The sequence below is a fragment of the Pongo abelii genome, chromosome 16 (genome assembly GCF_028885655.2).
Source record: "Pongo abelii isolate AG06213 chromosome 16, NHGRI_mPonAbe1-v2.0_pri, whole genome shotgun sequence".
Taxonomy (NCBI): domain Eukaryota; kingdom Metazoa; phylum Chordata; class Mammalia; order Primates; family Hominidae; genus Pongo; species Pongo abelii.
Window position 1 is genome coordinate 95,671,609 of NC_072001.2, and position 54,198 is coordinate 95,725,806.

Here is a 54,198-nt window from a genome sequence, read left to right on the forward strand (position 1 = left end):
TGGAAGAATTATTATTGTTTAAATGTTCATACTACCCAAAGTGATCTACAGATTCAATGCAATTTCTATCAAAATTCCAACGTCATTCTTCTTAGAAATTTTTAAAAATCCTAAAATTTATATAAAACCACAAAGATCCCAAATAACCAAAGCAATCTTGACCAAAAAGAACGAAGTTGGTGCATAAAGCTATGGTATTTCAAAATATACAAAGATTTGGTTACAAAGCTATCATAATCAAAACAGCAAGTACTGGCACAAAAACAAACATGTTGACCAGCAAAATAGGATAGAGAGCCCAGAAATAAACCCACACCTCTATAGTCAATTGAGTTTTGACAAAGGTGCCAAGAACACACAATGGGTAAAGGGCAGTCTCTGCAATAAATGGTGTTGGGAAAACTATATATCCACATGTGGAATAATAAAAATGGACCCTTATCTCACCCTTTATAAAAGAATCAACTCGAAAAATGATTAAAGACTTAAATGTAAGACCTGAAACTATAAAACTACTAGAAAATAAACATAGGGGCGGAGCTGCATGACATTGGTCTGAGGAGAAATTTTTTTGGATATGACTCCAAAAGCCCAGGCAACAAAAGCAAAAATAAAAAAAAAATGGGGCTATAACAAATTAAAATCTTCTGCAGAGCAAAGGAAACAATAGAATTAAGAGACAGCCCTACAGATTGGGAGAAAATATTTACAAATCATACATCAGATAAGAGGCTAATATACAAATATGCAAGGAACTCAAAATACTCAATAACAAGAAAACATAACCCTGTTTAAAAATGGGCAAACGGCAGCTGGGTGCAGTGGCTCATGCCTGTAATCCCAGCACTTTGGGAGGCTGAGGCAGGTGGATCACGAGGTCGGGAGATCGAGACCATCCTGGCTAACATGGTGAAACCCCATCTCTACTAAAAATACAAAAAATTAGCTAGGCGTGGTGGCAGGCATCTGTAGTGCCAGCTACTCAGGAGGCTGAGGCAGGAGAATGGCATGAACCCGAGATGCAGAGCTTGCAGTGAGCTGAGATCATGCTACACCACTGCATTCCAGCCTGGGCGACAGAGTGAGACTCCATCTCAAAAAAAAAAAGGGCAAAGGGCTTGAGTAGACATTTCTCAGAAGAAGACATGAAAACGGTCAACATATATATGAAAAAAAGTCCATACCTCTGATCATCAGAGAAATGCAAATTTAAAATTACAATGATATCATTTTACATATGTTAGATTGGCTATTATCAAAAAGATAAAAGATAACAAGTGTTGACGAGAATGTGGAGAAAAGGGAACTGTTAAACACTATGGATGATATTGTAAATTAGTACAACCATTTTGGAAACAGAACAGTTTCCCCAAAAAAGTAAAAATAGAATTACCATATGATCCATCAATCCTGCTATTGGATACTTGCCACACAAAAAAAAAATTGAAATCAGTGTGCCAAAGAGATGTCTGCGCTTCCATGTTCACTGCAGCATTATTCACAATATCCAAGATATGAAAACAAATGAAATGTCCATCAACGGATGAAGGGATTTTAAAAATGAGGTATATATACACAACAGAATACTATTCAAACTTTAAAAAAGCAGGAAATTCTGTCATTTGCAACAACATGGATGAACCTAGAGGACATTATGTTAAGTCAAATAAGCTAGGTACAGAGAGATAAATACAGTATGTTCTCAGCTATATGTGGAGTTTAGAAAAGTCAAATTCATAGAAGTAGAGAGTAGAATGGTAGAAGTAGGGAAGAGGTGGACAAAGGGGAGATGTTGGTAAATGAATGCAAAGTTACAGTTAGAAGGAATAATTTCTGGTGTTCTACTGCACAACATGTTGACTACAGTTAATAATAATGTATTATATATTTCTAAATAGCTAAAAGAGAGGATTTTAAATGTTCTTACCACAAAGAAATAACAAATATTTGAGGTAACAGAAAAAAAGAAAACCCCAGTGTGGTACTGGAATAAGAATAGCTATAAAGATCAATGGAATAGAATTAAGAGTCCAGAAATAAACCCATACATCTATGGCCAACTGATTTCTGACAAGGGTGCCAAGACCAATTTATGAGGAAAGAATCATCTTTTCAACAAGCAGTGCTGGAACAACTGGATATGCACATGGGAAAGAATGAAGTTGGACCCCTGCCTCACACCATATAAAAAAATTAACTCAAAAAACATCGAAGACCTAAAAATAAGAGCTGAAATTATAAAACTGTTACAAGTAGTAAATCTTCATCATCTTAGATTTGGCAATCAATTCTTAGATATGACACCAGAAGCATAATTAACAAAAGAAAAAATAAATTAGACTTTATCAAAATTAAAAATTTTGTGCATCAAAGAACATTATAATGAGAGTAAAAAGATACCCACAGAATAGGAGAAAATATTTTTAAATTATATACATATCTGATAAGCATCTGGTGTCCAGGATACATAATCAACACTTAGAGTTCAACAACAAAAAGACAACAGCCCAACTTAAAAATGGGCAAACAGGCCTGGGTGCAGTGGTTCACACCTGCAATCCCAGCACTTTGGAAGGTCAAGGCAAGAGGATCACTTGAGGCCAGGAGTTTGAGACCAGCCTGGTCAACATAACAAGGTCTCATTTATACACCCACCCGCCCCCCACCCCACCACCAAAAAAAAGCCTAGGTGTGGTGGTATGCCTGTAGTTCTAGCTACTTGTTAGCCTGAGGCAGGAGAATTGGAGGATCATTTGAGTCCAGGAGTTTGAAATTACAGTGAGCTATGATTGTGCCACTGCACCCTAGCCTGGGCAACTCAGCAAGACCTTGTCTCTAAAAATAAAAACAAATGGGAAAAACTTGAATAGACAATTCTCCAAATAAGATATACAAATGGCCATGAAGCACATGAAATAATGCTTGACATCATGAGTTAATGGAAAAATTTAAAAAAAGAATCACAAAGACTTGCCACTTTACACCCACTATGGAAAATGACAATTATTGGTGAAAATGTGGAGAAATTGGAATCCTCAAGCATTACTGGTGGTAATCTGAAATGGTACAGCCACTGTGGAAAATAGTATTGTGGCTCTTTAATAAGTTAAACATAGACTTACCATACCACCCAGCAATTTCACTCCTGGGAATATCATGAAAGGAATTAAAATCAGGAGTTTAGACAAAAACTTGTTTACAAATATTTTTAGCAGCACTATTTCCAATAGCCAAAGGATGGAAAGAACTCCAGTGTTCATCAACTGATAAATGCGTAAACAAAATGTGGTATGTGCCACAATAGACTATTATTCAGCCATAAAAACTGAAGTACTGATACACATTACAACATGGGTAAGCCTTGAAAACATTATGCAAAGTGAAAGAAGGCATACACAAAAGGCCACATATTGTATGATTTCATTCCTTTGAAATATCCAGAATAGGAAAATCCATAGAGACAGAAGGCAGATTTGTCATTGTCGGGGGCTGGTGGGGAAGGAGTGGGGGGAAGAGACAAGATGGAATGAATGAACCTGCTCTCAGGTTTCCAGCTGCCTCAACTTGATGGAAAATGCTTGTGGGGGTTTTAAAACATGGCTTCAAAATATGTTGATACACTCTCATTTATAGGCAACATTTTCGACCTCTCCATTAGCATCTGGGCTTTGTGACTGTTTGAGCAATAAAATACAGCAGAAGTGATGTTGTGTCAGTTTCCAGGCTCTGGCCTTACAAAACTGTCAGCTTCCACTTGCTGACTCTTGGAATACTCACTCTTGGAACCCAGATGCCATGCTGTGAGGAAGCCCATGCTGCCCTATGGAGGTCCCTGTGGAGATGAGTCAAGATGTCATGCCAACTTGACAGCCATGTGAGTGAGCCATCTCAGAAGTGGATCTTCCAGCTTTGTATCTGTGGACCTGGAGGCAGGCAGGATCTAACTATTAGCACACCCTCTACAGTGGCTCAGATCCAAGAAGAACCAATGACTGAGGTCCAGTTCCCTAGAAGCAGACCCTAAGACAAAGATCTGTGTGAAGATGATGTATTTAAAAAGAGCTCCCCCAAAAAAACCTAAGAGAATGAGGTAAGCAGAACAAAGATTGGGAAGAAGCCAAGCTCACAGAGGGTAGCTTTCAGCAGGGCCATTCTGGAATATAAGTTCCACATAGAGGTGTCCCAACAGCAGACAAAGGAGCTAGGCTCTTACGTTGGGTGAAACTCTCCCAGCACCAGGTCTGATCTGCCCCCACAGTCTCCCTTGGCTATTCCCTGTGTAACATGGACATGCTTCTCCAACTCCACTCCTGCAGCTTTGCATGAATCTTTGTTTCTCATTTTCTTGATTCATCGTCTTTGCTGGTTTTCACTTGGCAGCTGGCTAAGTGGAAGAGTCAAACATTCTGCCCTTGGCCTCAACCACTTGGCATCCTGGTTAGGGTTTATGTAAAGTTTTGAATTTTTTGATGCTAGTTGTATTTCTATAAATCCCTGGTTGGTGCTTAAAAAAAAAAAAAGGTGAGAGATCAGGCCAGACCCTGGCTGGGAGGGGAATGCAAACTCCCAGGCACCTCAAAGCCACAAGACATGTGGAAGAGGCACAGAAAGGGTCAAAAGCACCCCAGCATACAGGAAAGGGCACCAAGAGTGTCTACTACAACCAATTTGGGATATGGAGGAAGAAAGAATTTGGTGACATACACCCATCAAGTGTATTCAGTGCCCTTGCAATTTTGGAGAAGTCTGTGAAATCCCAAACTAGCCTAGATTTTCCACATGTGGACAGATACTGGTGCCCAACCAGTAGGGCGCTGGTCTTGCCATATAACCCTGGTCTCATTACCCAGTCTTGGGGGAAAAAATGCAAACTGTCTTTGGGTCATGTCACCTCCACTGAGCCTGCTTCCAGTCCTTCCCGCCATCTCAGACCCCTCACTGATCAGCCATAATCGCCTCACAGGCCTCAGAGACACAATGGCCTGCAGCCTGGCCTGTCTACTTGCTGAAAGTAGTATCTTACCTACCATTAGTAGATTAGTAGTTATCTTACCTACCATTAAGGGGCCCAGATTCATTCAATCCTTTTGGTCTTTCTTATGACACATATGCAAATAACCACAGATGAAGATAAACCTTACAAAAAAGGAAATAAACATGAATATCATAAAATAAAGAAACCCAGTGCTGGGTGTCCATTCCTGGTAATCTGCTTGTCTTTACCATCCTGTTACAGAAATGTTATGCCTATATTTTTTCAGTAGGACCTACTATTACAGGAGCCAAATTCTCAGGCTAAAATAATAAAATATCACATTTTCTCAGATGCTATGCCAGAAAGAAACTTGTCAGAAATCCACAGAGTGGGATTCAACACACATTTCAAAACAGTTGAAGCAGTGAGACTGTGTAAGCAACAAACAAGACTTTAAAATACACATCCATGAGTCTTTTTTTAAAGACAGGTCAAGTGCAGTAACATCTATGAGTCTCAACTACTCCACTTTGCCCAGCAGTGTCTACTTGCTGCCCTGGGTAAGCAGTAAGAGATGAAATGCAGAGAAAGAAAGCAGTGTCTTTGGAGAGGATTGGAAAGCCAAGCTGGGCTTGGAAGAAGACTTGTTGAAAGTTCCCTGTTCCTGCTGCTTGGACACCCTGGAGAGGGAGATGTCGCCAGTGCTGGACCGCAGGCAGGGCAGGGTGAGCTCCCAAGCTGGGAGGAAAGCAAGACAGCTAGATCTGGCAGAGCAGCCCCAAGGCTGGAGCTACTCAGAGGGACCAAGGAAAGTGGCGAGGGTTGGGGTTTTGCTCATAGGCCTGTCGGGGAAGGCAGCAGCAAAGCAGAAATTTCCAGGGCCTGAAGTGAGGCTAGCGGGCCTGCAGTCTCATGGGGGTTCTGGAGAGTGAAGCTGAGATGGCACAGGCAGAAGTGCCTGGGAGAAGGCCTCATACTCAGCACCCAAAAAAACCAGCACCCAGGACCTGTGTGCCACCACTCACCCTCTCACCGTCCCCACCCCCAATGTCTTCATGGGATATGTTGAGGCCCCCAGATTTCAGGTGCAAGTCCTGGGGAAGGAAAGATGGGGGATGAAAGAAAAACGGTGCCAAGCTCCAAGCACGCAAAAAACAAACAAACAAAACTCAGATTGGCTGAATGATCTTGAATTAAGTTTCTACTATGGGATGAAATGAGAGTCCTGGATAGAAATGAAGTTACAGAAAGGATTTCATGCACACTGGGGCTTGGGGTTGAGAAATCTATACCCAGTCGGAGTACCTAGCCAGTGCCACGTAGATAATGAGCACCCAAACACAACAGACAATATTCTCCCCAAGGTCATGGTGTTTTTGTCCTCCTCTAGTCTCCTTTAAAATAAATAAGCAAGGCTTTCCTTTTCCACAGACTTTCTTGTTCTCCCTCACAATCTTCCCCCTCTCTCAAGGGGAAAATAAAATGTGCAAAAGCACACCTCCTGTGCATTTTCATCTCCTTCCTTTGGCTTCTGTCCAAGGCAACCCCAGGGGCTGGGGGTAAGAGTTGCTACAACTGCTATCTTCTCAGTTGCCGGCCCACACTCTAACTGGGACACTGGAGAAGCAGAGCCCACATGTCCTGCAGTGGAGTGAATTAATTGGGTCAGCCACTGCTGGGGCGTCCTTCATGCCATTGCCTCAAAGAAAGATCCTATGCCAGACTGCGCTTTTGGTGAGTGTTTGAACACAACCCTGAGGTCATTCCACCCTCCAACCATCAAAGACTCAGGAGCTGTATCTCCTACCATACACACACCCCATTCAAAGGAGCACCTTAGCAACCCAGGGTTGTCGGGGAGAGGGAATGGTGGGGGTGGGGGCAGCTGTAACAGGTTGAGACCCGGGGGTTGGAACTTGAGGATCACCTGCTCCACTATGTGCCCCATCCTTAGAAGCTGAGATACAAGGAGTCACTAGATGCAAATATATTAAACGTTGGATATCAATGAAAGGTTCCTTGCTAGTTTTAACAGCCCATCTAAGATCACAGCACTGACCCCAGTAAAACATTTAAGATGTATAAATGCAACACAGCATTTGTCCCGGGAAATAAAACACTAAAGATTACCTTATTCCTTGAAATATTAACTTTTAGAATAAGTGATGTCGTTTTATTTATCATGGAGGTCAATTTGCCACTTCTCCTACTTTTCTTTGAAAAACCTGTTCATATACACTCTCCCATTCATTGCAAGAAATAACCAGTGAGATTGCTATGATGAGTTTTGCCTTTTAACAGATATTAGGTGTCTTGGCTGAAATCACCCAGCTGTCTAGGAAGGCGAAAACCACAGGCTGGGATGGACTCTCTAGAGTCAACAGGAAAGTGGAAGGGCCTCTACCAGAGAGGATGTGAATAAGATTTTGAAAGAAACAGGAAACAGTCCATTGCAGCTTTAAAATCTTGATTTTAAAAAACGCCAGCTGGGCACAGTGGCTCACGCCTGTAATCCCAGCACTTTGGGAGGTCCAGGCGGGCGGATCATGAGGTCAAGAGATCGAGACCATCCTGGCCAACATAGCGAAACCTGGTCTCTACTAAAAATACCAAAACTAGCTGGGTGTGGTGGCGGGCGCCTGTAGTCCCAGCTACTTGGGAGGCTGAGGCAGGAAAATCACTTGAACCCGCGAAGTGGAGGTTGCAGTGAGCCAAGATCGTGCCACTGCACTCCAGCCTAGCAATAGAGCAAGACTCTGTCTCAAAAAAAAAAAAAAACAAAACCCACCAGTGTGTTAGTTCATTTTGCATTGCCATAAAGGAATACCTGGGGCTAGGCAGTGTATAAAGAAAAGAAGTTTATTTGGGTCACCATTCTGCAGACCATATAAGAAGCACAGTGCCAGCATCTTCCATTTGTGGTGGAAGGTAAAGGGCGAGCAGGTGTGTCACATGGTGAGAGAGGGAGCAAGAGGGAAGGCAGGAGGTCCAGGCTCTTTAAACAACCAGCTATCACTGAACTCATGGAGTGAGAACTCACTCACTACCATGAAGAGGTCACCAAGCCATTCATGGAGGATTCACCCCCATGACCCCAAACACCTCCCACCAGGCCCCACCTCCAACATGAGGGATCAGATTTCAACATGTGATTTGGAGGGGACAAAAATCCAAACTGTATTCCATTCCTTGACCCCCAAATTCATGTCCTTTTCACATTGGAAAATACAGTCATCCTTCCCCAATAGTCTTCAAAAGTTCTAATTCATTCCAGCATCAACTCAAAAGTCCAAAGTCTCATCTGAGACTCAAGGCAATTTCCTTCCACCTATGAGCCCGTAAGATCAAAAACAAGTTGTTTACTCCCAATATATTGATACAATGGTGACACAGACATTGAGTGAATATTCCCATCCCAAAAGAGAGAAATTGGCCACAAGAAAGAGGCAACAAGCCCTATACAAGTCTGAAACCCAGCAGGGAAGACAATACATCTTAAAGCTTCAATATAATCTCCCTTGACCCCATGTCCCAAATCCTGGATACACGATTGTGTGGGATGGGGCTCACAAGGGCTTAGGCAGCCCTGCCTCTGTGCCTGCTTTGCAAGGTGCAGCTGCTGTTCTTGCTCTCACAGGTTGGAGTTGAGTAACTGTGGCTTTTCTAGGCTAAGGTGCAAGTTGCTAGTGGATCTACCATTCTGGAGTCTGGAGGGCAGTGGCGTCATTCCCACTGCTTCACTAGACAGTGCCCTGGTGGGGGCTCTGTGTAGGGACTCCAACCCCACATTTTCCCTTGTAACTAACCTGGGATGTTCCCATCCTCTCTCTGGCTGGGATGAGGGAAGCAGCACCCCAAGGCAGCACCGAGTAGCAATGCCCCTGGCCTTGTCCCTGAAACCAGTCTGTCTTCTTAGGCCTCTGGGCTTGCGATGGGAGGAGCAGCCTGGAAGATTTCTGAAGTGCCTTTGAGGTCTTTTTCCCATTGTCTTGACTATTAGCACCTGCTTCCCTTTGAGTCATGCTAATCTCTCTAGCAAGTGGTTGTTCCTCATGCCTCTTGGATTCTTATCCTTTGGGTTCCTCTCCTGAAATGTTCTTTCCTTCTCCACCATGAGCCAGGCTGCAGATTTTCCAAATTTTTACACTCTACTTCCCTTTAAATTGTAAGTCCCAACTTTAAGTCATTCCTTTTCCCCGTATCTGATCTTAGATTGTAGAAGCAGCCTTGCCACTTCTTGAATACTTGGCTGCACAGAAATTTTTTTTCCTCCAGATACCCTAAGTCATCACTCTGAAGCTCAGCCTTCTACAAAGCCCTAAGACACTGGCACAATGCAGCCAAGTTCTTTGCTAAGGTGTAACAAGGGTGACCTGTGCTCCAGCTCCCAATAAATTCCTCATTTTCATCTGAGACCTCATCAACCTGGCCTTCACTGCCCATATTGCTATCAGCATTTTGGTCATAATCATTTAACCAGTCTCCAATACGTTCTGAGAAATAAAAATGAAATCCTAAGCCCTTCCCCCCACCCAGACTACTGAATGGACCCCCCTCTTGGCCAAGGGGACCCCAAAGAAACCTTAAAACTGAGTCCAAGCCCTGATGCAATGGGAGGTCAAACATGCCTCGTTAGAGCCCCTCCCTTGCTAACCACCACTAGGCTTTCTTCTCTAAAGGCTAAGCAGGAACCAGCCCTTTCTGTTTTTTAAAATTAATTTATTTTACTTTAAGTTCTGGAATACATGTGCTGAACGTGCAGGTTTGTTACATAGGTATACATATGCCATGGTGGTTTGCTGCACCTATCAACCTGACATCTAGGTTTTCAGGCATTTGTCCTAATGCTCTCCCTCCCCTTTCCCCTCACCCCACAACAGGCCCCAGTGTGTGATGTTCCTCTCCTTGTGTCCATGTGTTGTCATTGCTCAACTCCCATTTTTGAGAACATGTGGTGTTTGGTTTTCTGTTCCTGTGTTAGTTTGCTAAGGATGATGGTTTCCAGCTTCATCCATGTCCCTGCAAAGGACATGAACTCATTCTTTTTTATGGCTGCATAGTATGGTATATATGTGCCACATTTTCTTTATCCAGTCTATCATTGATGAGCATTTGGGTTGGAACTAGCCCTTTCAAAAGAGTCACCTCACCATTGATTTCAACCAACCACCTGATGCTGGCCCTCCCTTGTGCAGTTTCAACAGAACAACCAAGCAGCATTCCTTCCTGATAAGAGACCACCAACTACTGAGAGGTTCTAGTCAGTCTAGGGAGGCTGTGCACTGACTGAGGGGTTTTGTGTCCACTGCTTCATCTTTTGAAGTCAGAGGCCCAAAAACTTCCCCCTCACATCTTGCTAATACTACCATTTTTTTAACATGCGAACCCATGAAGGGGCTGGGAGGTCAACTGCACATGTGTTTCTTCTTCCGTAAATATTCATGGCTCCTCCTATAGCTTGCTGAATATATATTTGGCTACCTCATTCAGCACAAATCCTTGTTTTATTCTTCTGACACTCCAAGTGCCTGTTTCTGGCTTCTGGCCAGAGGCTATGCTTCCCAGCCACTCAGAATGGCCACCCTGCAGGCTGCAATCATTTATAAGAAATACAGCTCTCCTTTCCACATTTATGAACCTCATCATCCTTTGGTTGACAGTTTCAAATTTTCCCTCATCTTCCTGTCTTCTTCTAAGCCCTCCAAATTCTTCCAATATCTGCCAATTTACTCATTTCCAAAGCTGCTTCCACATATTCAGCTATCTTTATAGCAAAGCCCCACTCCTCAGTACCAATTTTCTATGTTTGTCCATTTTGTGTTGTTACAAATGAATATTTGAGGCTGGGTAATTTGCAAAGAAAACAGGTTTATTTTGGCTCATGGTATGGCAGGCTGTACAGGAAGCATAGTGTCAGCATCTGCTTTAGGTGGAGGCTTCAAGAAGCTTCCACTCATGATGGATGGCAAAGGGGAGCAGGTATATCACAGTGAGAAGGGGGAGCAAGAGAGAAAGTGGGGGAGATGCCAGGCTCTTTAAACAGCCAGCTCTCCAGTGAACTAGTAGAGTGAGAGCTCATTCACTCCTGGTGAGCAGGGCACCAAGCCATTCATGAGGGGTCCCCCATCATGACCAAAACTCCTCCCATTAGACCCCATCCCCAAAACGGGGGATCAAATTCTCACATGAGATTTGGAGGGGACAAATGTCCCAACCATATTGGGAGCATCTCAGCTCCAAATAATACCACACTACTAGAGGGAAGAACACTGTGGGGTCTTCATGCTAGCTGCTTGCCATTGACATTTTCCTGGCCTCCAGACCTAGAAACAACCAAAAATAACTTGGTAAATGTACTGAAGTTATTTATCAAACATTTACTGAGACCGCAACATTGTAAAAAAGACAGGGCTTAACACTAGGTGTAGGTTAATGATACTGGAAGATTTTGTTTCAATGTACTATATTTCTAACATCTTTCCAGAATCATCTGTCCCAAAACAGAAACCATCTTGTTTCCTAGGCATGCTATCAGAACGGGAAAATAACTAAATTTTTCTTCAAAAAATAATTGCAAAATCCACATTAATGTAATACATTTTTAAGAAGTGAAATAAGAGATAAAAATAGCTAATATTTGAGGCCAAACACTGTTCAGTGTATTGTACATCTATTAACTCATTCAATCTTCACAATAACCTGATGAGGAAGACAGTATTTCTATCCCCATTTTGCAGATGAGGGAACTAAGGGACAGAAGAGCTAAGGAGCTTGCCCAAGTCACACTTAAGAGGCAAAATAGAGACCCCCTCACCCCAGAAGCAGGCCTCCATGGTCTTCGCCCTTAACCATTGACCCTCCTGCCCTTCACACATACTTCTGTTAATCAAAAGAATAGGTCCAACAATGACAACTTCACTTCCTAAGTGAATCCATAGGTTTAACGTAGTAACAGGCTACATTATAGACCTTAACAAATCATATTCAAATTCTTTTAGAAGAATAGTCAATTCCATATATCATATAACTTTAAAATAATGATGGGCCAGGCACGGTGGCTTGTGCCTGTAGTCCCAGCACTTTGGGAGCCCAAGGCGGGAGGAGCCCTTAAGCCCAGGAGTTAGAGACCAGCTCTGGCAACATAGTGAAACCATCTCTTTACATTTTTTTTTTAATTAGCCAAGCATAGAGGCACATGCCTAGCTACTCAGGAGGCTGAAGCAGGAGAATCACTTGAGCCCAGGAGTTTGAGCCTGCAGTGAATTATGATCACACCACTGCACTCCAGCCTGGGCGACAGAGCCAGACCTTGTCTCCAGGAAAAAAAAAAAAAAATGTCACACCACATTTTCAAACACAAACACATTACGTAGCAGTCATTATCAAAAGCCTGTGCTAACTGGATTAAAATCAGAAACCTAACTAGTGGTTTAGGACAGAAACCTAGAAACTGTGCTATGGACTGAATGTTTGTGCCTTCCCAGAATTCATACACTGAAGCTTAGTCTCTGATGTTATGGTATTAGGATGTGAGGCCTTTGGGAGGTGATTAGATCGTGAAGGTAGAGCCCTCATGAATGGGATTAATGCCATTTTATGAGGGATCCCAGAGAGCTCCCTCACCTTTTCCCCATCATGTGAGGATACAAGAAGTTAGCAGTCTGCAAACTGTAAGAGAGCCCTCACCAGAACCTGATCATGCGGGCACCCTGATCTCAGACTCACAGCCTCTAGAACTAGGAGAAAGAAATTTCTGTTGATTTTAAGCTACCTGATCTATGGTATTTGTTATAGCAGCTTCAGTTGACTAAGACAAATGGATTCAATTTTGTCTTAAGTTCTTGGTTTCCAGTAAACCAGAAGTAACTTGATAATGCAATGCTGACTGCTGGGATTTTTCAGCCAGGTCCTCTCCAGCTCCCAGAAATGCTGGAGTGACCATGTATTTTTAGGGACTCTCCTTGCTCCAGAGCCTGAAGGACTTTCTATTTTCATGGTCTAGTCTTCATTCCTCTCACAATAACACAGAGAGGTTGCCAGGGTATCTCTAAGAAGCACAAACCTGGCCCAGTACAGATGAGCTTATCAGTCACTCAGGGGCCTCTTCTTCCCCAGACTCCCCAGGAATCATAAGCTTCTAGGATGGGCTCCCCAGAGCACTTCCCTTCTTATTTACCAGGAAGAAGTCTTAGAGGCTGCTCCCCCAGTCTTCTTTCAGGCCCAAAGCCTTACCTCTTGCCTCTGCTTCCATTTCTGCTAGGTTCTCTTATTCCAGTCTGTACGTGCCAGAAGCCGTCAGGAGCTTCAAGAGAAGAAGAAAGAGCCATGGGTGAGTCGTTTTACATTTTCCAAATGAACAATGAATGCCTAAAAGAAAACCTCAACTTGCAGCCTTCCTGCCCTCAGGAACTCCTAGCAAGAGAGCCCAGGTCCCAACAAAATGCATGGCAGCTGCTGCCCAGCCTTTGAGAGAATTAAGAGGCATTAGAGCCCCAAGTGGCTGCAGAACAGCCTGTCCAGCCATTCAACAGCCGGCAGGCTCCCCTTTTCATGACGCCCTTTCCGCTGTGCCCTAGGGGGCTCACCTCTTGCAGCCTTGACAGTGCAACTCTTGCCAGGTCCCAGCAGGAACGAACTGGAAACCTCCTGGGTTTCCAGCAGCTGCTGTGCTTCTGAACTGACTCTTCCTTGGGGGTGGCAGGCGCCCTGCTTCCTTATCTGCACCTGTGGGTTTAGACAAAGTGCATTAGGCTTCTCTTCTCCCCTGGGCCAGCAGGGTTTTAGCCCTACCCACTTAGGGGTCATTTCCACAAAATAAATATCCCCCCGGCTGATAAATCCCCCCATTCTTCCTTGATACAGGGTCTCTTCGGAAACACAACAGCCTAGGTTTCTTCTTCTTTCCCACCCAACCTGCTCACTCAATTCCATCTCACACTGCCACCCTCAACCCCAGCACAGCCACCAGAACCACCAGTCCTCAGCTTCAACTGAGCCCCTGGGCTACTTCAGCATGTTCTCCTCACATTTGTACTCACATACATCTTCCTACAAGTTTCCTCACCCTTTCACGGGCTGAAGCTCTGCCTCTCTCAGAGAACATTAGCTATTGGTCAGGAATATTGTACAAAAGACTTCACTTAATTGGAAAAGTATTCATTCTTGGTGGTCCCCAATGCCCCCAGGCCCTCAGCCATAGGATGTGGCTCTCACCTGGACAGTAGAGACATCTTGCTTCACTTTTCATTCTTCGCCCCTGGAAACCATCGGCTGTTGGGGGTGAAAGGAAACTCCATAGTACTAGACTGAGGTGACGTTTCCACCACCAACCATCTGCTTGGGTCCCTCGTAATTCTCCACCGGAGACTGGGGCTGCCTTCCTCAGGGATCCCAGCTATCTCTCAACACCTCGTCTTCCTCCAAGACTGGAGTCTTTGTGGAGTTCTGAGAATTCACTTTCCAAGCAAGAAGGTTTTGGGTCCTCATGTCATCTTCCTCCAAGACGGGCATCATCTCGCAATTCTGAGGAATTCACTTTCCAAGCAAGAAGGTCTTGGGTCCTTGTGTCCTTGGTCCCAGAAGGGATCTTGGTCAGAAGATGTATTCTTGTTCAGCTGCCAGCTCTTGGTACAGTGATAAGGGTGAGGGACTATGCAGCTATACAAAATGAAGTAACTTGGAAAAGGTGTCCTTATGGATGAGACTCAACGCCCCCAGGAATCCTCCCTCCTCATCATGGGTTGCTCTTTGCAAGTGAAAGTCTCGTGCAGTAGGTTCCCTGTGCCTTCCTGTCTGGCCCTGACCTTGACAGGAGACCTCTTCTGGTGCCTTCTGGACCACCTGCTGCCTTACATCTGGGCTCCATACCAGAATCACCAGCATCCACTCAGAGGACACTGGGCAGCTGAAACACTTGTTTTTTGCCGGGGCCAGTCCTAGTCCAATAGGGTTTCCAGGCACCCACAGCAGCTGCCCAGGCAGCAAATGTCAGTCAGTTGTAAACCAGCAGGGTAAGACTCACACTTTGGCTTCCCTACATGGACTTTGTTTTGGGAGAAATTTGAGGATTTCAGACTCTCAGGGCCCATGGTCACTGAGCTCAATGTCCCCAATAGGTCATACCCTGCAGCTGCACCTCTAAGAGCTTGTGCTTCTGCCAAAACAATAAACTTCTACTAGATGGGTCAGATCCATTCTCTGACTTGATGCAATGGCCACTGTCCCTTCAGTCTGACCCCTCAGCATCTGAGTCAGTGGAAATGGGATGAGGCACAGATGTAGAAGGAAGAACTAGATGGGTCAGATCCATTCTCTGACTTGATGCAATGGCCACTGTCCCTTCAGTCTGGCCCCTCAGCATCTGAGTCAGTGCAAATGCGATGGGCCCCATATGTAGAAGGAATGCGATGGGCCCCATATGTAGATGGGCTCCATATGTAGAAGGAGGCAAAGGAAGAACTGGAAGGAAGGAAAGGAAGCCACCAGCCTCCTGCTGAGTCTTGATTAGGGCTCCTGGACAGACATTCTCCTCCTCCTGTTGCGAAAACTGATGGAATTAACATAAAGCCTCTAAGCCCAAGCTTCCTCAAGTGTACAATGAGGACACTGGAGTCCAGAATCTCTGAGTGCTTCTCTGTGATGGACAGAACAATGCCCCGACAAAGATGCTCATGCCCTCCTCCCCAGAACCTGTGAATATGTCATGGTGCATGGCAAGGGGGGAATTAAAGTTGCCGGTGGAATTTAGGTTGCTAAAGGCTAACCCTAAGATGGGGAGATTAGCCTCGATTATCAGGGTGAGCTCACTGTCATCACAGGGACCCCTATAAGTGAGAGAGGGAGGCAAGAGAGGTAGTGTCAGAATTAGAGACGAATTTGAAGAAGCTGGCTTTTAAGATGGAGGAAGAGGCCATGAGCCGAAGGATGCAGGTGGCCCCTAGAAACGGGAAAAGGCAAGAAAAAGGTTCTCCTCTAGAGCCTCCTGAGGAGCACAGCCTTGCCAGCACTTTGAACTTTGCCAGTAGTTTGAACTTCTGTCTTCCAGAACTGTGAGATAATAAATCTGTACTGTTTTAACTCATTTATCTTGTGGTAAATTTGTAACAGCTGCCGTAGGAAACTAATTCACCCTCATCCCTCGCATCCACACCACAATCTTCCTCTTCTCGCCGGCATTCCATCTCCTCTGCCTCCAAGTCACAGAGCCACAGGTGTCACAATGGCTGTGGATTCTGCAGTGCAACCTCATTGCAAATATTTGTATGCTCAGAAGAAAAACACGAGTACAATGTCCTATATTTATGAGGACCTTACTACTTTTAAATCGATGTCGTTCAAAAACAAAACAACTTTTTTCAGCGTGTTCTTGTATGCCCATTACTGAGCTGGTCCCTGGGGATGCAAAGACACATGGACCTCATTGTTTCCCTCCAGGAATTCACTTGGAAAAAGAAACACGGGAGACACTGCCTAGAATCCTTGATGCCTCCGAAGTTAGACTGGAGTTGGATTAACCCGGCCTCTCTCTGTGGAAATAGGAAATGGCTAGAAGAGTGACATCAATCAGCCACAACTGCTTCAGCCTCGTAACATCGGAGCAATGGTATCAGACTTGATGCAGAGACTACCTGGGCGTATGTGGCTTTTTTTTTTTTTTAAATGTGGTGAAAAATTCCAAGTCACAGCCATGACACTGAACCATCAAAAGATCATTTCATGTTTTGGTTTGTATTAAATGCTCTTTGTACTTTGCTTTTGTTAGAGATGGCTGGAAAATTCTAGAAATAAGGAGTGCTAGAGAAGAATCACTGCTTAAGAGCAGGATCTCAAAGAATACATCCTTTGCCCCCATATCCTCTCCCCTTTCTGATTCTCAAAAAGACACTTCAAACTGATGGATAGTCTTTATGCAGATGAATGGGACAAACTCAAACGTGAAAGTTGATCCTTTTTTTTTTTTTTTTTTTTTTTCCCAGATCCTGAGGAATTACCATTAGGACCTGGAAACAAATATGTTGTGTGGAAGACTTACTGACAAAGGAACTTTAACTGAATTCCTCCTCTAGTGCTGAATAGTGACTGCTGAAATGGCCAGACTGGCAACATATCAGGAGGCAAACTGGCATTCCTATTAGATGGAATGTCCAAGAAACCATAATTTTTTAATGGGGTTGAGGATTGCCTGCTTCTATAAGAAGATAGGTATTTTCTGTATCTAGCCAGGTGAGACCACACATTTAGAGTTTTAAGACAGATTGACAAGATCAGAACTACAATTACAAGCTATCCACAAACTGTTGCAGAGGCAGACAATCTTTTCTGGATGCTTTCCTTAGCCTGAGTTTCTGAACCTACTACTATATGAAGGAGTACTGCCAAGACCCAGCCAAAAAACAAAAACAAAAAAGGCCCTGGTGGCTTCAAAGATTTTGACATTGGAAATTTGTCCCAGTACCTGAAACACACAATGTCATGTGTCAGTGAGCTCAGCCTGGAGCCCACACCTTGGCCATCTGCCCAGAATTATCACCCCAGTTCTCTAAAACTCCACTCTTTCTTCTCAGATGGACTACTTTTTGATCCTAAAGGGCAATGTTAATGGGGCTTTGATGCAACTGAGACATAGTCAAAAAAAAAAAAAAAAAAAAGGGATACAGAGTACACAACACAAGAAATCTTAGAGGACACCTACTTCCAGATAGAAGAACTAAGTTCCTCATGTGTCCCCATAGAGATGCAACATTTTAGAAGAGAGTTTGAAGACCCAGCTGCCAATGGTCAATCACTGTCACATCGGAGGAGCTAGCAAAAGACACTACTAACAATTATGGGAATATAAACTTCCTTGTTACTTTAAAGTTTTCAGATCATCTGTTAAAGCTGATAAGGCCATTGGCATCTATTCTGTTCATTGTACTCTGTCTCCTCTTTTACTTTCTTCCCAGTCCCTATCCTTTGCCAACTACGTGGTTTGCCAATTGTCTCCCAAGGAGGATGGGAGCAGTTGTTTCCCCCACATATATCTTTACAACTTTTCCTACAGCACCTGTTGGCATCCCAGCCTCCAGAATTTGCTTCTCCTGCAGTGATTCTGCTAGTTCACTCTCCCTTGGAAAGACCACTGCCTTTGACTCTCAAAGTGGCAACAAATTTCTCCTTTCCCCCCATTTCATCTCAGCACAGGGCTCTCCATCGGCTTTAGAGGGAGCTGCAGGCATGGAGCAATTCAGCATGCTCACACCAGCAGCAGCAAACAAAATCATTGACCATGAAGCCACCTGTTCCAAACACCATTGTCAAAACCAAGGACCCAAAGAAGTATAGCACACAGGCTTGCCCCTGGGTAAAATGGAAATGGAAAATGGAAATGTCACCAGTAGAGGACAGCCATACTACAGACTGAGGAATGGTGCACCGTGTGGGCTAGGGTTGGTCTGTGGAGAGAGGTGAGCCCTTTGACATGGGCTGGCTAGAAACGTCCTCATGAACAAGGAAAGATATATGACACAGGTGTTCGAGAAAAAGAGCATCTCAGCAACAGACAGGAGGAGGCAGGAGAAAAGAGCATTCACAGCATGTTCAACAACATAGAAGACCTTTCCCAGGGATGGTAGGGAGTGTGTAGGAGAAATGGAGAAATGGAATGTAGAAAAGATCATAGGGGCCAAACTATGGTGCGTCTTCATAAGTTGAGCTAAAGAGATAAGACTTTATTCTGTTGGCAGTGGGAAGTCTTTGAAGGGCTTAAAAGCAGGGGTGGGGCGCTTCCGCTACAGGAAGGTTGAAAAGAATGACAGGGTCCATGGCAGGGACAGGTAGAAGGAGGAGTCTGAAGGCAGAGAGACCGCAATGGGCTGAATGGTTGCCCCGAAATAATTCATGTCCACCCAGCACCTCAGAATGTAACCTTATTTGGAAATGGAGTCTTTGCTAATGTTCCCACTTAAAATGCGGTCATACTGGATTGGGGTAGACTCTGAATCCAGTGGCTGGTGTCTTCCTAAGAAGAGAAGACATGCAAAGAAGAAAAGAAGGCTATGTGATGATGGAGGCAGACACTGGAGCCATGTGTCTAAAAGCCAAGAGCAGCCGGGATTGCTGGCAGCCACTGGAAGCCTCCTTCATAGGCTCCAGAAGGAACCAACCCTGCTGGCACCTTGGTTTCAAACTTACGGCCTCCAGAACTGTGAGAGAATAAATTTTTGTGTTTTAAGCCACCTAGTTTGTGGTCATCTTTCACAGCAGCCCTAAGGAACGAATGCAGAGGCTAATGAAGAATCCAGCTGGAGCGCAGGATGGGGAAATGTCACCTGGGCCCAAAACTATGCCTTGGATAAAACCGTATTTGAAAAGCATAATCAACAGGAAGTAATAGCTGGGGGACAAGCAAACTGTAAGAGCAAGGTATGGCTCTAAATTCACAGAGAGTGGACTGGAGCTGCTCATTTCACTCTGGTGCCAGCTCTCTAAGGTGAACGTCAAGGAAGCTTATGTTCCTTGTAGGTGCCCCTGAGGGGTAGGGCCGAAATTTGGATTCCCAAACTTGAGAGTCAGACTGGAAACAATCCAGGGAGACATCTTGCAACCCTAACCCAAAGACATGTGACTACGTATTGGAAGTCAAATTATCTTGTTTATTTCTCCTTTTTGTCCTACAGTTTTTAAGAAACTAAGTTGTCTAGAGACTTGGCCTGTCTACAGCAGTGCAGAAAAACCAAAGAGAAGGAGTTGGCCCTTGAGGATGACATGGTAAAAGCAAGAATTGTTTGGAGAAACCTAAAGCGTAGGTGAATGTTGAGGGAATATCCTGCTCTTCCCAATGTCCAGGTTCACCCTTCAGTGCAAACTTTCTAAAATCTGGGGTTTATGAATAAGGGAGCCCTTGGTGTCCCTTGCCCCACTCTCAGCTGGGTGCATGAAAGCAGTCTTTATTCTCCCTTCCCCAAGCAGCACAGCCCAGTATCAGAGGACACAAGAACACAGGCTCCTACCCCAAGCCTGTGCACGGGGCAAACTCTAGAGGGAGGCACATTTTGATCACCCAAGAGCATTCACCACCAGCACCCCCAGCCCTATTCCAGGAACCCCTTTTAGTGCACCAGTAAGTTGTCAGAAAAAGATCACCATAGTCTCTTTGAGGGGGAAAAACAAAAATCCTGCGTGTGTGCCAATGGTCCCTCGACCTCAGGTTCTGAATCGTTCATGGCCTTCTTGCTTCTCATGGCCTGGGGCCCTCCCCCTTCCACCTGGGGGTTTCTGAAAAAATGAAGAATCCTGTCCCTGGGCTTTGCACCCACTGGCAATGCAGCCACCTCAAGCCAGGCTAGATTGTCTCCTCTGCTCTTCTCACAGGTCAGCCCTCCCTAGAGACTCAGAGCTGACCTCCCTGGAGCCATCACCTAGAGTCTCCTATTTTTCCCCAAGATGCTACTTGCACCCTTTAAAAGTGCAGTTCACAACGAGGATTAGAGGCCCTCACATGCACCTTTCACCCACTAAGTTGGCACAGTTTGAGGAAGTGAATTTTAGTAACACAGGTGGAGGGCCTAGGTGGGGATACAAACATTCTCGTGCATCGCTAGGGGATGTCAATCGATACTGCTTGTTTTGGAGGTAAAAATCTGATATTGGATTTTAATTTGTCCTACCTTCTGACCCAGAAATTCTGCTTCTAAAAGTCTATTCTAACAAAATGAAGTACGTATGCAAAGATTTAGCCAGAAGGACATTCATCATAACCTTACGTATAATAGCAAAATAAAACAGTAACATCCAAATATTCAAGACAGAAAGCTATTTTAATAAATATTGGAGAGGGAGACCCTGTCTCAAAAAAATAAAAATTAAAAAATAAATAAATATCGGAACATTTATGCAATGGAATATGATCTAACTACTAAATTTGCTGCTTGTAAAGGAGTGTCAGTTGCCTCCAGGGAGTGAAAAAGAGTGAGCTCCAAGGCAGAAAATAAAAGGAGCAACCTTCCCCTGAATGCGCCTCTGCACCTGTTGGATTTCGAAGCATTTGAATCCCAGATATGAGATAGACAGGTCAATAAAAGTTTAAAGGATATTTTGGAAGAAGAGTAGCATCGACAAGAGAAAGGTATTCATGAACTATTAAGTGAAACAGATACGCTGCAAAATAATGCACTGAGTGATACCATTTCTACTAAGACACAAAGCCGGAAGAAGTCCAGAAGGAAATTACTCTGAGGTTGAATAGGATATGTTTCTAATGGATGGAATTACAGAAGTTTTTTTTCTTCTTATACGTATTTTTCTAACTTTGCTACAAGGAACGTGCCGTGTTTCGAGGAGAAAGAGGAGCAACAAACGTTCTTTTAAATTCTTAGAAAATGCTCTAGTCGCAAAATGTGAGCTTGGCACTTCCTCTCCTTCCTTTCTCAGACAAACTCTTATGAGGAATTGAGACACTCACTGTCTTCCACTTCCTCATCACCCCCACCCAACTCCACCCAAAAAACTGCCTCCTCAGCCTGCTGAAGTCTAGCTTCCATCCCCACTTCTCCTGTCCCCCAAACTCATCTACCAAATGGCACACCATCCCCTTGACCATTGCCAAATCCACCAATGTTTCCAGTCCTCCTCTCACTGGCCTCTGTGCCACATTTGTGTTCAGTGGATTTCACTAACATTAATTTAGCACCAAGTGTATGTCAAACATAGTGTTAGGCACCTGAGGGAGACATCAGCCCTTAAGACTGGTCACTCCCCTCAGCAACCCATTCATAGACTGGTGGGAGAGGAGAGAGTGGGTGAAGACCCCCAAAGTCTGTGAGGGACAGCCCTCTTCTTCAGCAGCATCACACTCCCCAGCCCTCCAGCCCCGGCCTCCTCTGCCCCTGTCTTGCTTCTCCACCTGCCCCTTATAATCTATCCTCAGGAATATGTCTGCCCCATCTATGTAGGCTGCATGCACTCAGGCAAGGGCCTACTGTTCCCCTCACCCTTCCGGTGCTATCTCATTGACTCTGGTTTAGGAAGCCTGTGAATGTTGATATCCAACCGCCCAGCCTGGCCAGGAGCAACAGACACCTCCACTTCCATTTCCCTTGAGGCCACAGAAACCGAATGTCATCAACACCCCCACCTCCCAACTCTGTTCCTTTTTTAGTTGGTGGCATCTACCCAAGCCCACCCAGAACCTGCAACCCCTTCCCTCCTCCCCACTAGCCCTCTTGCCCTTCTCCCACCCTCACTGGGGCTTTTCATCTCCTGCCACATTCATTGCAGTGGCCTCCTCTTGTGCCCCAACTCTTGACTTCACTTAGGTCTGTCTGTCCCCTGCACACTGCGGCCAGCAAGCTCCATCCAAAATGCCCATCTGGCCCTCTGGCTGTCCTTCTTCCCAGAAGAGTTCACAGAATAAAATCCAGGCCCAACAAGCCTGTCATCCCTTGCCCATCATTCCTTCTGCAATCCTACCATCCACTTGTTTCCTCAATGCTCAGTTCCCCCAGTATCCTCACCCTTGCTATGTCACACATCAGTGCCTTCCCCACGCTGGGGTCCCCATACCCACCCCACCCCTGGATTCTCCCACATCCCACTCTTGGCATGACTTAAGCACTTTCTTCATCAGGATTCAGCTCAGGCTTTCCCTGCTCCAAAACCTTCTCAAGGACACGGGTCCTGGATGGGGAGCCCTCCCCTGTGATCCCGTCACTGCCAGAACAGAGCCCTGTTACACTGAGGTGACTAATGCATGTGTGCTTTTTCTCCAAATCAACTATTTGGAGAAACTAGCCCCTCTAGAGCAGCCGTTCTGGATAATAAATCCCTGTAGGCCCGACTGTTAGCACAAGACCTGACTGCTACCAACAAAGGAGGAGCCAGCAGAACATTGGCCCAGGCAGTGGAGCTATTTCTTGCGTCTGAAAGCATGGCAGGCCCAGTGGGAGCTGTTCATAGACGTTCCTTTGCCCCTGTAGTAGCTGAGGTCCTGGACACCCCAGTGCCCAGGGCTGCTCCTGTGTGTCCCTCTGCCTGTGGCTCAGGCAAATGCAGCAAGGAGCTCAGGCCAGGCTCTACTTCCCTTCCCGGGGGCACAGAGTTGATCTGCAAGGCCTTGGTCTACCAGGAGAGTGGGGCTGGGGGTCTTCTGGCAGGAGATCCCCTCCAAGCCTGCCCAAACCTAACATGGGGGGTTGGCGAGCAGAGCACCAGAAGGGCCCTGAGTCCTGAACCTCCATTCTTAAAAGGCCTTAAACCATAGGCTCATCTCCAGTGAAGTCCCACCTGGCCAGGGTATTTTTCTGTGTGCTAAAAAGCAGAGCTTCTTTCCACCTCTAAAACGGTCTCAAGAGCTGATACAGAAGAGGCGGCAACACTGGGGAGCCTGGGGATGTCAAAGGTGGGGCGTCTTTCCTCCAGCTCCCCTCCCCACCCCTCCCACCTCCCGCTGCAAGGCATCAGGACAGCAGGGCCCAGCAGCCCTGGGAGGCAGAGCCAGGGGCTGCCAGGGGCTGCCAGAGGCCCGGCCCCCCCAGAGTGAGAAGGTGAGGTGTGTGCCTCAGCCTTGGAGACATTAGTCTCCTCTCCCTGTTGCCATGCAAAGATAAAAACATTGATTAAATCCACCACCTAAATCCCCACACAGCCCTGCCCCGTCTATGTAGGCTGCATGCACTCAGCCACCTGCCTGGAAGGACACGAGAGCCACGGCAAAGAATGAGCAAGAGCAGCAGGAAAGAGAAGGGCCACGGGAGGGCCGATGTCCCCCAGCCACAGACCCCCTCTGCTGGGCCTGCCTGGGCTCCCCCATCAGGTTTTTCTTCAGCTAAGGCAGAGACAGCCCCTGGAAAATAAGAAGCAGTGACCAGGGGCTCTCACACACAGCTGTGGCTGCCCTGAAACTCTCGCTGGGAATTAAGCTATTAGGTTGATTCATCACACATTCACTGTGCGTTTCTGGTATACTAGCTGCCAGGTCCCCACAGCAAGGTCTGAACCCCGACAGCCTTGGAGCCTCATAGTCCACCTGGCTGCAGAACCTGGGCACCAACCGCTGAGAATCTTCAGGAGAGAAAATTCCAATGGCAGTTGAGAGCAACGGTGGAGGAGCGAAGCCCACAGGCAGCAGAGCACACAGACCTGGGAGAGGTGCAGAGGTGGCATCAGCCCTATGAGGGCGTGCAGGGGAAAGCTGATGGGAGGGAAAGGGTAAGCAGAGATCTGGGCTGGAGGCTTTCCAGGAAGAAGGGGACAAAGTCAGAAAGGAGAAGATGAGGCCACCCACTACCCAATGGCTCTAGAGGCAAATTCTGCCAGCCTGGGTGTCAGTTTGGAGGCTTGCCCAGTGTTGAAAACTCACAGCCTTTGAGCTAACCACCTCTCTCCTACCCCAAAGGCAGGAGTTACGGCTGCCTCTGGTGCTGAACGGTGGACACTGTGAATCAAGACCAAATTCATGACAAGCTCACACATTTTTTAAAGAAGCAAATCAGCAACTGCCAAGTCCAAAGGAGCTGGCCAAAGATAAGACCAAGGTGTGGGTGTGTAGAAGAGATGTCTGTGCACAGGTGTGCTTCCGCGTGGCCATCCAATTGTGGACATGGTGATGGTGCACTGAGCCCCAGAGAGCCTGCCAAACATTCCCCATTCAGGATGCCTTTGGGATCTCAGTAATGCTTTGCAGTGCCCCTAAGCTAAAAGAAATAACTAGTAGTTGTGTTAATACATAGTTAGGTCCAAACAACTCAACACCTGGTATCTGACAGATGCCACTGTTGCCACTTTGAAAATTTTTAGATATTCTTTGGCAGTTCTGTGAGCTTGCTGCAGTGTCCTAGAGGCACATCAGTGCAAAATTTGAGAACCACAAACTGTGGATTAGGAACCCTGGTTGAGTACAGCACCCTTTACTCCCTACTACCAAAGTGAGAGATGGCAGACATGTTTGTCTCCAATTTTAGTAGAGTAAAATTTGTTTAGAAGAGCCAATGGGGTTTCTGAGTTGCTTTATTTCTCCAGCTATATACTAACCAGCCTTCTCAGGAATTTTTGTCCATGAAGAATAATCTGACTCAAGTCCACACTATGAAAACTGAATGATCGGGCTGGGCACAGTGGCTCATGCCTGTAATCCCAGCACTTTGGGAGGCCGAGACAGGCAGATCACCTGAGGTTGGGAGCTCGAGACCAGCCTGACCAACATGGAGAAATCCCGTCTCTACTAAAAATACAAAAATTAGCCAGGCATGGTGGCGCATGCCTGTAATCCCAGCCACTCGGGAGGCTGAGGCAGGAGAATTGCTTGAACCCGGGAGACGGAGGTTACCGTAAGCCGAGATTGCGTCATTGCACTCCAGCCTGGTCAACAAGAGTGAAACTCCGTCTAAAAAAAAAAAAAAGAAAGTTGAATGATTGAAGGGTGCTTCCAAGGGGTTCCGTTTTTTCCCCATAAACACAGAAGTTAAAGCTGCAAGATTCACCCCATTTTGTAGAAACAAATGGCAGTGAAGACCCATTTCAGATAGTTTCACTCAATCTCATCCAAGCCATCACTGTCCTCTATTCCGTGTCTGTTTCCATGCTTTCTCTAACAAGATTAGAGCCTCATAGAGGCCAAAGTTTCTGGTCTCAATTCTTCCCAGAGCCCCTCACCCAGGCACAGTGCCAGCTAATGAACGAGTGTTCAGCAAGTGCTTGCAGAAACAGTTGTTGACGACACCCCCCTAGCCAATGCCCTCAACTGTTTCGAAATGGTCGCTAATGGGCAGTCCCTGCTGCTTAAGGGTGTGCTCAGAGATCATCGGCAATGACGATAACAAGGTACAGATGGTCTTTGCTCTCTCATATGAGCACAGGAGTGCATCCCTGAGTTGGGATCATTTCTTGTTATTCCCAAATGGCAATAAGTAAACTGAAATTCAAAGCAGTTGAGTCTCAGGTCTGAGAAGTAGCCTAGACTATTGACTTAGCCCTAGCTCTAACGTCAGAATCCATAACTTTTCTTTGCCCAGTTAATTTTCATCCCCTCTTGGTGGTGTATTGAAGGCCAGAGAGTTGCAGGTAGCCCTGGGAGGGGGAGGGAGAGGGAGGAGAATGAGAGAACAAGGGATGGGGGAGGGAAAGGGAGAGGGCTGACCATCAGTGGGGATAAAAGGGATTTTGAAAGAAGCAAAGAATAATGAAGGCTTTAAAAGCTGGAGATTTCCTTTAACAGGAGAATCCTAATTTCAGTTATTTCTGCATGCTGCCCACACCACAGGAACAGACACCTTTGAACAGCACTCTTCCTGGATTCCACAGTGATTAACAAGCACAAATCATTCTGAAATCTTTAGGAAAATCACCCCTCTAAATCAAGCATGTAGTATATTCCAGGCAGTGTGCTAGATACTCTGTAATTTCTTAGTTAAAAAAAAAAAATGACATCTCCCTGTGTAGCACCCCTACCAGCCCAACTCAGGAACGGCCTCGGCAGTGCACCCTGGTAGTCAGTCAGTGCCCCCGCCACCCAGCAGCATGCGGGAGCATCCTGTGTGTGTGCACACACATTCATATTCTTTCTCCTCTCTCAGCATTCTGGATGCTATTCTCAAATCCTCGGTGATTTGTGGAGCATCCCGGCGAGGAATGATAAAAAGCCTTGCACTCTTTTTCTCGAACAAGAAAAGAACTTGCAGCTATCAGAGGTGACTGCTTTGAGGCATCCAGCAGGGCGTGCCTCTCCCCAGACCCCCGTGCTTTCCCTAATGATCTTCCAGGAAGAGGGTCCCCAAGCCCGGCCCCTCTCAGTCTTCCAGGGGTTCTTGGATTTCATGCTTTATTTAGCAAGGGCAAGTACTCAGCCCCAACCTCAAACAGCACCACGCCCCAGAAGACCGCTGACATTTGCTGACCAATTACTGTTTTCTCATTCTACCTTAGCACTATCCAGTTCTCTCAAGTTCTGCAGGGCTCTCTTTTAGCAATCTGCACGATTCAGAAGCTAACGTGAGGACCCAGAGCAGTGAAGAGTAATGGCATTTAGATAACCAGAATACGCGTAGGGGCCTCTAAAGAAGGTTTCCCACAACAGCCCTTCCCACCCAAGGCCCAGTGAGGTGCTCCCCTAATTCCGGGAGGGGCCCAAAAGGGCTGTCAGGTCCATGAGGCCAAAACGGGCCAGATGCTCAGTTCTGACTTTTCTCCACATGAGCTTGCTCTTTCTGGCTCCTCCACGGCCAGATGAGCCTATCAGCAACGAGTTTGTCCAGGCTAATGTTAGTTGAACTTTCTTGACCACAAAATCACAGTAAGAAATACATTTAACAAACTTTGCATTGCCTCCCCACAGAGATACTTAGATATAATATAGGTATAGGCATAGGTATGGATAGATGTATATATACTGGGAAAAAAATACTTACCCTTTTTGTGATACCCTGAGACTTTTGTTTCTAATCTATTGTTTTACAACGCTGGCAGTAAACCACTAAGTTGACTTCACAACCCACTAATGGTGTGAGACCCATGGGATGAAACTCTGCTGTCTGAAATGGGTGGTGTTTTCTTTGGCCTTACACTCCAGAAACAGTTTATTCTCCAGGGATACTAAGGAAAGTTCCAAATTTGAACTGATCCAAGAGGCTCCTCTCCACCTACCATGACTTCTAGCAGGCTAGCTGCTCAGCTGTGTAGGGAGGTTTTGCTCCCAGAAAAGCCTGGGGGAGATCAGGCTTGGCATGCACAGGGCTGAGCCCCATATCCCTTTTCATAGCCATCCTCTCTGTATGTGTGCCTAGTACTCTTCCATCCACTTGCTCTCTCTTCTTCTGGTTTACAAGATTAAGGAGTGAATGTCAGCTGAGCTGAGAAGAGAATGGGCATGGAGAAGATGGCCCACGAGAAAGAAAGGGAAGGTTGAGTGCTGCTTCTGTGTGGAGCTGGCGCTGCCCCTGGGGACAGTGCCAGCCAGCCACTGCAACCGCACAGACCTGGGCACCAGCCTTTGCCCACCTTTCCCCTGCCAGGCAGAGGGCCCCGTCGTCTTTCAGATCCCACTCTTCTTTTCTCCACTCAGAAAACCTTTACCTAGAAGGGACCACCCCTGGCCCTGAGATTCAAGTGGAAGGTGGGTTGTCACCCACACCTCCAAATGACTGGGGTCTGGGGACACCTGAGATGGCATTTGAGGAGGATGAGATCCTGGGAATCACTTGAGGAGGGAGTCTTTTAGTTTGATCAAAGAAATTTGCTGTCCTCTGGCCCTCCCCACATCCTTGCCACCCCCTGGGTGAGCAGAATAGGAGAGAATACGAGGACCTGAAGGCAGGTGCACACCCACACACACATTCTTTGCTCCACCATTCTCTGGATGATGAAAGTTGCTCTGTGTTGGCTTCAGGCATTCACTCAGCTTAAACGGATGATATTTGTTGTGTTGGGACATGATTTCCAGCCCTGCCTGCTTCCTCACTGACCTGCAGCCAGGTCATCTGGCCCCTGGACTTGTCCTCGAAGCCTGGCTTGGTGTCACCAACACTCTGCACAGGGATCGTGATTCCCACTCAGGCCACTCTGGGGCCGGGGCTGGGTTGCTTTTCCCTGTGGATGAGTACAAACAGCTTCCCTTCTCCCTCAAGAATACGAGGCGCCACTTCTCAACTGTCTTCTTTCCTCTCTCCGTTTCTCCCCACTCGCTTCATCTCAACCCAGGTTTCTTTCCATCCAAACTTGACATTGTGTTGAGTATGCAGCCCTCCAGTTGAAGATTATAATTCTCGGGGGTCATAGGAGAATCTTAAACCCACAAGCCAGCAGCAAGCACCCCATCTTCAGGCCCTTTGTGCAAAGCTGAGGCTTCAGGGAACCCCAAAACACAATCCATGCCCTCAAGGAATTTACAGTGTCTTTGGATAAACGCACACATCTAGGCACACATACAAGGCAGCAAGAGGAAACTAACCCGTTTGTAAGCTCTGTATAGAAGGCCTGGTAGGTAGGAGCATCTTCAGCCTCAGTCCAGGGGAGGGACCCCCAATTGTGGAGAGGAAGTTAAGTTGGAATCCGAATGAAATCTGATTCTCAATGGGGGAACACCTTACCTAGAAGGTCAAAGGAGGTGGGGGTGCACTGAAGTGTTTTCAAACAATTGAGGCAGTTTTTAGGCACGGAATTGGAAGGTGTGCAGAAGAAAGTGGGGTACACAGCAGGAGGGAGCAGAGGCCTCGGAGGGTCTGGTCCTCCATATCAGGTCACAGAGTTAGGGCTTGTGAGCAACGGGAAGCTGTGAGAGGTTCTGTGAGCTGGGGAGCCCCAGGTGCTCCACGGTGAGGGGAGAATGGAAAGGACGAGAAGGCTGGAGCCTGGAAACAGGGAGCCCAGTCAGGAATCTGTGTGCAGATGCCCCAGTGCCTGGCCCCCCACATCTGGCTGATCTGAAGGCCATGACATGAGAGTGTATGTGTGGGTGGACAACCTCCTGCAGAGGCTGGGGGAAGGATGTGTTGAGTGTGCTGGGGTCAAAGGTGACATTCAAGTTTCTGGTTTGGGAGAACTGGGCCCCATGACACAGGGAGGGTCAGACATTATTTGAAAGCACAGTCAAAAGAAATCTTTTGGTGGAGCCCTGGGCCATGGCATTATAGGAAAATGCTTCATCCTTGACGGACTAACACAGAAATCCCACCCAAGGGATAAATCTGCTTCTTTACTTGTTTTTTCCTCCTCTCAACTCTTCCTCCTCTCTTCGGGCATCACAGAACTTGCCTCTGGAGCTCAGGCATCATTCTGCACTGCGAAATACTACTATTTCTCTCAGTTGACAGATTTGCAAGCAATCACCCCACATGCCTAGTGGCTTAGGCAGAGGTGGATCCACGCCTGAAGCAGCAGGGTCTGGTAGCTCACGGGGCACAGGGGAGGGGTGCTGCCTGGAGCCCCACTGGGCCCTGAACTGACTTGTCCTTGGGAAACAGCAGGGCCATTTCTCTTTCTTTCTGTAAGTATCAGCAGGAAGCCCCGCAGCTTCACTTCCTTGTGCTTCAAGCTGTCCTTCTTGATCAGTAGGTTGCTGAGAGCAACAGGGACCTCTGCAAAAAAGTGTGTTATGCTCAGGAATGAGGCCAATCCTATTTCCCCATGGTCTGATCCTCTGCTGACTCTTTCTTGTTCCTCTCAACACACAAAACCAAGTCTTCTTTTGCTCAGAGATCAAGGAACCACTCTTGGTGATCAGGTTTTCCTCTGAGGTGTCATTTCTAATCACACTGAACGGCGGAAGGAGGTCCTCGCGTTTCTTTCCTGTTTTGTGTTTGATGCCAGGCCATCTCAAAGCCCTCTGCCTCTGCCTCTGGAATAGTGTTTGCAGTGGGCACTTGGGACTTCTCTCCCAGCATTCTGGACCCCCGGTACCACCTATGTGGGAGAGCAGGCTTTGTGGCAGTCAGCAAGGGTGGAAGCAGGTAGGGGCTGCTCCAAGCGATGATCTGAGAGGGGAAGTCCAGCCCAACCTCAGGGGGCTCTCCCCGCAGCCCAGCACATGTTCTTTGGAGGGTAAAGTATACTGTAGTAAGTCCTCCTGTGTCTTTTCTGCTGTACTTTGGCCTTAAGGCAACCCTCAGGCCTCCAAAGATAAGCTGCCCTCTGGTGATACTGGGTCTCAAGTCGTTCACGCCTAGGACTTCAGGGTTAAAATCTTCCTTTGCTCCATCAGGGGCTGGCAGGCAGGGCAAGCAGCCCTAGCCACAGAAGTCACCTTAGGCTGAGCCTGACTAGTCTCAGGGATCACCACCCCAGGCTACACCGGCTGTGAATGCTCACTAGACCTAGCCTCATAAAGGCAGGACAAAAAAAAAACTAACAAAGCTCACATCCCCCTCACCCCACCCCCTGCCCTGGCCACAGTCGTCTCAGATCTAAAATGAGGTCTTTGGACTCCAGTGGACTGTACATGACCCTCCAGCACTAGCAATCCCACATTTTCCGGGGCCCTGTCAGCTGTTCCTTCTTCACCCCAATTCAATTTGTCCTGCCTCCTAAATGTCAATAAGGCAAGGAGGAGGCCACACAAAGAAGCCCAGCTCCATGTCCTGATGATCGCATCAAAATTGTGTCACGTTTGCCAGAATAGAGGCTATGCGATGGCCCTAGAAGGCCTCCCACTCTGAGAGCACTGTTCATTCCCTAAACTCCAACTGAATGCATCTGGTGGGTACCTAGTAGCAGCCCAGTGGATGCAACGTGAACACACCCACCCCCAGACACTCACAGCTCCGTAGAAGGAACAGGCTCTAAATTAGGTAGCCTTCACTGAAGAACTGGGGCCAGACCCAAGCCCCCGTGCTCTCCCACAGTAGCACGGGATGAAGGATTTTAAATCCACCGTGAGGCAAGGAAGGTTATGATGTTCCTCCTTGTTCAACTTGATAGTGTCTACACCCCATTTGCTTTTATTTTATGCTTTGGAGCTTTCTCTATTTTTGTTGTTGCTATTGTTTGAGGGTTTTTGTTTGCTTGTTTGTTTTGCTGTTTTTGGTTTGGAGGTGAATGGAATCTTTTGATTTTATGAAACTTTTAAAAATTTGGCTGATATACACTTATTCTTCCTTCCTGGAACTGAGTTCAGGGGATCAGCCACCCCAGTCCATTTCCTGATGGGCACGTGGGATCCCAGCTCCAGATGAAAGGGGCTGCCTTATCTGAGCAGTCCTTTCCCAGGGGTAGAGATGACGGGGCTCTCTGCACTGTGGAAACTGGGGGGAGACCTGAGAGACAGTGGCAGAAATGTCCACCCATTGGGGCCAGCGTGCACTCCAGGCTCTCCTAAGAGAGTGTTCATTTCTCCTTTTTTCTTTGCCCTCCTCCTCTGCAGCCAGCTTCCCTCCCAACAGAATACCAACCCAACTTTTTGGGTGACATTTTTAAGCCACAGCAACTGCTCATCTCACTCACCCTAACCTTCCTGTAGCCTGGGAGACCCTCACCTTTCTTCCTTTCTATCCACCTGCCCCAGTCATCTTGACAAAGAAGGCATAGAAACACTGGAGTCTAAAATGAACATGATATGTGTCAGCTGGAGGACCAGTGTGGGAGTTCTTCCCACAGATGGGCTTTGAACTTTGAGCATGTGCCACCCTGAGCAGCCCAATGACCTGAAATATAATGGCCTCTCACAGCTCCCAGACACCACCTCACCAGCTGCTGTGGTCAGGATCTCTGTCCTTCCGCTGTGAGGTGAACCAGCCCCTCTTCCTGCCTGGTCCCAACCTTTGATGCCATATCCCTCCCAACCTTGCAACCTAAAAGGCTGACAGGTGGTTCTTTCCCCAAAATCTTACACATATTGACACACACTTCAATCTCTTGTGCGTTAGTGAGGATAAAGTGATGAGCAAACAGACAGGATCCCTGTCCTCAGGAAACTAATAGTCTGGAGGGATGAGACAGACATTAATCAAGTAATCACCCAAAGCGGTATTAATTATGATAAGTGCTGGGAGGAAAATGCCCATGGTGGTCTGAGATATTCCAGATCTCTAGAAGAAACTAGAAAAAGGGGCTCCAGAAAATTCTAGTTCTCTCTTTTCCAGCTGAATGTGATTCCTCAACAGCTGTGCTGGTTGGTGAATGACGGTTTCTTCCCAGCTGCCTTCCAAAACGTGAGATAATGGGGCTCTCCTGCAAGTAACATTCAGGTTTACTCCATCTAAAAGCAGCCTTTAGGGTTGGGATGGTAACTGGGGCTTCCTGTGTCCCAAGACCGCCTCAAGGTCCCACATCCATGGCCACCAGGCTAATGGGAAACGGAGCAACCACATGACAAGAACATCCAACAACCTTGCAAAGGCAGAAAGCTTGGGTCCCGCGATTTTTATTCCATTTTTGGCCCTTCTCTGCCCTACTTTCTATGGCTTATTTTTGAAAAGGCCTAGCTGACTTTGACCCTAATTCTAAAAACTTTACTCACATTTTACCTGCCCCTGGCCCTTTACTAAGCTGGCTTGGGTCTTCTTCCCAGGCCTTCCTCTCTAAGTAGAAGGGTGCTCAGAAATCCCTCCAGAGAGTTGAGGTCCAAAATGGTGTCCAACGTACAGCTTGTACACCCCTATGACTGTACAATTAGAATTATTCCTACCTAATCTAAGGTTAATTTAGAACAAGAAGGCAATGCTCCCTGGGGTGGATCTAAGTGGGCATTTGCCCTGATATCCCCCAGCAGAATCTGTTGTGCAGCTTACCTGGGCCCCGGTCAGCTCACCGCTCAGGATGCACTAAGCTCATCCATCTGGACGCTGCCCTTCGTTCTTGCTGAACACCCTTTCTCCAGCGAAGGCCCTTGAGAAGTTCCTCATTGGACCAGGAAGTTTGACTTCCAGAAATTTAATACAAGGCCCGATTTGCTTTGCCCTTCTCTGGCTGATTGGACTCCCGTGCGAAGACTGTGTTGATGCTTTCAAATGTCACAGAGAAAGAGGCCTGCATTCCAACAGCTTCTGTCTCGCTGCCACATGGTGTCGCTGTTGAACACACACGACCCTGTGCTGTCCCTGGACTCGTGCTCATCCAGCAGCGACGATTTTGCATGGCCCTGTGCAGGCTGCAGGATTCAAAGGAAGATGGTATTTTGACTTCCATGGCATTAAACTCAATACATGGTGCTCCCTTGAGCACACACACACACACACAGTTACTATTTCCAAAGCACATCCAGCATGCCTGTGTCACTGGGTTAGGGGGTTGCATCCACCTCTACTACATTTTATACTAGAATCCCACCCTTTCCTCCAACTTATACCTTCCTTGTACAGTAAGCCTGGGTCACCAGTCTTTTCTCAAGCTGTTATTTTGTGCCTTAATCTGGTCCACTCTTATCCATTCCAAAAGACTTTGGCCCATTGGACACTAGGACCTGGGGGCTGGAGTCTTTCCCAGAAGACACTAGCTCCTATGTAAGTAGACCCACCTCCTCATATAATCAGCTTTGCATTCAGGAGATTCAGGGCAAGTCCCAGAAGGTTCTGGAACACTTTAAATACGTAAAATATATCGAGTGCTTACTCTGTTTCTGCATAACTAAGAGGTATGCTCAAGTGGGTTTTTCAAGGGAAGAAATTAGCCTCTCTCAATTTAAAAATAAAACTGAAGTCAGCTATATTTACATTCCTTCTGTATGTTTGGTCCATTCTGTCTGCTTGGGGCCTGTGGGCTCCCTTTAGAGATCTGTTATTTACTCTGTATGTTCCATTAAAGAGTTTATTGCCTAAGCCAAAATTCTAAGATTTTTTTTCTAACATAGGCAATGGGGCCCTCCATATTTGTAGTTGAAAAGGACAATACTTTCCCATGGGCTGTTCTCCTGGAAACAGATTCTTAATGGAAACAAAAACTCTCAACCCTTGTATTTATGCACAGTATTGATAACGTTCAATGTGGTACATGGTATAAATCTGAGAAAAACCAACCTCATTTCTACTCTGGGGCCAAGATCATAGATTATATCACATTTGGCTCCATTTCTCACTCTTTTTTAGGTGTTTGCAATACTTGATTTGGATGATTAGGAAAGTAAGTATGCCAAGCCACAGTGGCCGTGTGTTGATTTGTCACAGACCCTCAACAGCAATCTCCAGGAAACACTGAGGGGCAGGATTTTTTCTCTTGCTACCTAGCAAGTGATTGTGCCTTCTAATTAAGCTCCTTGTGACTGTTTCATAAGAACTCGAGTCCTAACCCCCACCCCCACACCCCAAAAAATATTCCTGGCCAAAGAGTACCATGTCTTATCACAGTATTAATTATAAAAATATCTTTGCCATAAATAAACTTCAGATAAAATAAATCCTTGCTGGAGGACCAGAGTTTGTCCTGCAGACCCAGGGAGGAGAGTTACACTGGGGAGAAGGAGAGATGGGGAGCAGGTAAATTACAGCTTTCACTTTTTATTATGTAGAGTCTCATATTTAACATTTTTATAGTAAGCAGCTATTTTCATGCTTTTATAATTCTAAATTTTTTTAACTTTTAATGCCATTTCTTTCTTGATTACATCCAATTATAGCTGTCTGGAGCTAATCTTGTATACAAGAACCAAGGATTTAAGTGTATTGGTCTAAGGACAATTGGCTTACTGTTTATTACTCCAAAGATAAATCTTTTAGGAATAACATGAGGCTGTAGCTTGCATTGAGTTTTGACTCCCATTGACAAGAAATGCTTTGAAATGTGCTAAGATCAGTTCAGACCCCTGTATTGATGTATTCAGGAAGCCCATACTTTAACATCAAAGCAAAGGACATCAAAACTGTCTTTTATCAGATAAGATTTTCCAGTGGGGTGAATAGGAGCAGAGTCTAACACCCATTCATATTTGTTAGTGATTTGGAACCACTTTTAGATGAGCCAGATACAGTATAGATCCCCCATCACAGAGAAGTAGGGAGAGCTGAGTTCTGTTCTATGCAGATAACATGATTTCCTTGCCATAAATTAGAAATACTTTGATAGACAACTGGCCCTACTTCCAATCAGCTATTTTGAATTCTGGCCCCATAACTAATAGCCCTACACAGCATGTCAACACTTTTATTTACTGGGGTGACATTTTGAAAACATGTCTTTCTTTGAAGGATACAGGAAACTACTTTGCTCAAAGTTAATTGAGCGTCTTATAATGATTTTCTGAAATGTGTTTGTAGGCTAAGAGGACATCTGGTTACACCTGTTTTCAGCATGATTCAGGCTAGAAGAAAAACCACTGTCAGCAGATATGTTTTAAAATGAGATATTGTGTTTGGTTTTGAAGAATCAAATAAAAAATTTAAACAGATTAAATTTTAACCAAACGTCACAGAAATGACTGAAGAATAGATCAAAGCTACTTTCATAGTATAATATTTTTAATTGTGTGAGTTTTTGCACCAAAAAAAAAACTGACGTATTTTTATAATCTTTGTGGGGTTTTTTAACAGTAAGAATGATCGTGTGCGTTCCACATTTCCACATGTAACACACTGCGCAAAGGAAGGCTTTTATTCCCACCTCCCTGAAATGCGTGTGCATTTTCCTTTTGAACACTGGTTTTTGAGGTACTTGGAGACCTCTTGATGTAAGAGTTCTCCAAAATGTTCTTCAAACTAAGGCTTTTCATTAGATGAATGGAACTTGGAGATCTGGCAAGGATTATGCTGCAGCAAACCCATAGAATTATTTTCATGTCTGTGCTCTGCATTAACTTGTAATTCAACATCAGGATTACCTTTGCTTCTTATTTTTAACTAATGAGTCTGTTATGGGTCCAAAGCAAATAACAGAGGATGAGAGAAAAGACTTCAAAGTGTTTAATGGTCAGAAGGCATCACGGCAACTGTAGCAATGGACTGAGAGCTAAGCCCCTGCGTGACTTGGCTCCTGAAGATGCTCACTGGGTGTTCTCCAGCTATACCCCTACAGGTGCAGTCAATACACGCACAGAGCATCCACACTTTTCTTTAAAGGAGGATTGTCTAAAAATGCCTACTGAAGATTTTTTAAGTTAGATATTTACCTCCATTAATTCCTCCACATGCCTCTCAGTGTTCATAAATCAACAGCTGAAAGATGTCTCCTAGAGTGCTAGGAAGGTGCTAGGATGAGGACTTTGAAAGTTTCAAAGGGGCTTGTTTGGCATTGCTTTTTGTTGATTGGCTTGTTTAGGGGAAAATGTTGGCCCTGGCTGCTTCCGTGTGCTTTCTCAATTCCATGTTCTTTCGACTTACGACCTCATTTCCTAAAGTTCAGGCCGACTCCGGCTGCACTGCATGTTAAAGCACCAGGGAATAACAGCATCATGGACTAGTACTCCTGGCATTCATCAGGGACAATAAACTCACTCTATCAAGAAAAGTGTGGGCATGCTCCTGACATACAGGCCATCCTATTCATTTGGCACTCCCAAGATGACATTGTTCAAGCTTTTTAAACCCATTGTTCATTTTGATTAACACAAAAATAACATACTACCCTTTGAAGTTTTTTGAAATTTCAAAATAAATTCAACCCATAACTCAGAAACAATTAAGGTAACAGGACTACACACTGACGACTTTTCAAACTCTACAATAGAAAGAAGGAAACAAAATGTTTGTTACTTACAGACTATAGTATGATTATGCACCAAGATAATATAAAAGTACTGACTGTAAAATTTTTAGTATTAATAAAAAGTTAGGGAAGGGGTCAGATACAAGATAAAAATACAAAAATCTCCAAAATAAATACTGTTTCTATTCTAACAACAAGCAGAAAATATAGGGAGAAAAATGAATTCTTAAGAGTATTGGAAAAAAATATATAAAGAACACTAATAAGAAATATCCAAGACCTATATTAAAAATGCAAACTTTTTATAGAGATTAATTAAAGAGAATAGTTAATAGAGAGACATAACCTTGGGTTGCAATATTGAATGCAGCAATGCTATTAATCCTTGTTGTTAATCCTTGTAATTTTTAGGTGAAATGCAATCTGAATTAAATCCCAGTGTAGTCTTTTTTTTTTTTTTTTCTTTGAATTTGATGAAAGTCCATCTGGAAGGGAAAAAAAGGATGAGAAGAGTTAAGAACTGCTTAAAGAATATCAAGGAGATACTGTCCCTAAGAGATATCTAACTGTATTATTCTTGATACAATAATTAAAATAGTGTGGTGCTGGTGGTACAAGATTCTGTAGATCATCCAATGAAGTAGAACCAGATAGTCCTGAGATCTATCATACATATTTTAAAAACTTAAATCTGAGAAACGAATCACCAGGAAGAAATGGTTAATGGTTAAATTATCTGAAAGTAAAATTGGAAAATGTGGCTAAAAGGGGGGAAAATAATCAAGTTTGATCCCTCCCTAATACCATACACTGAAATAAAACCCCAGTGTATTAAATGTAAAAAAAAGAATCCAAAAGTATCTAGAATAAAATACTGGCATATATTTAACTAGAGCCTGGATGAGCAAGAATTTTCTGAACATGAAGTAAATAAAAGTGATCTTAACAGAAGAGTGAGTTATTCTAAAACATCCAAACATCCTACATAAAATATAAAGAGAAGTGATAAATTGGTTAAAATATGAAAGAGAATGGAGAAAGAGTTAACAGGCTTAATGCCGCAAATCCTCTTAAAATATCAATAAGGAAAACAATCACGGGCAAACAGAGAACCCAGGCACGCAATTCTTAGAAGTACAAGTATGTAACAAAATTCATGAGAAATGTTCGACATCAAGGTTAATCAGAAGAAGGAAAACCAGTAAAATGAGACCATTTTCACAGTTCATAATTATATGTTTTAATTATATTCCCTGTTTATCAGGTGAAGTGGAGTGGGCATGGGGGAGCAAGGGCTACATAGTTCTGGTCTCCTTTGAGAGAATCTGCCCCTGGGAAGCAGAGTTGACTGACAGCTCCAGCTATCCACCCCTTGGTGACCCCCAGCCAAAGCTTCAACATGACCAGGGTCCTCATAGCAGCCTGCTCCTGTTTGTCACAGAATGGCCACTGGGCTTTGGTTTGGAGACTCCCTATCCCCTGCCCAAAGCTTTTAGAATCACACAGCAGTGGGAGACCCTTCCACAGGATCCTTTCCTTTCTTGCCTGCAGAAATGAGGGTCTGAGGCGCTCCTGCTAGTCCTGCCCCATCTCTCTTCATCTTTCACTGGCATTTCCCCCTAATTCCATTGCGTTATGATGATGGGATTCATGCACCCTCATATGCTGCTAAGGAAAATGTAAATGAGCACAACGTTTCTGGAAACTATAAGTAATTGAGTTATGACACTCCCTCGTTCAATAGAATATCGGTGTGGTCAGTAAATATCAGGTTTGGGAAGAGCCCCGCGAGGAAATTTCTCACGTTATAATCTTAAATGGATAAAGCAAGAAGCAAAAATACATCAATAACGTGACATCAGCTTTAAAAACTATCACATGTAATAGATAGACACACAGAAAAAAGAAGGGCAGCAAATTCACCAAGATTTATAGGACAGCTCCCTCCAAGGGTGCAACTGTGAATAATTTTTATGCTTCTCCTTATACTTTTGTGTATTTTCCACATTCTCTGCAAAAAAAAGTATAAATTATTTCATAATCAGAAGATGTTGCTTTAAAAAAGCAAGATTAAACACAAGTCAAAACAACAGGTAGCAAGAGTCCAGTGTAGACAGAAATGACTAATGGACTGGGAGGGGAAAGAGGGTCCCTACCTGGGCCAAGTAGAAAGTGGGGCATTGAGGTGAAAGGAGGAGCCATGCCTACCAGGGGGAACTGGATATGCACAGGGCATGATCTGAACTGTCAGCGAGAATGAGGGCTTGTGAGAAAAATAATAGGAAGTCCTAATGGAGAGCTTCAGGTCAGAACAGCAAAGAGCCTTCAGTGCCAAACTAGCCGTGAAAACCAATGAAGGTGTTTCTTTAGCATCGCCAGTTGACCAACACTGCTTTCCCCATAGCTTTCCTCTGAATGCCCACATCAAAATATTCACCTAGAGAAAGGACCCATGCCCGAACCAGCCAGAAATACTTTGGATCTCAATGGCCATGTTCGCTTGAACCTAACTCAGTGGGACAGCAGCTGTCTGGGAGACAGCCCTGGGCCGGAGCCAGCAGAAACACGGCCGCAGCACTGTCCTCACCTTCTAGACAGGGAGGTCAGACTTCCCTGGAAGAGGCTATTTCTCTGGATTTGTTTTTCTTCTGTTGCTTAATTTGTTTTTTCAGTTGTAAAAGAAGACATTTGGGAAAGATTCCATTTGCTTAAATTACACGCTGGTCACGCATTCCAAGAACGTGACTCTGGATACTCGGCACATCGAGGGGAGCCCCTGTGTTGCCACCTTCTGGGATATGCGGTGACCCTAAGATGTATTTTGAAAGTGGGGAGTCATGATAAGCAGAGTCAGCATAGATGCATTCCTGGGGTGCTAACCCCTCAAGAACTCTTTCTGGTACAAGCACACCTGCTTCCCTCTCACATGGACAAGTGGGGCAGGGACCCATCACTCCCCATCAGTTCTTGAGAGAAGAGTGCCTGGGCTTAGTTCCCATCTCCCCTTCTTCCGGTAAACACTGGGCCTGGAGAGACCTCTTCAGTTCAACCATGGGCAAAGACACAAGCAAAAATGAGAACAGAACACAGATCCCCGCCCTTGACCTTGAAAACCTGGAAGAACGTGCTTTTGGAAATGACCTTGAGCAATGTTTCTTAGCCATGTTTGAGCTTGTAGCTTGGGCGAATTATGACAGTTGATCTTCTAAAGAGGTTTTCATTTGGAAAAAATAATAACAAAGCCCTGGAATGCCTATTCTCAGAAGCCTACCAGTGCCACTGGGCTCCCTTGTTGCGCCTTTTTGGCTCTTAGGGAATCCTGCAGAGCCCACCTCCCTTGAGGACCTGCCTTTGTCTGCTCTTCTTTGCTTTTTACTCTTGTGTCTTATAACAAGCGACACCTGTCACTCTGAGACATAAACCATGTGAGGCCATGTGACCAAAGGTCTCACCTGGAGGAAACTTCCCTCCCCCTAGAGACACTATTCACTGTCCAGGTAGGGTCCTCCTGGGCCACTGTGGATCTGACCGATCAGGAAGAGGGTCCCACAATCCCCAAAGGCTGCCTGTTCCAATCTCCTTCCCTGCTAGGGACAAGGCAAAGAGAGAGAAGGAGGCCTGGGAAAGGGAGGGAGAGCAGGAGGGAGGTGGGCCAACCTCTCCTCTCCTCCTTTCTTTCAAGTATGAGTAGCAGAGCTATCTTCTTCCAGTCTATGCATCTTGGAAATTACAGGAGTTCTAGGGATAAATAAAAGCCCTTGGTACGTCATTTACTTTTACAACTAACCACTGAAGTCCTTTAAATTCAAGTTCTTAAAGGGCAGCCCTTCCCACCCAGGTACTTTTGGCAGGGCCTGCTGCAAGAAGTATTCAAAGCACAAGGCTCATGGTGGTCTCTCAGGTCCCAAAAGGCTAAGTCAAAGGCCCTTAAATCCTCAAGGAGGTGGGGAGACTACGTTTAGCTCAGGAGGCAGATAGAAAAGTTCAACCCGTTCTTTGGGACCTTCCTCCCCACTCCCATTCTGTTCTCCACCCTCACTCCCTGAATACTTGGGATCAGCTGAGATGCTGTAATAGAACCACTTAGACGGTTTTTTTTTTTTAAGCAGGACCACAATAAGAAATACATCTTACGTGGGGTGGGGGGAGGGGGGAGGGATAGCATTAGGAGATATACCTAATGCTAAATGACGGTTAATGGGTGCAGCACACCAGCATGGCACATGTATACATATGTAACTAACCTGCACATTGTGCACATGTACCCTAAAACTTAAACTATAATAATAAAAAAAAAAGCGAAAAAAATAAAAAGAAAAAGAAATACATCTTACGTGGGTACGCATTGCACCTATTAGTGTACCTAAAGCGGGAATGTAAGTTTCACAAAACAATACCTACCCTGCTATGTGCCAGGTATGCTGAAATTTTCTATTCTCCTTTTATTCTAAATTGTGCAAGGCCTACTAAATTATTTCATACCTCACAGCTGGGTGGCAAGTAGAAATCTAAAAAGCACCTCCTTGGGAGATGGGTGGTGTCCCTGGGACCCTCAGGTCAGCCACTTCTTAGGTGTTAGAAATGGCCAGAACTAAGACAGGTCATGATGGACTTGACTTCCTTCCCCATTTCTCTATGGTGTGTCACAGTAAACACCCAGGGCTCTGGCAGAGCTGCTGCCAGGGAAGAGGGATCCCACACTGGATTTTCCACACTGGAAGTTCCAGTGCTGCTGGAACTTGGGCCATAAGAAAGGCACAAGTTGAATGGTCTCAGCAGAGAGTTCACGCTACAAGAGGTCTCTAGAGTCTCACTTACGCTTCTTCAGAATCTCACTTGTGCTTCTCCAGCGCTCACCCTGATTACCCCCTATCGGTTCTCAGGTTAAGGGGGCAAAATCTCATAGCCCACCGGGGTGGGGGGTGCCTGTGGGAAAGACATTAGGAGAGGAGGGAATTTCCCAGGGAACCCGCTACGAGGCATGTGGCTTGTTTCTCCTATTTCCTATCCAGGTCTGAAGTCAATTTGCACAGTAGAACTGTCTTTTCTAAGCCTTCGCCTTGCCCCGCATCATCCTCCCTGCTGAAGAAACACTTTATACCCCATAAAACAACTGCTCAGGAATTCTGGGCTCCCAGACAGACCCTGAGTTTCAAATAGAGATGAGCTTGGCACTCACTCCATGAATGACTGAAGTGTAGGGGCAGCTGGGAGTCCTTTCAGTTCCAGCTTGAAGAGAGTGAGCGGGAGCTCATCTCACACTCATTCACCTCAGACACAAGAAATGAATAACGCCCTCTCCCCATCCCACCCTTTACTCCCTCTGGGCAAGAAGCACTGTCTGCAAGGCCCCTGGGGGGAAGAAGCAGGGAAAGTAGGTGAGGTGGCCCAAAGCCCTCCGCAAGTCCTGCTTTCCTTGCTTGGCCTTGCTCCCCCATCTCCTTGGGAAGCTGTTGTCCTATTCATTGAGCTGAGAGTTTCCAGTAAGAACACTGTCAGCCTCTAGCAGCATCCCTCCAATTGCCAGCACCCTGCCATTGCCCAGACAGTCTAAGGCCCCAGGGTGTGGCCAATTCAGATATGATCCAGCTACAGTGGGGTTCACTGATGCTGAGTGTAGTTGGGAGCGCTTCCTCTTGTTGTTCTCTCCTGCTGCTGAGTCTCCTCTTCTGCTCCTAGCCACCAGTAGAGGGGTTTTATCAATCCCCACCATCCAACAATTACATTCATCTGCACCTCCGGCTCAAGTCACTGCAGAGTCTCCCAGGTTCTCACAAGACTGCCATTGTCCAGAAATGTGTACAGAATGCTCACTGCACCACGCTCAAGCCTGAGAAAGTCCCGAATGCTCAAGGAGTATACAACATCACAGAGAAGACATGATTAATATTGAACAAACATATGCAATAATCCAGGCAATGGATAAGTGCCCACAAATGACCTAGAGAGAGGGTGAGATGACTGGGGTGGTCTGCACAAGGTGAAATAAGAGCTCAAGGGCAGTGGCAGGAACATGAGAGTCTAAACACAATCAACAGATAACAGCGAGTCAGGACTGCAGGGTTTGCCTGAGAAAGTTACGGTGGGGGTATGGAGAGGGTGTGTAGAAATGGGATGGATGGGAGAAGTTAAGCCAACCAAGCTTAAAAGAAAGCCTATTCAGGAGGTAGGCAATTAGGATGCGGAAAAGCCTTCTAAAGTCACGTGTGGGTTGATGTTGGCTTGTCTCCAGAATGACAAAAAGTAGTTATCCTTGTAGAAATGCAACCACAGCCAACTGGAAGCAGCAGTTATGATTCAAGCAGTAACTGTGGTTTTTAGGGATCCTGTAACATCGGTGACGTAGCCCCTTCTGTGAGGCACAATCTCAGCCTCACAGGGCCACAAAGAACGAGTTTCCCCATGCGGGCAGCTTCTCTGGATTTATTTTCTCCCTCTTCTGTATCATCATTTTTTGTCAAGTGGCAAAGAATGTATTTGAAAGAAGAGACCCTTCCTGCTTTCCTTCCACTGATTGATGCTTAGTATTCCTAGGTCAGAAAGTCAGCTGAGATACATGATGGGGGCAGGGAGCAATCCAGCAGAAAGGCCAGTGCTTATCCTAGGTTGGCCATTGGATGTGTTCACACTTAGGATCTCTTCCAAATCCAAGAACCTGAGTCTCTCTACTCCCACCCAAATTTTTCTCCATTTCCAAGGTGGCTAGGTACACTCTCCCACTTCCCAGTCAGGATGTTTGAGTGTGTCTGACTATGTTCTTTCCCATGTAAGCAGAAGAGGTGCACGCCGCTTCCAAGTGGCCATAAGACCTCCCAGATGTTCTCCTCTGTGTTCTTCCCCAGGTCCCATGAGCTATACTGATAATGACAATGGTGATAGCAACTTTGGAAGCCAGTTAATATTGGACTATGGCAAAGCCACTATCAGCCTGTTTCCTGAGGGAATGCATAGAGCCAAACTTTCTCCCTGCGCCTACTCCAACAATCTGGAATGTCTGCCTTGGAATATTATGTGAGAAAGAAATAAACATCTCTTGTGTTTGAACCATTATATTTTGGTTCTATTTGTTATCGCAGTTTGGTCCACCCTGACATAATCTCAAAGAACTGAGTTTTCTTCTATCAGTCAACCGAGTGACTAGACACCCAACCACTTACAATTCTGAGTACTAATAACCGAGGGAAAGAGAGAATAAGGTGGAAATGTGAACGAAGGGTAACATATAGGTAAACTTCCTCCAAACTCTTTTGGAGGTGTCAGCCTCTGCTATGTGTATCTCCATTTGAATTTGAAGACAGATTTGGAAATTCTAAGGTCGTATCTGAGGATACAATTTAATTCACAAAAACCTACTGAGAGTTTCCTAAGTAGTCCAGCTACTGGAAAGGGATGGGATACGAATGCTGGAGAAGAACCCAGCCCTTGCCCTAATGAATTCAGCACATGGTAGAGAGATACATATCAGCAGTTTATTGTAGGACACGGCCCTCTCTTCCTGCTTGGCTCAGCTGTGTCTCAGCTCTGGACTTACCTTGTTTGATTCTGACTGAAATCATGAACAGAAGTCTTCTTATCTCAGAGCAGGGCTTCAGGACACCCTCAGCCTCACACTGGTCTTAATGTTGTGCTTACCAGAGAGCCGGATACATGTTTCCAGTGACCTTCTAGAAACAATAGTCCTCTTTATTGGACTCCACAAAAGCAATCAAATACAGTAACCAAACCAGTTCTTGCCTGCCAAGATCCTTGGAGAATACCACCATGCTAATGTGGTATAAGAAAGATAAGAACAAAGAGGTTCTAGAAGAGATGATGCTCTTCCTCCACCTTTAGAATTCTCCTTCCAGAGGGGAACAGGGTCTTAGAAAGAAAACTACTGTTGTCAGCCCAGCACCAGCCATGACTGGCAGAAATGCTACCTGGGCTGGAGAAAAACACTTCCTTCAGTCAGCTGCTAAGGCATCCTTGTGAACCCTATAGGATGTTTCCAGAGCTTACGTTTTAAAACACAAGTAAAGTGTGTGTTGACAGGCAGCAAATTGTCAAACCTGATCTATAGCCTCTCTGCATTCCTGTTCAAATATCCTCAAATATAGCCACACCTGGGGGACCCCCACTAACTGCTTTATTAATGGGGGTAGGTGGAGAAGCATGGCCTTCAAGACACACAAGCTGCCCTCTTGTCTAGAAGAGGACATCTTGCCTCAAGGAAGGCATGAAATCACCCTTGCCTCACCCATCTACCTCTAACGCTAGGGCACAGGAGCTTCATTAGAACTGAGGCAGCCCCTCCGTGCTCCCTGGGGAAGTGATAAATTGCAATCATGCAAATATGTTATGCACCCCATTTCTTAATCTGTGTAAGAGAAAGAGAATGCAAATGAATGTATCCAGAAAACATTGTGACTGGATCAAGAGTTTTTTCCATCTCTGTACTCCTGTGAAGTTAGACAGACATCTAAACCCCAGCAAAGTCATTACCTGGTCTCAGATCCTAACATTCCGACTAAATGAGCTTCCGCTGTAGTTCCCTTAGCTGACATTTTGGCCCACCCAGGCAATAAGCCACAGGCCCCTCTGAACATCTAGAGAGACCCACCCATCACCCTCTACCAGCATTCTTCCCTTGATGGGAGCCTTGTGGACCCCAACATGGAGCTCTGGTTTGCTATGCAACCCACCTCACCCTGCAGGTGTAAATTTGGCAGAGGGATCTGCCCACTCCCAGAAGGCTAGTGATAGAAGCTAAAGAAACTCCATGGACCTTGGGCTGTTGGAAAATACGAGTCCTGGAGAGAAAATCTTCCTTGCACAAAAGCAAGGAAACCTGGCAGGCAGTTGTGGAATCTGTAGTACTAGCAGAGCAAACTCTTACCCTGATGACTTAGGTGGGTGAAAGATTTCTAAACATATCCTCATGCAGGGAAACGTTCCTGAGAATGTGAAATCTACATGGGCGGGCTTTTTCTTTTTGTCTGTTTTGGAGGCTGGTATGTCCTCAGTGCCCAGAATAGGACTTGGCACATAGCAGGTGCTCAGTAAATATTTGTGAAATGAATGAATAAGTAAATAAGATAGATTTCTTACAAACTGACAGAAGACCTGTGGAATCATGAAGTTAAAGGGGATGCTTCTTCCTAGAAGCCATATGAAGGCCAGAGGAGACACATGGAACTCCACTCAGCCTTTGCAAGCTCAGAAGCCTGATTTTCTTTGGCATCCAAAAATGGTAAAAGTCTAAGGCCAAGGTAATCATTAGAAAAGAAAGAAAGACTTCTGTCCCACAGGCCATCAGCATGGTCTGCAGAGGGGCCTCCCTGGTGCTTGATCCCCCCGCTCTCTGATTCTCTGAGTTCTGCAGGCCACTCTGGCATTCGTGACTCTTCCTCTCTCTTTCTGGGCTGTCCCTATCTGCCAAGCCCCTCAAGAAATATGGACTCCGTGGCAGATGAATGTAGATGCCAGTTCTGGAGGCTCTTCTGGGTAGACCAGAAGCACCCACCTCCTCCGCTCACACCCTAGGGCACAGCCACATTCCCCTCTGCCCTTTCCCCTCTCCCAGGCTCTGCTGTACTCCACTTTCCCCAGCCTGTACATCTCTGAAGCTGGCAAGAAGCCCCACCACAAGGAAAGGTAGAGAAAAGTAGCTAAGATTTCCCCTTCTCAAAATGGCCCACAAGGTCATTGGAACTATCCTCTGAGGACAGTTATGAAAGCAGGGTGGGATATTGAAAATAAATAAATAAATAAATAAATGCCAGGCGATGTGGCTCATGCCTGTAATCCCAGCACTTTGGGAGGCTGAGACAGGAGGATCGCCTGAGCACAGGAGCCTGGGCAACAAAGCAAAGCCACATTTCTCAAAGGAAAAAAAAAAAAAAAAGAACAGTCTTCTTAAAGACATCTAAGAGATAACAAGAATAACAAGACAGTGAAGAATGACAGGGCAGAGTCAGTCATAGAGAATAGAATGCAGGACAGTAAGCCCAGCGCTCAAAGCCGCTTTTGCCTTGAGGCCACTGGTGGATCCAAATGAATGTGCTCATAAACGCACTGCCCGTCTGATGGCTCACAGACAAAAGTCACAGCCCAGCGCCACCAAAGTTGGGGACCCAAATAGGTCCCCTCATCTCCTTTACGCTAACTCTGAAGGGCTATACTCTCAGAATAAGGGTGAGCCTGAAGTAAACCAACCCTCCATGGACTTGGAACTTAGCTTCATGTTGTCAGGTTGATCCAAGGAAACTCAAGCTGTGAACTTGGATTATGGTGTCCCAGGCTGGTACTGCCAGCAGCATCTGTCAGAAGAAGAAAAAACTCTCTGTAAAAATGACAGCAGCATCCCAGGCTTCAAATTATTCCTACGAAGAAAGAGCCATACTCTAAGCCCTTCCCCACAAGAAACTCTGGCAGGTCACTCCCCCAAAAAGACTTATGGAAGTTGTCCCACAAGGATGGTGTAATATTGTGTGACTCATGAGGCTGGAACAAATGCAATCCATCCCCAAACTTCAGGTAGCCCTCACTGTCTATTTTTCTGGGTTGAACTTGAATCCAGCTGCAGGTTCTCTATGAAATCAGTTGTTTCCATGCCAGAAGCCTCTTCCTGCTAAGTGAAATAAGAAAAAATACAAATTAGAACCATTAAAACTCATCATCTTTCCTTCCTACATTTCTTTGCAAGAAGCCTTAAGAATCTCTTAGCAATCATTTAGTCCAGTCCCAGAGAGGGTATCTAGCCCTGGGGAATTGGCTCCAGGCTCTTTGTTAGGAAGGTTTCCCTTATGATGGACTTGGGACACATTTCAGCTCTTGGCCATTTCTCCTGAGCCTCCCTCCTGGTCTTCCCTGGCCCCACCCACATCCCTTCCTGTCCCTGTGAATTTGATTCAGTACTGACTACAGCCTGAGCTTGTGGGTTACACTGGGCAATCCCTCCATTGTCCCTTAGAGCTCTCGGCACAACCACAAGATTTTTATTTGCTTAATGTCTGTCTTTTGCTTAGTATTGTAGCAGGAAGAGCCACAGACAAAACTCCTCAGACACCGAGTTAAAGAAGGAAGGGGTTTCTTGGGCTGGGAGCTTTAGCAAGACTCCTGTCTCAAGGGCCGAGCTCCCCGAGTGAGCAATTCCTGTCCCTTTTAAGGGCTCACAACTCTAAGGGGGTCCACGTGAGAGGGTCGTGATCAAGCAGGGGGTACGTGACTGGGGGATGCATACACGGGTAATTAGAACAGAACAGGACAGGGATCTTCACAGTGCTTTTTAATGCAAATAACCAATTAGGTCAGGGGTCGATCTTTAACTACCAGGCCCAGGGTGTGGTGCCAGGCTGTCTGCTTGTGGATTTCATTTCTGCCTTTTAGTTTTTACTTCTTTCTTTGGAGGCAGAAATTGGGCATAAGACAATATGAGGGGTGGTCTCCTGATTTAAGGGAGGACCCTTAGTATAACCGCCATGGAAGCAGAAACCAAGTCTGTCTTGTCAACTAGTGTGTTCCCAGTTTCTAGAATTGTTCCTGACACAGAGTACGACTCAGAGACATATTTTTGAATAAATGAATGAAACTTGGGACAGGCAGCCCCAGGGCTTCCCCCTACTATATCTGCAGGGATGGGCTTCCCTTTCCTCCAGTGATCCTGGGAGCCCCTCTCCTTATCTGGCCGCGTTTTCATCTTCTTGTGTGTCCTCCTTTTGTAGGAGACTTTTCAGGCACCTGAGCCATCTGGCACTTTTAGAGTACTCTTAAAGTGGTAATGGACTCTATCTTCCTCTCAAAAAAAGCTCCCAGAGTGACTTAGTGGTGGGCCCTCATACTACCATCATTGCCCCTATTAAAAGTAGTCACTGCCCCACCACCCAAGTGCAAGACCTAAGGCTTGGCACAAAGAGAATCAACAGTCCGGTCTGGGCCCGTCCTGAAACTGGACCACCCCAGGAAAGACTGAACCAGGGAGCCATGGAGTGATGTTGCACAGGCATAACCAAGTACATGGGGCACGTCTGAATAGCTGGTGCCTTCTTAAAGAATGCTATTTGCTTGGGTGGGGGTGGGAGAGTTTGACCAGTGCTTATGGCAGAAGGTGAGGTCCCACAGTTCTAATGTGACCTAGTGCAAGGCTCAGAGGAGAGCGTGAACTAAACCGCATGAGACAAGCAGACGGATTTTGATTTTTTTGGGGGGGGCGGAGGGGGGTGCAGAGGGTTGGCTTGGGAGAAGGGGTAGGAGGAGTCATTGAGTGAGAGGTCGAAGAGTGTGAGCAAAAAGAGCCGCGGCAGCAAAAGTTTGAGGCCAGATGCCAACCTGGGGCTAAGAGAACATTCCGGTGGCAAGGGGGCAGGAAGAATGTTTTTAAAAATACTTGTGTATGTGCATATGTTTGCCATATACAAGGCTGGGTTTTCCAGAAAGTCCCCAGTTCTCCACAATACCAAAACACAACCCCTAAGTATTTCATGTAGTTGAGTTTTGACTGCATCTTACACCCAGATGATGGGGTAAACAGAGCAGACAGATGTACAGAAGGCAGAAACCAGGAGGCTGTGACGGCCACGCAGTCACAAGCCTCCGAAGAAAGCATGCAAAGTGGAATTGCATCTGAGTTCCCCAGACCTTAAATCCCAAGGGAGCCTGGCACCCAGTAGGCAACGTCACCACTTAAAAGTGGAACTGGATTGGGAAGTTGAAACGGACCTTGGCTGGAAAGATCCATGCATTGGGAGATCGGAGGGGGAGGCACAGCGCGTTCAGGATGGATTGAAGAAGTTAGCTAGGCAGAAATGCAATGGCTGTGCCAGAAACCAATGCAGGAAGAGGCAAGAAGAGCCGGGAGCAGGGTTCAGAGAACCTCAAAGCTAAGTTAAAGAGTTTGGACTTTCAACCTGTTGGCAATTGGGAACCACCGAAGGTTTGTTTGACCTGGGCCAAATTAGCGCTTGAGAAAAATGCCCCCAAGAGAGGTGTCTGAGGGGCCCTAGGGCAGAGCAAAGAGTGCCTAGAGGCCAAGAGACCAGTTAGGAAACTGCAGGATCTCAGGGCCTGGACAGAAACAGGGGCTATCGGGGGGAAAGGAAGGACTGAAACTTGGAATGGCTGGAGCAGTGATGGGAACCTGTGAGCCTCTCGCTGGGGAAGGAGAGGAGAGAAGAGGATAGGCAAAATCCTGAATCCAAGATGATGCAAATGATGCTGGGAGGAGACTGGAGGGCTGGGGAGCCCTGGAGAGAAGCAGGCAGGGCTTGGGGTACGTCAGCTGGTAGGGAAATCTGCCAGAAAAGCCCTTTGGGAAGAGAGGCAGGAGGATCTCTTGACTTTCACGCTTCTTTTCTAGAGTGCAAATTTCCTCTGTCCTCTCAAGTGTACAGAGGCACCAGTCCATGTTGCTTTGGGCTAAGAGAGGTCTCTGTGTGTCTCATTGGACAGTGATATATGGGGCACATGAAAACGCTCCCTCAGCAGCCATCCCCATACCCCCTGACTTAGAGCACTTATGAGGGGACCTGAGCCAGGCAGCTCCCACCTGCCGCCCGTCCTCTTTGCTGGCTCTTCCTTGGGGTCAGACTAAGGACCACCCTGCTGTCCTCCCGACCTGCTGAGAATACACTCAGCTGCCCATCTACCCATTTACCTTTTCTCATATGCCATGTAGAACCCCACATACAAAAGGAACCTTACACATCTCAAGAATCCTATGGACAAAAGTCTGCAATTCCTCATGGCATCTGCAATCCCCCACCTGCAGGTCTACTGTCCTCACGCATCCATCTCAGGATTCTTTGCATCGACTTGGAAAGTTTGAACTTGTTGCTTTGTGGACATTGCACTCGAGGGTTTCAGAATACTTTTCTTCCTCTCCTCTGCATCTATACCTTTCTTGGGCCAATTTGTGTCACTGCCCAGCTAGTTTCCAAATACAGTGTGCCACTGCCATCATTCCCCTGTATAGATAGTGATTATTTGGCCTGAAGCTCATCTTTCTATAGCCGAGAGTGAACCCCAATCTCATACATGAGTACATGCAGCATCTTTCTATGTGTGTTAACTTCCCCCTGGGCCCTGGTCTTTCCTCGATGCACTGGCTGCTGGGGAGCCCAGCAGTGCCTGTTTTCCCTGGGACCTACCCATCACACTTGGCAGGCAGGACGTCATGGCAAGACTTTCTCTCTGCCAATCTGTCCTGCAAGACCAGGCAGGCCCTGCAGGATACACTCCGTCCTCCTCAACGGCTAGACCCTGTCTCTCGGAATAAAGCATTTTTTTTTCACCTGTTGGCTGCTGAGAAGGAAATGACACTCTGTAGTACTTTTTGAAGCCTCTTCCACTCATCAGAAAGACCCAGCCAAATATCTGAGTGGGCTTACGACTTACCATCCTATCAAACTAGGTGGCCCTTCCTCAGACATCAGGACCATCTTCTGGCGTCTGCCATCCTGGAAACCCTCTTCCTCTAAATAGAAATTTGCCACCCCATCCAAGTCTCCTCCAGGGTGGGTGACATCCTCACATGGGCCTTCCTGGCCTTGGGTATCTGGAATTGTCTGCAGGTTCGAATGTGTGATCCCCCAGCCAGGGCATCTGTGTCTGGTCACTGCGATTTTAATACAGGGGTTATCTGAGAGGTGCTGCAGAAGAGAGGGGGATTGGGGGACAGACAAAACGCCGAATCAAAGATGATGTGAATGACCCTGGGAGAAGAGTGGAGGGCTGGGGAACCCTGGAGAGAAGCAGATGGGGCTGGGGCTACTCAGGGCTGTGGCCTACACCTCCAGGGCTAGAAATCAGAAGCTGGAAGCAGAGTGTAGGGAAAAAAAAAAAAAAGCAGCCTAAAAGTCTCACTCTTTAAGATGTGCTTCCTAGCCCAGCGGCACCAGCAACTCCTGGGAGCTTGCTGGAAATGCAGCGTCTCAGACAGCAGATCCACTAAATCAGAACACGGCGTGTTCCATCCAGGCTCCCGAGGTGACTTCCCAGACGTTTCCACACTACCTTAACTTAGGCTCCGCGGGCCTCCTGCAGTCGCTGCTGGGCTGGTTGGTAGCACCCCTACACCTGGCTCCTCCCACTGGCGCCACTGGTGCTGTGGCCCTGGGTCTCTGACACCCAACACCCTGTCAAAGAACCCCCAGCAAGGGAGCCTCCTCCCCGCAGCTTGGGTAGGCCCTGCTGGGGCCTCCAGACCGAGAAACACACAGCTGAACCCCCACGGCAGAGGCCACACTGGGTCTGACCAACCAGTTGGGGTCACTGCCCTACACAATGTTTCCTGGTCCCCTCAGGGTGACGTTTCATGGTTTCAGACTCTCGGGTCCCTTGCTCAGTGAGCTTACAGTGCTTCCCTTGAAAGGCACTGTGCTGTGAACCTGAGGCTTATTTACAGACGTGTCCAAATCCGTTCTCTGGTCCTGCGTGCAGTGGCCACACCCTTCATAGACTGGATATGGGTGACTGTGTATGCCTGATATGCCCCGGATATCCTCCTCTGAGATGGGCAGGGAAGCCACAAGGCATAGGTATAGAAGGGAAGAACTGCAGGGAGAGGAAGCCAGTGCCCTCCCACAGAGATTTGCTTAGGGCTCCAGGACAGATGTCCAGGCTCAGAGAGGGCGTTCCCTCCCGTGGAGAAAATGGTTGGAATTCATATGAGCTCTCCAAGCCCACGTGTCCTTGGGTATGGAACAAGGACACTGAACTCCTTGATCTCCAAGGGCCCCTCCAGGGTGAACACCCGCTCTAGAAACTTCCTCGTTGTCATTCTGCCCAACAGGGTCCTGTCCCTGGGTACAAACTTTCAGGTTGGAACTTTCCAGGCTCTAGGATCTCATCCAGAGGATGACTATTACTACCTCAGAAAAAAGATACATAAAACTCTGACAAACGATGTAGACTCAGACACAAGCGGCATCCAAAGGCAGTGGTGCTGGGCCAATTAGATAGACACCTGCGAGCAAATAAAATTGAATCCATACCCCACATGATGGCTGCTTCAGGGACAGGGTTCAGGAAGACTCACTGCACATCAGGGTCCCTGGGGGACTTGTAGCCTGCAGTGGTTGGGAGAAAGCCAGTGGGGTTTGGTAGGCTTGTCGTGGTCAAGGAACTTCAGCTCACATTGCCCACTGGGCCCTCGTTTGACAGGCTCCCCGTGGGCAGCAGCTGCCTTTTGTGGGCTCTGCTCAAACAACACAAGGACAGTCACTGAGCTTCTCTCTGCCAGGGGAGGGGAGAAAACAGGGTCAGAACTGCACATACTCTGGTCCTGATTGCTGGGCCTGGCAGGGAGCAGGTGCTCCCTGGTGGCCATGCAGAAACAATGACGGGTCACAGCAAGTGGGGCTCAGCACCTAGGCGGGCTGAATCCTTCTCTTAAGGTTCAGACTGAAAGAGTGAAAGGGGGTCCAAGGGAAGGAACAAGGGGGAGGAAAGGAGACTACCCAGAATCTGAGCTCCTGGGAGCCAGGTCAGACCCCAAGGCCTCTCCCTTTGTACTTCTCCATGAGGCCTCTCTCGTCCATAGCTTTTGCTAATACAGGTTGGAGACGGGTCGCTCAGTAGTGCAATCCCACAAAAGACAATGGGAAGGCTGTCTCTTAAAAGGCTGTTTTAAATATTAATGGTCATGGGGAAATGCTCATAAAATTAACTGAAAAATCAGGTCAGATGACCCACTTTTGTAGAGGAAACAATGGCAAGGCACACACAAGGCCAGAGGTCACTCTTTGTCCAGGTAGAGTGGGTCCCTCTCTTGTCAGGCATCGGATGCCCCATGTCCCTGTCACAGCACTTTATTCTCTGTCATCTCTGGCAGTGATGTGTCCTGGTCCTCCCCAGATTCACTTTATTGAGCCTTCCAATTAGCACAGTACCTGGCACAATAGGAGTTCAATACATGTTTGCAAATGAGTGAGTGAAGGATGGACGGATGGGTGGGAAGGAGGGAGGGAGGGAGGGAGGGAGAGAAGGGAGAGGGAGAGAGGGAGGGAGAGAAAGAGGAAGAGAGGAGAAAGAAGAAAGGAGGGAGGAGGAAGGGAGAGAGGGAGGGAGGGAGGGAAGGTGAGGAGAGGGGAGAAGGAAGGAAGGGAGGGAGGGAAGGGGGAGGCAGAGAGGGAGGGAGGGAAGGTGAGGAGAGGGGAGAAGGAAGAGAGGGAGGGAAGGGGGAGGGAGAGAGTGAGGGAGGGAAGTGGGGAAAGGGG

At 46.4% G+C, this 54,198-nt stretch overlaps 1 non-coding gene across 4 annotated transcripts; it reads right to left on the reverse strand.

Annotated features, from left to right (window-relative positions):
- Positions 1–10,823: 10,823 nt before the first annotated feature.
- Positions 10,824–53,985, reverse strand: LOC100431208 (uncharacterized). Of its 4 annotated transcripts, none has more exons than XR_010137245.1 (7): positions 47,533–53,985; positions 37,353–47,304; positions 33,166–33,524; positions 14,189–16,500; positions 13,561–13,699; positions 13,208–13,277; positions 10,824–11,298 (listed from the first exon to the last, which is right to left on the reverse strand). It is a non-coding gene; the product is annotated as an uncharacterized LOC100431208 (transcript). The 4 variants fall into 4 exon arrangements; XR_010137246.1 differs by having other exon boundaries at positions 37,353–37,491; positions 38,930–53,985; XR_010137247.1 differs by having other exon boundaries at positions 14,189–15,509; positions 37,353–53,985.
- Positions 53,986–54,198: the final 213 nt, after the last annotated feature.